General features: G+C 45.4%; 1 protein-coding gene across 1 annotated transcript; it reads left to right on the plus strand.

The window, feature by feature from the left end:
- The first annotated feature begins 33,006 nt into the window (after positions 1-33,006).
- Positions 33,007-55,272, plus strand: LOC122935510 (follicle-stimulating hormone receptor-like). The gene is made up of 3 exons (XM_044291279.1): positions 33,007-33,059; positions 33,366-33,554; positions 52,494-55,272. Exons 1-3 carry the CDS (start codon positions 33,007-33,009, stop codon positions 53,704-53,706), a joined length of 1,455 nt encoding a protein of 484 aa, XP_044147214.1. The 3' UTR covers positions 53,707-55,272.
- Positions 55,273-72,089: the final 16,817 nt, after the last annotated feature.

Here is a 72,089-nt window from a genome sequence, read left to right on the forward strand (position 1 = left end):
GGTGCTCTGGCCAATCACAGCCATGCCAATAGTAGGCATGGCTGTGACGGCCTCTTGGGGCAAGTAGTATGACGCTTGTTGATTGGCTGCTTTGCAGCCTTTCAAAAAGCGCCAAGAAAGCGTCACAAAAGCGCCAAGAAAGCGACGAACACCGAACCCGAACCCGGACTTTTACGAAAATGTCCGGGTTCGGGTCCGTGTCACGGACACCCCAAAATTCGGTACGAACCCGAACTATACAGTTCGAGTTCGCTCATCCCTACTTGGGAGCCCTACTTCTGGGACTGCCATGACCTCATTTGCATCCTCCTCCTCCGCAGCTGCCTGCCCCTGCAGGACACCCGAGGACAACAGGTTCGAGCATGCTTGCGGGCCACACCCTGGGGCCTCAGCACAGCTGGCGTGAATGACCCCCTCATCACTGAGGGGAGAGGCACACATTACATCCCCCACCCTCACATCACCATCAACAGGCATGTTATGTACATTAACAGTATCAACAGGGGTGGACATGGCAGCACATTCTGGGGGATCGGACCTCGAGGTGTCAGCGGCCACATACTGAGACACAAGCCGTTCCAAGTCTGTCCCTAGAAAAACACTGGCAGGGATATTTAAGGATACACCCACCTCCCTTACTCCTCGACCGGCGCCCTAGTCCAAATAGACCTTGGCAACGGGCAGCGCTGGTTCTACTCCTCCTATCCTGGAGACAGTAAGGGATCTCCTGGACAATAAATCTTGTGGTGCCACCAGTTCAGGCCATACCAGAGTCATCTCAGTGCAGATGTTTCTAAGTTCCATGGCCACGGCCTGGCCTACGGTGACCGGTTGAAAATTGTCAAGGGACCTCCCACCACCCACGCACAACACAGAGGATGGCTTCCGGGTCGATGACTGGGACGGGTCCCTCGGGCACTGCGAACACACAGCCTTAAAGTGTCTTGGCTGCTTACAGAGGTGGCAAAGTCGGTGTTTCCCCACCGACATGGAAAGGGAAGCTGGGGCTGGTGCCCACTTGGGCCTAGGGGCAGGGGCAGAGTGTGTCTTACCCCCTCCCCAGCTGACAGGTTTCCGGGCCTCTGAAGTCCTGTTGCTAGTGTACTCATCGGCCAGGGCTGCTGTTGCAGAGACCCTTTTGGCTTCCGGTCACGGAGGTACTGCTGGAGGTCCTCTGGGCAATTTCACAAGAACTGCTCTGTGCTGATGAGCTCCTTCAGCTGTTGGATGTTGGTGAGCTCCAATGCTGTGGTCCATTGGTTGACAACACTCAGCAGGACCCGCATGTGATCGGCCCAACTCTGGATAGGACCCCGCTGCAAACTCCGTAGCTTTTTCCGGTACATCTCATGGGTCAAGTTGTACTGCCGTACCAGGGCCTGCTTGATGTCTTCAGGCTGGTCTCGTTGGGCAGGTACGCAACGATTTCAAGGGCTTTTTCCCTGAGTCGTGGCATTAGGAATCTGACACACTGGTCCTTCGGCAACTGGTACTGATGGAGGGCCGTCTCAAACGCCAACAAGAAAGTGTCCTAGACCCCATCTTTTTCCAGCAGGGGGAATTCCTCCGCCCGCAGTTTTGGAATCCGGATCTCTAGAGACTCACATCGGGCTAAGGAGGGCTGATGGAGTTGGAGCTGGAGCATTTGTAGCTGGTGCTCGTGCTCAGCCTGCTCACAACATTCTGCAGCCTCTGCTTGCTCGCGACGCTCTGCAGATGCAATGAGGATCTCGTAGCAAGCCTGATCTCCGGCCTGGAGCTGGTCTAAGGCAGCCTGTAGGAGAGCAGCCGAGCCTGCCTGGCTGAGGGGATGGACAGGTGGAGTGCAACCCACCGTGGGCCTCACTGCCGGCAACTGGCTCCTTGGGGAGCTTTGGCTGTGCTCCCCCTCACCTTGAATAAAGTTGCCTTCCATCTCCTCTTGGCCACCTATCTGGACTGCGTCCTCCCCGCCACCGTTTCTAGCATCGGCCATCTCCTTAGCCTTGCTCCTTGTGTTTCTGGCCATCATTGCCATGGATGATCACTGACACAGACTGCAACCTGATACACACACACACACACCTTATTGTATTAGCTCTCAGACTGTCTAGTGTTGAGCTGATCTTAAGACTCCAGCGGCAAAAATCTACTGCTGGTAGTCTTTAGTGTCTGGCAGTATGGGTAAATAAAAAAATGTGTTACACAGGCAGAAAGTGCTCAAACCCATATGCAGTTGTGCATGCATATACAGGTGAGCAAATCCTGTAATTGTGGCCCGTTGCTAATGGCGTTTTCCAGCAAAAATGCATACAGTGGAGGATGCCCGCAGCGGACCACAAGTACCACAATAAACATCCTACACAAGATAGCAATTTTGTGGATGTGATAACAAATATAGCAAAATAATAATATCAACAAAGACAGGTGCACTCTGCGGTCTTCCTAAACCCTCAAACTGATGTTAAAATTTTAAGATTAGCCAACATATCCTACTGTGGAGGATATGTCTGAGCCCAAGCACCGCACGGTGCTCAAGCTCAGACATGTCCTTCACAGTAGGATATGTTGGCTAATCTCTTAATTTTATCATCAGTTTGAGGGTTTAGGAAGACCGCAGAGTGCACCTGTCTTTGTTGATATTATTATTTTGCTATCTGGGAGTATGGGTCCCACACTCACACACACTAGTATCTCGATCCCACTGCTGCCACCAACATGTGACGAATACTGCACACCGACTGACGTCAAATACGTAGGGCCAGCGAGATACGGTATAGTCACTGGTTACCAAGGAGTAGAGTATAACTATGCCGAAACACGGATTTGGGAATTCATGATTAAGATACCAGACAGCACAAGATTAAATTATATACAATCGCCTTAAGGGCTCACTAGATATAACACTATACACACAAAGAATATATACAGTGGTCTTAGGTTGCAAATACAGGTAGTATGGTACAAACAGGATTAAACAGAGCAAAGAAAAAGTCAGTTTACCAGATGGATGAGTCCTTTGGGTTGATGAACAATGGTTACTGTAATCCTTGGCTGTCGTCAGCCGTTTCCAGGTCCCTTCCAAACACGTGATGCAGCGTGACCCCCCTTTAGAAAAAGACACACCCGCTGGCTTGCATGGGCCTTTTGACCTATAGTCGGCCCCCACAAATATATATCTGGTTTATGCCTGTGATGGACGGGCGATACATAATTCCTTATGAATCGCCAGTTCCATGATGTCTGAGAGGTGTTTCTGTAGGATTAACTGGCCTCTGTGCTGGCTGGTTAAGGTGTGAATTTGTACGCATGTGGCCTCCTTGAAGCCAGAACCCCTGTAGAGTTCACTACCTTTGCTATCCATCAGCAGATGGCTGGAATGAGATCATGGCTGTTATCTAGGCTTTCTGGTACTACTTCTGATGTCCTCTCAGGAGTTCTTGTATCAGTTCAGCAATCTGGGCGAAGTGAGGGATGAAACGCTTGTAGTATCCTGCAAAACTAAGAAAACTTCTCACTTTTACTGTGGTAGGAGTAGGCCAATTCTGGACTGCAGCTATTTTCTCTGGATCTGGCTTAACACCTTCAGAACTGACAATATGCCCCAGGTATTTGACTTCTGGTTTAAGCAGGTAGCACTTAGAGGTTTTGATCTTGCGTTCGTCCTTGATGAGGACTTGAAAAACTTCTGCAAGATGTTTTAAGGGGTCTTCATAGGATTTAGAGTATAGCAAAACAGTTTCAAAGTTCTTGTGGCCTAAACAGCATTCCATTAGTCTTTGGAAAGTTCCAGGTGCATTGCAAAGTCCAAACGGCATATAGTTAAATTCAAATAGGCCCATAGGGGTAGTAAATGCTGTTTTTTCACTATCTTCAGGAGCCATGGGTACCTGCCAGTACCCACTGGTTCAATCCAGAGTGGAAAAGTAAGCTGAGGACCCTAATGCTGTCAAGGACTCCTCGATTCTTGGTAAAGGATAGGCATCCTTGTGGGTAATTTGATTAATCTTCCTGTAGTCCACACAGAATCAAATGTTACCATCTTTCTTTCGGACAAGGACTAGAGGTGCAGCCCATGGTCTATGGCTGTCTTTGATAATTTTTTATTTTTCATCTTCTGGGTCATATTTTTCTCAGACTGGGACATAGTTGGTGATATAGGCCAGTGTCTTTCTTTGATTGGAGGGTATGAACCAGTAGGAATGGTGTGCTTGATTACACTGATCTCTCCATAATCTGAAGGATGTTTACTGAAGGCTTGATGATGTTCCTTCACGACATTTAAGATTCCTTTAATTTGTTTCTCAGGTGTAGAATTATCTCCCAAATTGAGTTCTTTCCACCATGATGTATTTGGAGTATAATCTTGAGCATTCAGCTTCCACGTAGACTGTTCAGTCGTAGCTACGGGTACACTGATGACATCTTGAAAAGTAACTTGTAACAAGTTGACCTGAGCAACAGGGTAGTGCTTGGTCAAAGTTATACTGTTACTACTTAAGTTCAGGAGACGAATTGGCACTTTACCTTGAGAAATGGTCACTAGGCTTCTTGCAGCTCAGACTAGAGGATGGTCCTCTAGGTTGATAGGTTCTACTAGGGCTTGGTAGCTTTGACCTTGAATTCCAAGAGCAGCTCAGCACCATAGGAGTGTTTTTTAGTATTGGGTTTCAGTATCACAGTATTACCTTTGATGCAAGCACAACAAATCTCTCCTTTCTTATTAGCAAATTTCTATTGTGCATTCTATGCACAGATGGTCTGTTGTATCACCTTTTTGGGGGTCAGGTTAAGCAGTAGGCATGGACTATTGTAAAGCTTTAAGCATTTCAGTATAACAGTTCCTAAGGACGTTCATTCCTAGGACTACTGGAGGGTTGTTATCTTCCCTGACTGCACAACAATAATACCTTGTTGGGGTAGTGTGGTCCCTCCCACTTGAAGAGTTGGCTCACAGTACTCATGCACCTGCACAGGTTTGCCGTTGCTGGATATAATGCTTAGCCAGGCTTCAGGTGGCTGTGTCAGCTGGTTGTGGTCCCAGTATTTCTCTATTGCAGTCTTGACGGATAGTTGTGACTTGAGACCCGGTGTCCTATAAGGCAACAAATGGAACCCCATTGATTCAGAGAACCATTTCTGGACAGGATCCTACATATCTGGGCATCAAGCTGGGATCTTCTGGACCTACTGCTTTACCTCCCAAGGGGCGTCCTTGGCCTCAGGGTTGACCTTTTAACTGCCAGCACATCATTTCTGTATGGCCTGGCTTGTGACAGTATCTACAAATAGGTTGTTTTAACTTGTTAAAGCGGTCAGTGGGGCGTCTACCAGAGTTCCTGGGATAAGTCTCTTTACATCAGGAGGGAAATGCTTCCTTGGTAATGGTGTCTCATCCTCCAGCAATAAGTGTTTCTCCCACTGTTCTAGTTTTTGTCATACTTTCTCCAGACTTTTGGTTAGGAAGTTGACTTGATCTGTCAAGGCAGCAACTGCATCAGGAACTGGAGCTTGGGCTTCCTGACTGACTATAGGGTGAAATTTTGGAGATATAGCTGTTTTTTTTCACAGACATTTCAGCAGGCCTAGCTAGCTCTTTGAAGTCTAGGAAGGTAGAACTTGGGTGCTATGCCGCTAACATCTTTAACTGGCTCTTTAAGGTTTCTGTCCTAACATCTACATTGAATTGTTCTCTCAGCGTTTTATCTAGATCCTCTGCTTCATGGGGGTCTACCTGTATAACAGTTTGCAGGTCTTTTTATAAGAATAATGCAAAGTCTCTGAGTGACTCACCGGGCTGCTGTCTCTTGCTGAAGAATCTTATCTTGACCTCTGACACAGACCTGGGTTCAAAAGTGGTGTAGGGTCATTGAAATATCTGTTCCACTGTTCTTTTCTCTGAGCTTTGCCAGGATTTCACTTCTCTGACGGTGGCTCCTTCCAATTGTGCAATGAGGATTTCCATTTGCTGTTCTGCTGACACAGGGTACAATCTGAATATAGCCCAAAAAATGTATTTAAATTCCCATAAAGTATGAGCTTTCCCAACATATCGTGGGAACCAGGGTGCTCATAGACAATAAGGCATTGTTAAGAGCATGATGCTTGGTGCTGCAGCGGCTGGTGCTGCGCCGGAACTAGCTGCGGCAGGGAACCTTCTAAGGTCAGGCTGCTCACTATCTCCTTGTTCAATATAACGCAGGTTAAATACAGTTTTACACACTTTTTGCGTTGCATTGCGATGGGCAACCGCTACTTTGTAGGTGTCTGGCCCTTTAAGAGTCGCTGTGCCAGCTTAATATAGAGGAGTATGGTGCTCTGTAAGGCAGCTTATGATCCCAAACAGTCCTTATTAAGGTTAATTTTACCCAATTGCACTCACCCTGACATTCATGGAGGATTTTCAGGCTGCAGGGGAGTTGGAACTCTATTTTTTTTTTCTTTTAAGGTGGAGCTGCTTTCACTTCCTCTATGGGTACAGCAGTTTTTTCTGTCCTCCTAGGAACTTGCACTCAAACACTTTTGTTCCTCTGTGGAGGCGGGCTGTTTGTCTCCCTCAGTATGTGGAGAACAAAAACAAGATTACTGTTTAACCCCTGTTTTACCAGCAGCAAATAAATGCAATACAGTCACTTGTATGTAGTTTTTACAGATGCTGTAAGCTTCAGCAGTGATTTGAGAGCACATGTATATTGTATATACTAAGGCACAAAGGATTTGGATCCTGTTCGCGACCTCCGCCAAAATTATGCAGCGGACCGGACCTCAGGGTCAATATGTGAGTGCACGGTGGGCTGATGGGGGTAGTAGTCGTATTCAAGGTTTTGTAGCTCCCTGGGTCGGCGTGCAATAATGAGGAAGACAGCACTAGGGCACTCTCTATTGCAGGGAACACCAGCCAGATGGAAGTTGAGGTGCAATTAGAAGATGATGTGGAATAAGGAGATCAAGTTTCTTAACAAACTCCCAGTACTTTACTGAAGCTGATCCAAATGTCATCAATGTATGCAAAAGTCATTTACAGCAAGGCAGCTTTTACAGTGATTCAGATTAGTTCCCAGAAGTTGCATAAGGGGCAGTCTGTCCTTGATTATGGTGGGCAGCTTGTAGCTTAGAATCACTCCACCTAATATAAAGGAGATCTGAAAGCTGAATGCTAATCTTTACCTCCAAGAGAATGTCTGTCCTGGGGATATAATGCTTCATAAGGCACAGTTAAAAAAATATATACAGTATATATAAAGTTATGATGCAATAAGACAAAAACTACAGAGGACACTCACCTGTGAAGCCAGAGGTAGCTGTAGCTACTTTAAATGCTCCCCTTTAGATCCTACTTCCCTTGGTCCGGGTCACTTGAAATATAACTGCTGAAAATTAGGGCTTAGTTATTTGACACTACTTCATACACTTGGAGTTGATGATTCGGTAGATGTGTTTTCAGGCAGGGGCGTTGCTAGGTTAAAACTAGAGATGAGCGAATTTCTTGAAAATTTTTATTCGAATTTCACCCAAAAATTAGCTTCGTAACAAATTACTTACATTTTTTTGTAAGTAGCGGGTTCAATGACAGGGAGCCATGATAGCGCCGCCCCTGTCATTGTACCTATCAGATGCCGCGTTCATGATTGCGGCATCTTAGTGTACAGTGTGAAATCAACATAAAAAAAATTACATCAAGCTTACCACGTCCATTTGCGCGTGATGGGCCGGCCACCGCCATCTTGCTGGAAGATCTCAGCCGAAATCATGTGCGGCTCGAGATTACGTCATCACGCCAGCTGGCAATGCAACTGAATCTAATGCACTGGAAAAGCTTAAGGACCTGTGGTGACATCACAGGTCATGTGACCAGCAAAACGGACAGTGGTTGAGAAGGACCTGCGATGATGTCACCATTATGTGACCAGTGCAGGAGAGGATGGCAGTGAAGAGGAGAAAAAGCTGTGGTGATGTCTGCTACATAAGGAGAGGTAAGTGAAGGGAGGGGCAGAGCAATGCTAGGAGTTGTGGTTACTTAACTGGGACTGTATATTAGGGCTGAAGGGAGGGAAGTTTTTTAAATGGAACTATGTGTTGGAGGTGGCTGGGAAGGGGGTCATGTTATTTAAATGGGACTGTATTATTGTGGCTGTAGGATGGAGTGATGTTATTTGGAGGATGCTGGGGGAGGGAGTGATGTTACTTATATGGGACTGAATGTTGGAGCGGGCTGGGGCAGGGTGATGTTATTTACATGGGACTGTATGTTGAAGGCAGCTGTGGGAGGGGATCATGTTATTTAAATGGAACTGTATGTTGGAGGTGGCTGTGGGGGGAAGTGATGTTATTTACATGGCACTGTATGTCGGGGGGCTGGGGGAGGCAGTGATGTTAAAAATATGGGACTGTATGTTGATGGAGGCTGTTGGAGGGAGTGATGTTATTTACATGGACTGAATGTTACAGGGGTCTGAGGGAGGGAGTGATGTTATTTACATGGGACTGAATGTTGAGGGGGCAAAGTTATTTACATAAGACTGTTATTTACATAGGACTGTATGTTAATGGTGGCTGGTGGGGGGAATGATGTTATTTACATGGGACTGAATGTTAAGGGGGTGAACTTTGACCCATGACACATCCATCAGGTGGTACAGGACAGCCAATTGAGACGTTTCAGCACATGGACATACCCCCTACCTTATAAATAAACCCGATCTGGACGCCATTTTATATTCAGTCTATTGCCAGTGTAGGAAGAGGAGGCTGCTGTGTGGAGAAGGGACAAACTCTTAGGGACAACAAATGCTAGCTAATAGGGCCACAAAAGTCCTTTTAAGGACTGGTATAGATGTGCTATCGATAGGTGTGACTTACTGAGGGGTGTGATATACTTATAATATATCTTCTAACATAGAAAGTATATTATAGTGCATTTGTATTGTGCAGCAGTTGCGTTCGTTTCTGCTACAATACTGCAGCTAGATAGAGGGACAAACGCTATTGGAACAAATAATTTAAACTGGTGTGATATACCAGTTGCCCCCCCAAAAAGTGTTTGAGGCAGGGGTGTTATATACCAATAATATAGTTTCTATATGGTGCATTTGGGTAGTGCAGCATTTGTTTGCGGTTCTTCTGCATTACCTCAGCTACACATAGTGAAAAACGCTATTGGAACAAATAATTTCTACTGGTGTGATATACCAGTTGCCCCCAAAAAAAACTGATTGAAGCAGGGGTGTTATATACCAATAATATAGTTTCTATATAATGCATTTGGGTAGTGCAGCATTTGTTTGCGGTTTTGCTGCGTTACCGCTATTGTAACTGGGGATTTGCTCTGGTAGACAGGCTAGCGGACGCAGTACAGAGGCAACCACAAAGTCTAAAACTTAAACAGTTCAATGTTTTATTCACACATAAGGAAAAACAAAAAGTAACGGTTTGCAGTCTTGATGTTTGTTCACACCATAAAAAGTCCACAGAACAAAAGATTTCACCTGGTCAGCAGTTTTTCCACCTGCAGTCCACAGGAGGCTTTAGGGCCTGTTTCCGATCAGGCGTCTCTCAGTGAGATGTGGCTTCTTTTTACTCCCAGGAAAGTTCTCAGTTCCCAAACACACAGAGACTGATAGCGCTCCACTGTCAGAGAGGAGAAAACCACACCTAGCTGAGACTGCAGGCCGGGTTTTATATAGGCCAGTAAAGACTCGGCCTGGAGCGTGGGGAGAAGCCACCCACCCAGCACTTTGGCTACTCCCAGTAAGAGCCGGCCTGAATTGGCTTTACAGCCATACAAACAGCAAACTGTCAGTCAGCACTAGCTTCCGATGACACTTGAAACTAGCGGCTCTTACCTCACCGAGGCCAGGAACCTCAGTGACAGATACCTTCCGTCAATAACGGACCCTTGTGCCTTCCTACAGAACAAATAATTTTTACTGGTGTGATATACCATTTGACCCCCAAAAAAGTGATTGAGGCAGGGGTGTTATATTCCAATAATATACTTTCTATATAGTGCATTTGTGTAGTGCAGCATTTGTTTGCGGTTTTGCTGCATTACAGCAGCTACACAGAATTACAAACGCTATTGGAACACATCATTTCTACTGGTGTGATATACCAGTTGCCCCACAAAAAAAGTGATTGAGGCAGGGGTGTTATATACCAATTATATACTTTCTATATAGTGCATTTGAGTAGTGCAGCATTTGTTTACGGTTTTGCTTCCGTTACAGGAGCTACACAGAGTGACAAACACTATTGGAACAAATAATTTCTTCTGGTGTGATATACCAGTTTCCCCCCCAAAATAGTGATTGAGGCAGGGGTGTTATATACCAATAATATACTTTCTATATAGTGCATTTGGGTAGTGCAGCATTTGTCTAATTCCGTTTTTTACCAAATTCTCCATAAATTCTGGATTGTTTTATAAAAGTAAAACATATCTACCCAAAAAGTATGTACAATGTGTAACAAGAAAACAGTCTCAGAATTGATTTTAAAAGTAAAAGTATTCCAAAGTTGTTCCCGCTTAAAATGACAGGTCAGATTTTCTAAATTATGCACAGTCCATAAATTGAAAATTGCCAATGTCCTAAAGGGGTTAAGGTTTGCATTGCATATTCCCTTTTACATATGCAATCTGCGCCGCCCCCCAGGTTCCTCTTATCACATCCCAGGTGTAGTAAGAAATGCCGAGTGGTGTAATAGCAATGAATAGGGGAAGATAATCCAGACCACGTATGTAGTTAAACAGCAGCTTTAGTGTGGGTTGATTAGGAAACAGGCATTGTTGCCATATAATGTATGAATATAAAGAATATGGCTGCCACTGTTTATTGGGGTTCCTATGACTTTTTTAGAGGACACAGTAGGTTACTGCAGCCCTCCTCCTGTTGAAGTGAATGGGGGCTGCACTCTAATAATCAGCTCCATCCATTTCATAGTGGAGGGATCTATGTACAGGGTGGGCCATTTATATGGATACACCTTAATAAAATGGGAATGGTTGGTGATATTAACTTCCTGTTTGTGGCACATTAGTATATGTGAGGGGGGAAACTTTTCAAGATGGGTGATGACTATGGCCGCCATTTTGAAGTCGGCCATTTTAAATCCAACTTTTGTTTTTTCAATAGGAAGAGGGTCATGTGACACCTCAAACTTATTGGGAATTTCACAAATGTGTCCTGTCCCGGAGATGAGTCCAGCGTGAAGGAGCCCAGCACTGCACCGCATCCTCAGAATCTCCTCCTTGCTCCCCGACGTCAGACAGCCAGAACGCCGTAATCTCGAGATGCGTGAGCTAGCGCATGTGTAGTTCCTTCCCTGAGGCTGATGCCAGCACAGGGAAGGAACACTATGACACTGCGCATGTGATAGCTCGCACATCGCGAGATTACGCCGCTCTGGCTGTCTGACATCGGGGAGCAAGGAGGAGATTCTGAGGATGCGGTGCAGTGCTGGGCTCCTTCACGCTGGACTCATCTCCGGGCCAGGACACATTTCAGGGTAATTTGCATATGGATCAAATCTTTTTTTTTCTACAATAAAAGCACACAGAGCTATGGGGACTGGGCATTGCAGATGTGCTAGCGGCCATCTAGCAATGTCCTCTATACATCAAATCCCGGTGACAGGTTCCCTTTAAGAACAGCTCAGGAGAGATGGCCGACACCATAAGCATGTTCAGGAAATGCAATAAATAAATCTGCAATCAGAACATAAAAACAGATTAGAAAAAAAGTGTTTTGACATTTGATTTTAACTGGGAGGCAATTTTTGGGTGACACGTTTCATGTAAAACCTCTGGGAGGAATAAGGAGGTACAACGAGGTCCACTAGACTTCTGTGGGTGCTGTATTGTGTCTGCATTGCTTTACTGTGGGAAGAATTTTTCCGCTCAGCCATGCAGTAGCTGATCTTCTAATTCATCGCCAACAAATTGTCCCTACAGAATTCTCATCTGGGAAAGCAGAAAGTCACCGACCTTTAATATGCAATTCAACAGAGTGTGGTTTAGAAAGCATATGGTTTGTCTTTGATCTAAAATATTCAACAGCAAAATGGAGAAAAATGAAGCGGAGCCAAGTAAGAAAATAAAATTAGAACAGACCAGTAATTTCCTTGGAACAGAATGAAATGATAAAATTTTAAAACAAGCGATTAGATATTTTTGCTTGTCTACCTTATATTTTGTTTTTTGACTCCACCCTTTAAAAACCTTAAAACTAATGTAAAAACAGATAATAAAAACTAAATATACAAGAAAAAAAATCTAGTTTTCATGACTTTAAAGGGAATCTGTGACCAGTGACCTCCCTATCCAACTGTGTGGTTCACCTGATTAAACTGCTTTATTTTAATAACCCAAGGTTTTCTTCCCGAGTTATGATGTTTTTTCTTAATATGCAAATTAGGCCTTCGGTGCAATGAGGATGTCACCTTTGCTCTCATTACACCCAAGCTCTACTCATTTATGTGGCCAGCCCCTCCCTGGATGTTTTGATTGACAGGACCAGGCAGTGGCAAATCAGTGAGGAAAAGGATGACCACAGAAAGGATCAGAGCTTGTGTGCCACCATGGTGACGCCTTCATTGCATAAAAGGATTAATTTGCTCATTAGGAAAAAGTATCATAACTCGAAAACAGAGCCTCAGATCAACAAAATAAAAGCAGTGTTTAAATCAGGTGAACCACAGCTATGTGCCTATGCGGAGGTGATAGATTCCCTTTAAAGATTGTCACGTACTAGTGCGAGGTACTGTATCATGCTGTAAGATGTGTTCAAGACATGTCATCACATATACTTCATAGGATTTCCTACAATAGATCAAAGAGAAAGCTTTTGATTTTGTGCTTCCTTTATACAAAAAAATCAAATTAAATTACAATGTGCATTTTTAAAATAGAAAAATGCTTACATTGTGCAAGGAAACTTACTGTAACATTTCTTTATATTCTATTATTAAATTGTCACTGCAAGTTTGGGCTCCATGTGGACATCACTAACGTCCAACCACGTAGGGATTCTTTCTACTATTAGATATATATATATATAGATATGTGATCTTCACTCCAATTTGGTAGTTTGGGTGCTCGTGAGAGAACCGTATTTTGAGAGTAGAAATATCCATAGCACTCCAGTTAAGGTATATGCCATTCTTTTTAATAATCAAAGAAGTGTTCACATCACTTATTATTCCATATAGTATTATTCATATCCAGGGGTAAAAAAAAAAAGTGTTAGCCACATTGTATTCCCCGGACGTTTCGGTCTAAATTAGACCTTTCAGCGGGATCTGTAAACAATATATTGTATCTTAGATTTTGATCTGGTATATAATGTACAGAAAAATTAAGTATTGAAGACAAGAAATTAGGTGGGGGTCCAGAAGCAAAGAATTAAAAATGGTGGGTGTAAAATTGAAAAGGTTGTGTTCTCAGGTGCATGTTGTAAGGAACACTTGGATTAAAGCATGAATAGCAAATGAGTAATTAATAGTAGGTGTATGAATAATAAGGAACCGGTAATATAAGGGAAATACCACTATAATTAAATGGTTAAAAGTAGCAAGTAGATTTACCTCATTGGTGGCAGGAGGGAAGGTGCTATCCTGGATGTATGCTTGTTGGTCTAGGGAGCGTTTTAAATGGCCGTGGGTCAGCATCATCAGCAGGTGACATGATGGTTAGTGAGATGTCACCGCGCCGGGGTGGAGAGGGCGTGCGCCTGAGCATTGATTAAGGAGCGATCCTTGTAGTGCTAAAATGGATAGAAGGCACACGCATGACAAGTAGAGAGGTGGTGTGTAGTACTGGCAATGTGGGCAAGACAGGGACGGGATGTGTATGTAAATATGAGAAAGAGAAAACGTATGAAATGCTTATAATTGTACTTCAGTATACCATGGAAACATCCGACAAGAAGATCTTAAAACACAGAAGCAGCAAGCTTTCTTGAAACCCAAATTTATGTCAGTCTCAAAATGTTTGGCCACGACTGTACTGCGATATGATATACACACAGTGCTGGACTGTATAGGAGTAGCCTGCAGGCCTGGAAATCTGCCTGTGCATTCCTCCCACACAGTGCTACAGCATAATCTTTGCCTGGGGGAGTGTTGTAGGTCATCTAATCATCAGGAAGGGATAAGGTGAATATTTTCAGTTTTTTATTTTATTTTATTAACACTGAGGGGGCACAGTGTGAGCATTACTACTGTGAAGGGGCTGCAGAGAGGGCATAACTATTGGGAAAGGGGCATAGAGAGGGCATATCAACTGTAAGGGTGCACAATGAGAGCATAACTACTGTGAAAGGGGCACACAGAGGGCATAACTTCTGTAAGGGGGAACAATGAGGACATAACTATTGTAAAAGGGGCACAGAGAGGGCATAACTACTGTAAGGGGGCACAATGAGGGCATAACTACTGTGAAAAGGGCACAGAGGGCATTATTACTTTGAAGGGGCATAACTACTGTAAGGGGGCACAAGGAGGGCATAAGTACTGTTATTGGGGCACAGAGAGGGCATATTTACTGTGAGGGGGATCAATGAGGGAACAACTACTCTGAAGTGGGCACAGAGAGGGCATAATTACTGTGAATGGCCACAATGAAGGGATAGCTACTGTGAAGGGGGCCCAGAGATGGCATTTCTATTGTGAAGGTGAATCAGGGGCTGATTGGGAATTTAAAGTAGTCCTGGAATAAACTAAAAGTGGACCCATGTTGTAGGCAGGTCCAGATTGACAGAAGGTGGGGCAACAGAAGTAGGCAGGGCCAGCGATACCATCATGCAGGACAAAATACCGCCTGAGCAGAACCAAATACCACAGTGCAGCATATAAAAGCATAAAAAAGCCCCATCAGAATCAGATACCACAGTGAAGAACAATGTACAGAACCAGCAGAACCAGATATCACAGTAAAACACAATACAATGCCTCAGCAGAGCCAAAAACCACAGCACAGTACAAAATACTGCCCCAGCAGAACCAAAAGCCATAGTGCAGCACAATATGTTACCGCCCGCACCACAGTATTCAACTATATTCATCCTGAGGATGGTAATACAGTTGATTTCAGGAGGGGACCTGTGGCCACTGACCAGGAGCATAAGTGCCTGAAAGCTCCTACAATAATTCTAAGAGCATCAGATGTACCTGTCTGGCAGCCAAAAGGAGGGCTGTACATCGGCCCACTGGGAAATTTCCCTATAGGGTCTATGGCCAGTCCACCTATAATAACTACTGTTATGGGGCAGAAAGAAGGCATATCTACTGTGAGGGGACACGAGGGAAAATCTACTCTGAAGGGGGCACAGTTGACGCATTACATGCATAAATACATAGACATAACACATTTCCATAAAGATTACACACATGCATACGCATATATACACTTTACACACATTACTCACATTCCAGTGCCTTGCATAAAGACTGCACCACCTAGAATGTAATTCATTAAAGCATAGCTTCGTAGAGAACATGAAGAAGCAGGGAGTTCTGGGAGCTGTAAGCTCTGATTTCAACACAACTGTAAATGGAGCACTGCTTATTGTGTACTGTAAAATATTTACATTTTACTTCATTGTTAGATTAATACTATATATAAACTGTAAAACATTGGCAAAGGACAACATAATATCAAAGGCTGCAGATCTAAGGCATAATATTTAGGAATGTCATTGAATGTCATAATTCTATTTGATGCATGTTTTTTTTAATATTCAGTTTCCATTGCCACAGTATTCAGCTGTGTCAAAATGGAAGGATGTGTCAAAATGAAAGGATTTTGCAGATAATACAATGCATTTCGGGAAGTTGTCTCCCCTTCATAAGGTACAAACTGCATATGGATATGCAGTTTGTACCTGAGGAAGGGGAGACAACTTCCCGAAACACGTTGTACAGATGTCACATGGTTAGCACTCCTTTTTTCTGAGATTTCTGAGTTGTGTTATCTAATCTAAGCAAACACCTTCAATTGCTTTTCAATGGCTTTTGTCTCAAGATAATGAAATGAGTTAAGAAATTTGAGTTAACAGCGGGAGTGCTAACCATGGTACATCTGGATTATCCGCCAAATAGATTTCCATAATCTACACTCTTTGGGATCATCTGGCTGGTTCCTTGCTCTTAGGGATGTCCTTCCATTTTGACACGCTCAGTAACTTTTTGGGGGATCAGGCACCCCCAAAAAGAAGAATTACATCCATGGCTTCATACCAACCGTATCCTGGGATCCCATTTCATTTTCTGAGGAGCCTTTTCTAGAGTTGTGCCTAAGGTTAGCACAACCATCTAAGGTGAGCCTCCCTTTTTGGAGCCTAATCCTTATCTTTATTTGTATGTTATCACCCTGTGGTGCGCCTTCTTGTTCTGTATACTAGCAGATAACGCATGTGCCATTGACAGTATTCAGCTGATTATTTGTGGATTTGGTGCTGTCTGCAGTTGGATGAGGACTGGACATTGATTAAGCAATACGTTTAGTTAATTTATAGATCTCAGAATTGATTTTCTAGGTTCAAGATTTACAGTTAATTTGATTTGAACCTTGAATAAACTCAGAGAATTTGTAGACAGCATTCACATATATGAGACGGGGGAATCAATTTGTCATCAGTCTGCAAAATCTGTTTTACTTTATTATTTTACATTAAAGGATTACATTTTAGCAATGTTTCTTTTGCAGAATTTCTAAATTATTTCTCTCTAACTATGTAATATGAATTCAAAAGATTCAAAAATGAATATGTTTACGCAGGCTAAGTGAAAAAAATTATTTACTAAGTGTGATTAAATATAAGATAAAACAGACAAATCACATACAGAATTATTAAAAGTAAATAAACATCACAATCCAAATATGCAATATGGGGTAGGGGTCCGGTCGGCCATGTTATAACAAATGGCATCTACCATGTTATAACACATGACCAACACCCCAAGGTGTACAAGAGATAGGGCAAATCAATACTTACATCCTACCTAGGATTAAGCTCCAAGTGGAGTCCCCACTAATGTATATGTGTAACCAGAGGTATACACCTCGGCCCCATTCCTGGTGTGCATCACGCATGTCCGAAGATGTGTTTCTGAGATCATTACACAGAAATGTACCCTTATCAGCACAATGGGTGATGGGTACTACATTACAAGGAATTACAAGGAATATCCTTACACAGAATACTAAAAGTAATTTAAAAGAGACAAAATTAACCAGGACAGAACTAATCAGTACTTATAAATACCCTTACAATACAAACAATAAAATAAACCAATCTATATCTAAATTTCACCAAGCATGCCAGTTCCTTAGCAGGCGCTGTTACCCAGAGGTAAACATACTCACTATATGTTTGGAGGTGCACTGTGCATCTGTGTACCGCTGAGTAACTATTACACATTCCAAAACCTGCTCATAATTCAATTGCTATTACAATTGTTTGCGGCATTTGTGTCTGAGACAGGAATGCTAGATTGCGAAGCAGCTGGAGTAGAGCCTGATGTGAATAATTACAATCTGTATATAGTAATGTGGGATATGCTGTTGCTATATAAATCCTGGGAAATAAATAATTTAAATACAGGATTCCAAATCCCGCCAAACTGACATACTATGAAATTATAAAATTCTAGTTGCCATCATCCACCACTAGGGGGAGCTTGGGAATTTACTGCATACTGTTTTATTATTGAGTTTGTTGTATAAACAATACTTCAGAAACTTCTAAACTCCCCCTATTGGTGGCTGCAGGTATCCTGAGGTTTATAATTAAAAGGGTGGGCCACTTTCCGGCTACTGTAACCAATATATATGCACAATGACAATATGACACTTAGTAATATAGCTTTTGTAGATATTTGATGCCGTTTGCTATATTGCACAAGTCATGCCTCCTTGTTTGGCAAATCTGTACTGTCTGCACAGAGGTCCTGTCCAGACACTTGGTGGCTGATGGAGGGTCATGTGACCAGACATCACTCAGCCTCCTCCATTCACACCCGCTACACCTGCACTCAACTCTCAACAGTGCAAGTGCAGATGGCAGATGCAATGTATTTGAAAGGAGGATATTTGATTTGGTCAATAAGCAGCCATTTTATGCACAGGGCATCTGAGTGGGCAGCAGAAAAGACTTTGCATACCTTATGAAATATAGAAAATGTCTCAGAATTTCAACAAAGGCTATATTAGTGAATGCCATATAGTCATCTTGCAAATACATTCAGCAACAGTAGCCAGAAAGTAACCGCCAACCTCATTAAAGTGTATATATGTGTATGCATTTGTGTATATATAAATGTATGTGTATGTATATATATAAATGCCTCAGAATTTCAACAAAGGTTGTATTAGTGAATGCCATATAGTCATCTTACAAATACATTCAGCAACAGTAGCCAGAAAGTAACCACCAACCTCATTAAGGTGTATATATGTGTATATATAAATGTATATGTGTATGTATATATAAGTATATATGTGTATGCATCTGTGTATATATAAATGTATGTGTATATATAAATGCTTCAGAATTTCAACAAAGGCTATATTAGTGAGTGCCATATAGCCATCTTACAAATACATTTAACAGTAGTCAGAAAGTAACCGCCAACCCCATTAACCCCTTCATATGTACGGCGCTTGGCGGGTGTTTAAAGATGGCACCCACTGCGGGTGCCATAGCCGCAGGTAACCGCCTTCTTCTTCTAGCAGACACCCATAGCTCATGTCCGCAACCAGAAGCAATGCCGATCGCGGACATTTAACCCCTCAGATGCAGTGGTCAATCCTGACCACAGCATCTCAGCGCACTGAAACCGAAAGTGTGCACTTTCGGTTGTGCTCCGGCTCCCCGTGTGGAGATGGGAGTAGCCGGAGCGTGTAAAGCCCTTGCCTATAATAGGGCTCCATAGGAAAATGATCATAGATTCCAATGCAAGTGCATTGGAGTCTATGATAATAGCAATCAGATGATTGCATGTTATAGTTCCCTATGGGAACTATTAAAAAGTTAAAAGATAAATAAATAAAAACATTAACATTTGAATCACCCTCCCTTTCCCAAAATAAAAAAAGAACTAAAAAAATACACATAATTGGTGTTGCGATGTGTGAAAACGCCCATAGTATAAAAATATGTCAATATATTCCCCATACGGCAAACAGCAAAATGGAAAAAAGCGTCCAAATGACCAATTCGCTGTTTATGGTCACTTGATTGTCTACAAATTTTTTTTATAAAATGATCAAAAAGTCATACACATCCCAGAATGGTATCAATAAAAAGTTCAGATCGCCCCCGCAAAAAATGAGCCCCCAAACAGCTCCGTACACATAATTACCCAAAAATTAGAGGGGTCAAAATATAGCAACAAAAAAATAAAACTGATTTTTTTTCCCACTTTTAAACTTTCAAAAATTCTAAACGCAAGAAAAACTATATATAAAAGGTATCACCAGATTTGTACTGAGCTGTAGAATAAAATTAACCAGTCAGTTGTAAATAAAAAAAAACTGTAAAACTGTGGTGAAATTGAATTTTTTTTGCAATTCCACCCCATTTGGATTTTTTTTACTGCTTCTAACTACATCATATACAATAATAAATGGTGACATTGGAAAGTATAACTTGTCCCGCAAAAATCAAGCCCTCATATGGCTATGTGAACAGAAAAATAAAAAAGTTATGGCTCTGGGAAGGCAGGGAGCACAAAATGAAAACTAAAAAAGAACTAAAAAAAACCTCCGGGCCTTAAAGGGTTAATGTGTATATACAGTGAATATACAGAGTCTACACACCCCTTTTAAAATATCAGGTTTCTGTGCTGTAAATAAAATGAGACAAAGATAAATAATTTCAGAACTTTTTCCACCTTTAATGTGACCTATAAACTGTACAAATCAATTAAAAAACTAACTGAAATCTTTTAGGTAAATGGTAGAAAACAAAAAAACTAAAATAATGTGGTTGCATAAGTGTGCACATCCTCTTATCACTGGGGATGTAGCTGTGTTCAGAATTAATCAATCACATTCAAATATGGCACATTACCAAGAACTAGACGTCCCTCCAAAATTGATTAAAAGACAGAAAGAAAACTGGTCTGGGGGGCTACTAAGAGGCCTACAGCAACATTAAAGGAGCTGCAGGAATATCTGGCAAGTACTGTCTGTGTGGTACATGTGACAACGATCTCCCGTATTCTTCATATGTCTGGGCTATGGGGTAGAGCGGCAAGACGAAAGCCTTTTCTTACAAAGAAAAACATCCAAGCCAGGCTACATTTTGCAAAAATCTAAAGTCTCCCAAAAGCAAGTGGGAAAAGGTGCTATGGTCTGATGAAACCAAGGTTGAACTTTTTGGCTATAATTCGAAAAGATAAGTTTGGCGCAAAAACAACACTACACATCACCAAAAGAACACCATGCCCACAGGGACGCATCATGCTTTGGGGCTGTTTTTCTTCAGCTGGAACTGGGCCTTAGTTGAGCTAGAGGGAATTATGAACAGTTCCAAATGGCAGTCAATATTGGCACAAAACTTTCAGGCTTCTGCTAGAAAGCTAAACATGAAGAGGAACTTCATCTTTCAGCATGACAATGACCCAAAGCATACATCTAAGGCTACTTTCACACTTGCGTTCGGGGCTCCGCTTGTGAGTTCCGTTTGAAGGCTCTCACAAGCGGCCCCGAACGGATCCGTCCAGCCCTAATGCATTCTGAGTGGATGCGGATCTGCTCAGAATGCATCAGTCTGGCACCGTTTGTCCTCCGCTCCGCTCAGCAGGCGGACTCCCGAACGCTGCTTGCAGCGTTCGGATGCCCGTCTGGCCGTGCGGAGGCAAACGTATCCGTCCAGACTTACAATATAAGTCAATGGGGACGGATCCATTTGAAGTTGACACAGTATGGCTCAATTTTCAAACGGATCCGTCCCCCATTGACTTTCAATGTAATGTCAAAACGGATCCGTTTGCACAATCATGAACAGTGCATGGTAATGCAAACGGATCCGTTCTGAACCAAGTTTCTGACCACTTATAAATGGGGAACCTCTTCTCCCACTCTTCACACATTGATAGCAACACCTCAGGAGAAATGCTAGCACAGGCTTCCAGTATCCGTAGTTTCAGGTGCTGCACAGCATATGCTGTGAAGATACGAGATGTTCAGCACCTGAAACTATGGATACTGGAAGCCTGTGCTAGCATTTCTCCTGCGGTGTTGCTATCAATGTGTGAAGAGTGGGAGAAGAGGGTTGCATTCACAATCCAACACAATGGGCAGCACATTGAACACATTTTATAAGTGGTCAGAAAATTGTAAATAACTCATGAAAGAATAAAGTTACGTTAAAACCAAGCACACCTATGTTTTTCTTGTGAAATTCCCAATAAGTTTGATGTGTCACATGACCCTCTTCCTATTGAAAAAACAAAAGTTGGATTCAAAATGGCCGACTTCAAAATGGCCGCCATGGTTACCACCCATCTTGAAAAGTTTCCCCCCTCACATATACTAATGTGCCACAAACAGGAAGTTAATATCACCAACCATTCCCATTTTATTAAGGTGCATCCATATAAATGGCCCACCCTGTACTTCATGTTTGGAACATTTTGGGAATGCCATTTTATTTTTGGGGGACGTTAAAATGCTTAGAAGTTTAGAAGCAAATATTGAAATTTTTCGGAAAATGACCCCATTTTGGAAACTACACACCTCAAGGTATTAAAAACTGATTTTACAAACTTTGTTAACCCTTTAGGTGTTCCACAAGAGTTATTGGCAAATGGAGATAACATTTCAGAATTTCAATTTTTTGGGAAATTTTCCTTTTTTTTTTTTTTTCCAGTAACAGCCGGTTAATAGCCAAACAAAACTCAATATTTATTGCCCTGTTTCTGTAGTTTGCAGAAACACTCCATATGTGGTTGTAAACTACTGTACTGTCATGGAACCATGAACCAGACGTACAACAGAGATAGGTGGAATAAGAAGGCTTTATTGAAAATCAAGCCGTAGCTAAAGTCCAAACGGATGGCTAAACCGAAGCAGGGTCTTGCGTAGACGGAGGTCAGGAACCAGGAGGGTAGTCAGACGTAGCCAGGATCAGGAACCAACGGGGTAGTCAGACGAAGCCAGGATCGGGAACCAACGGGGTAGTCAGACGAGGCCAGGATCAGGAACCAGAAGCAGCAGCAGTCTTTGAAGCATGTGCACACAGGAGGACCAAGCAAGGAACTGAAGCCACAGACCTTCTATATATATGAGCTAGGCATCCAGCTCCTCCCAGTGGGAAGGAGGAGCCGCAGGGTGGGAGGCTACAAGAAACCCAGAAACCAAGATGGCCGCCAGCACATGTCAAACGAAGGAGAACAGTGAGAAGGTAAGACCATGACAGTACCTCCCCCTCAAGGGCCCCTCCTCCGCGGAGTAAGGAACGGTTTCAGAGGGAAGCGTGCGTGGAAGGCTCGGAGCAACGCAGGAGCATGGACATCTGTGGAGGGAACCCAGGAACGCTCCTCTGGACCATAACCACGCCAATGGACCAAAAACTGCAACCGACCGCGGACCAGGCGTGAGTCCAGGATATTGCTCACCTCATATTCCTCACGATTGCCCACTTGGACCGGACGGGGCCGAGGAACCGAGGAAGTGAAACGATTACACACCAATGGCTTCAACAGGGAGACATGAAACACGTTGGAGATCCGCATGCCAGGAGGAAGCGCAAGGGCATAGGCTACCGGGTTTACCCTGTGAAGCACTCGGAAGGGACCAACAAAGCGAGGCGCCAGCTTGGGAGTGGGCACTCGAAGGTTGAGGTTGCGGGTGGACAACCATACACGGTCTCCGACCTGGTAGGAAGGAGCGGGCGCTCGTCTGCGATTAGCCTGGAGTCTCTGGCGTTGCGCAGAGACCTCAAGGGACCTCTGGATCTGTACCCAAGAAGTACGTAGGACGGAAAGGTGATCCTCCACAGCCGGAGTATCCTGGGGAGAGAATACCTCCGGTAACACGGCAGGTTGGAACCCATAATTGGCCATGAAGGGAGACGTCCCAGAGGAAGAGTTCACCGCCGTGTTCCTGGCAAACTCAGCCCAAGGCAGGAGGTCAACCCAATTGTCTTGGTGATCGGAGACATAGCAACGAAGGAATTGCTCCAAGGCCTGATTGGATCGTTCTGCGGCCCCATTGGACTGAGGGTGGTAGGCCGAGGAGAAAGAGAGATGAATCCCCAACTGGGAGCAAAAGGCGCGCCAGAACCTGGACACAAACTGACTCCCCCGATCCGACACAATCTCCTTGGGCAAACCGTGCAACCGGAAGACCTCCCTGGCAAAAATCGAGGCCAACTCTTGTGCAGAGGGTAACTTCTTGAGAGGAACACAGTGGCACATTTTGGAAAACCGATCCACAATCATGAGAATGACCGTATGGCCTCGGGATGCAGGAAGGTCCACAATGAAATCCATCCCCAGGTGTGACCATGGACGCTCCCCGGTGGCTATGGGTTGCAAAAGGCCCAACGGAAGGTGCCGAGGGGACTTACTCTGGGCACAAACGGAGCATGCCGCTACATATGCAGCGATGTCGGAACGTAGAGAAGGCCACCAGAACAGACGTGAAACCGCCCAGGACAGCTGATTCTTTCCAGGGTGCCCCGCGGCCTTGGAGTTATGGTAGGTTCGCAACAACCGAGTGCGCAACTCCTCAGGCACAAAACATCTGCCGTTGGGTCTCCCAGAGGGAGCACCAGATTGAGCCGCCAAAATCTGCTCACCCAGAGGAGAGGTCAGGCTGGTGCGAATAGCAGCCAGGATCTGATTCGGGGGTATGACCGTAGTCGGAATCGACTCCTCCCCGGACAGCTCGGAGTACTGCCGTGATAAGGCATCCGCTCTGATGTTCTTGGAGCCGGGTAGGTAGGAGACCACGTAATTAAAACGTGACAAGAACAGAGCCCATCTGGCCTGACGTGGTGTCAATCTCTTGGCCTCAGAGAGGTAGGTCAGATTCTTGTGGTCCGTCAGGATGAGAACCGGAACCACCGAGCCCTCGAGCAAGTGCCTCCATTCTTTAAGGGCCTGCACGATGGCCAATAACTCCCTGTCACCAATCTGATAGTTGCACTCCGCGGAAGACAGTTTCCGGGAGTAAAACCCACAAGGAAGCAGAGGACCCTCTGGTGTTCTACGCTGAGACAGGAGGGCGCCTACTCCCGTCTCAGACGCGTCCACCTCGAGGACAAAAGGCAACCCAGGGTTGGGATGCGACAGAATCGGAGCCGACACAAAGGCGGACTTTAGAGCCTTTAAAAGCTCGGATGGCCTCGAGCGACCAGACCTGAGGATTACTGCCCTTCCTGGTCAGATCCGTGAGAGGCTTGGCTAGCATGGAAAAGTCCCTGATGAACTTCCGATAATAATTGGCGAAGCCCAAAAAGCGCTGCAGGGCACGAAGCCCACTGGGCTGGGGCCACTGTAAGACAGCCGAAACCTTCTCAGGATCCATGGAGAACCCCTCAGCGGAAATGATGTAACCTAAGAAGGTTACCTGGGATCGGTGAAATTCGCATTTCTCAAGCTTACCGAACAGCTTGTTCTCTCGTAAGCGTTGCAACACTCGTCTGACATCCAGAATGTGGGCCTCCATGGATGCAGAATATACCAAGATGTCATCCAAATAGACCACCACACACTGCTGCAACAGGTCACGGAAAACATCGTTGATGAATTCCTGGAAGACTGCGGGCGCATTGCACAACCCAAAGGGCATAACCAAGGATTCATAATGACCGGTCCTGGTGTTAAACGCGGTCTTCCACTCATCGCCCGCCTTGATCCTTACCAGGTTATATGCCGCCCTCAGGTCGAGTTTGGTAAAGACCGTGGCCCCTTTGAGGCGATCGAACAGCTCGGAAATCAAGGGTATCGGGTAAGCGTTCTTGATCGTGATGCGATTGAGACCCCTGTAGTCGATGCAAGGCCTCAACTCACCGCCCTTCTTTTTCACAAAGAAAAATCCAGCCCCTGCCGGGGACGAGGATTTGCGAATGTGTCCGCGTGAAAGCGCCTCCCTCACGTACTCCTCCATGGCCTCATTCTCCGCTACCGACAGTGGATAGACTTTGCCACGAGGAGGAACGGCACCAGATTGTAACTCTATGGCACAATCGTATGGGCGGTGCGGAGGTAGGGCAACCGCGCGCACCTTATCGAATACATCCCGGTACTCCTCGTATTCAGGAGGCAACAGAGAGTCCGAGGAAGTACACAGCAACTTGACAGGCCCATGGATGCAACTAGCCCCACACTGCGGTGACCACGAGAGGATCTCGGCCGATCTCCAATCGAAAGTCGGATTATGCTTCTGGAGCCAGGGGTACCCCAAGACCACCGAGTAGTGTGGAGACGAAATAACCTGGAGACAGACCGACTCTCTGTGAACGGCACCAATGGCCATCCCCACTGGAAGGGTCTCCTGAGTCACGTGTGGCGGCAGAAGGGGTCTGCCGTCTATCGCCTCAAGAGCCAGTGGGGAACCTCGAGGCTGCAGAGGAATGGAATTGGCGGCGGCGAACACACTATCAATGAACAAGCCACCAGCACCAGAGTCCACCAACGCCTGGGTCGTCACCGAGCCCCCGACCCAGGAGAGGACAACAGTAATCAGTGGTTTGTCAACACGGGAAACCGGGGACGAGGAGACTCCACCCAAGATCTGCCCCCGACAGGATCTCAGGTGCGAGCGTTTCCCGGACGGTTCGGGCATGCCAACCGAAAATGCCCACCGAGACCACAGTACATGCATCGGCCCTCGCGTCTCCGGAGTACCCTCTCCCCCTCGGACAGGCGAGCAACCCCCAGCTGCATGGGTTGACCCCCAGACCAGTCATCCCCAGGAGGCGTGGGAGGAGAGGGAGGCACGGGTGGGACGGCAAACGTAGGCGCCAATCTGTTAGAAGGCCTCCGCAGGCTCTCCTTAAAGGAAGGTCTCTCCCTGAGTCTGGTGTCAATCAAAATCAGGAAAGAAATAAGTGACTCGAGCTCCACTGGTAGGTCCTTGGCTGCAATCTCATCCTTCAAGGCATCCGAGAGACCATGAGAGAAAGCAGCGACCAGAGCCTCATTATTCCAGCCCACCTCTGCTGCCAGGGTACGAAACTCAATGGCGTATTCAGCTACGGATCGTGAACCCTGTCTGATGGACATAAGGAGCTTCGCAGCAGAGGCAGCACGAGCCGGCACATCGAATACCTTCCGAAGAGAAGCAACAAAACCGGAAAACTCGGCAACCACCGGATTGTTGTTCTCCCATAAAGGGCTGGCCCAGGCCAAGGCCTTGTCCGAGAGCAGCGAGATCAAGAAGCCCACCTTTGATCTCTCAGTAGGAAAGGCATGTGGCAGCAACTCGAAATAAATGGCCACCTGGTTAAGGAAACCTCGGCACTGAGTTGGCTCTCCCCCAAAGCGCTGTGGAAGGGGGGCAGAACCGGTCATACCCCGAAACACCGCAGGTGCAGCAACAGGTGTCGGGGTAGACTCTGGCGCAACAACCGGAGCGGCAGTAGGAGCGGGACCAGGAGCGACAACCGACCCATCGGCAACGGAAGCTAAATGAGCCGTGCGTTCAAGCAGGGTTTGTAACGCCACAGCGAACCGACCCAACAGGTGATCCTGCTGATCAAGTCTGGCAACCAGCGTAGGTAGCGAGGATGGCCCTGTACCGTCAGAATTCAGGGCTTGGTCCTAATGTCATGGAACCATGAACCAGACGTACAACAGAGATAGGTGGAATAAGAAGGCTTTATTGAAAATCAAGCCGTAGCTAAAGTCCAAACGGATGGCTAAACCGAAGCAGGGTCTTGCGTAGACGGAGGTCAGGAACCAGGAGGGTAGTCAGACGTAGCCAGGATCAGGAACCAACGGGGTAGTCAGACGAAGCCAGGATCGGGAACCAACGGGGTAGTCAGACGAGGCCAGGATCAGGAACCAGAAGCAGCAGCAGTCTTTGAAGCATGTGCACACAGGAGGACCAAGCAAGGAACTGAAGCCACAGACCTTCTATATATATGAGCTAGGCATCCAGCTCCTCCCAGTGGGAAGGAGGAGCCGCAGGGTGGGAGGCTACAAGAAACCCAGAAACCAAGATGGCCGCCAGCACATGTCAAACGAAGGAGAACAGTGAGAAGGTAAGACCATGACATGTACGGGCACATGGCAGGGTGTAGAGGGAGTGCTGTGTGGTTTTTGGAAGGCAGATTTTGCTGGACTATTTTATTTACACCATGTCCCATTTGAAGCCCCTCTGATGCACCCCTAAAGTAGAAACTCCATAAAAGTGACCCCATTTTGGAAACAACGGGATAATGTTGCAGTTTTGTTGGGGCTATTTTTAGGTTGCATATGATTTTTGGTTGCTCTATATTACATTTTTGTGAGGCAAGGTGCCAAAAATAAAATAAATTTAAATTTAATCTCCATTTGCCATAAACTGTTGAGGAACAACTAAAGGTTCAATATACAGGTCCTTCTAAAAAAATTAGCATATTGTGATAAAGTTCATTATTTTCTGTAATGTACTGATAAACATTAGACTTTCATATATTTTAGATTCATTACACACCAACTGAAGTAGTTCAAGCCTTTTATTGTTTTAATATTGATGATTTTGGCTTACAGCTCATGAAAACCCAAAATTCCTATCTCAAAAATATGGCATATCATGAAAAGGTTGTCTGAACGAGCTATTAACCTAATCATCTAAATCAACTAATTAACTCTAAACACCTGCAAAAGATTCCTGAGGCTTTTAAAAACTCCTAGCCTGGTTCATTACTCAAAACCGCAATCATGGGTAAGACTGCCAACCTGACTGCTGTCCAGAAGGCCATCATTGACACCCTCAAGCAAGAGGGTAAGACACAGAAAGAAATTTCTGAACGAATAGGCTGTTCTCAGAGTGCTGTATCAAGGCACTTCAGTGGGAAGTCTGTGGGAAGGAAAAAGTGTGGCAGAAAACGCTGCACAACGATAAGAGGTGACCGGACCCTGAGGAAGATTGTGGAGAAGGACCGATTCCAGACCTTGGGGGACCTGCGGAAGCAGTGGACTGAGTCTGGAGTAGAAACATCCAGAGCCACCGTGTACAGGCGTGTACAGGAAATGGGCTACAGGTGCCGCATTGCCCAGGTCAAGCCACTTTTGAACCAGAAACAGCGGCAGAAGCGCCTGACCTGGGGCTACAGAGAAGCAGCACTGGACTGTTGCTCAGTGGTCCAAAATACTTTTTTCGGATGAAAGCAAATTTTGCATGTCATTCGGAAATCAAGGTGCCAGAGTCTGGAGGAAGACTGGGGAGAGGGAAATGCCAAAATGCCTGAAGTCCAGTGTCAAGTACCCACAGTCAGTGATGGTCTGGGGTGCCATGTCAGCTGCTGGTGTTGGTCCACTGTGTTTTATCAAGGGCAGGGTCAATGCAGCTAGCTATCAGGAGATTTTGGAGCACTTCATGCTTCCATCTGCTGAAAAGCTTTATGGAGATGAAGATTTCATTTTTCAGCACGACCTGGCACCTGCTCACAGTGCCAAAACCACTGGTAAATGGTTTACTGACCATGGTATTACTGTGCTCAATTGGCCTGCCAACTCTCCTGACCTGAACCCCATAGAGAATCTGTGGGATATTGGGAAGAGAAAGTTGAGATACACAAGACCCAACACTCTGGATGAGCTAAAGGCCGCTATCGAAGCATCCTGGGCCTCCATAACACCTCAGCAGTGCCACAGGCTGATTGCCTCCATGCCACGCCGCTTTGAAGCAGTCATTTCTGCAAAAGGATTCCCGACCAAGTGTTGAGTGCATAACTGAACATAATTATTTGAAGGTTGACTTTTTTTGTATTAAAAACACTTTTCTTTTATTGGTCGGATGAAATATGCTAATTTCTTTAGATAGGAAATTTGGGTTTTCATGAGCTGTATGCCAAAATCATCAATATTAAAACAATAAAAGGCTTGAACTACTTCAGTTGGTGTGTAATGAATCTAAAATATATGAAAGTCTAATGTTTATCAGTACATTACAGAAAATAATGAACTTTATCACAATATGCAATTTTTTTTAGAAGGACCTGTAGTTAGTAAAATCAGTTTTGAATACCTTGAGGGGTGTATTTTCTTAGATGGGGTTGCTTTTATGGAGTTTCTACTCTAGGGGTGCATCAGGGGTGCTTCAAATGGGACATGGTGCTAAAAAAAAAAGGCCAACAAAATCTGCCTTTCAGAAACCATACAGCGTTCCTTTCCTTCTGCGCCCTGCCGTTTGGTCATACAGCAATTTACGACCACATATGGGGTGTTTCTGTAAACTACAGAATCAGGGTAATAAATATGGAGTTTTGTTTGGCTGTTAACCATTGCTTTGTTACTGGATAAAATGGATTAAAATGGAAAATGTGCCAAAAAATAGCTGTTTTGGCACCGTTTTTATTTTAATTTTTGACTGTATTCATCTAAAGGGTTAGGTCATGAAGTATTTTTATAGAGCATAGTCTTACGGACACGGTGATACCTAATATGTCTACTTTTTTAAAAAGTTATTTAGGTTTTATACTATATTATCCTTTTTTAAACAAACAACAAAAAATAAACATTTTAGTATCTCCATAGTCTAAGAGTCCGTTTTTTTTTTAGTTTTTAGCCAATTGTTTTAGGTAGGGGCTCATTTTTGGGCTGGATGAGAGGACAGTTTTATTGGCATAATTTTAGGGGGCATATGACTTTTTGATTGCTTGCTATTACACTTTTTTTGTGATGTAAGGTGACATAAAAAATACCTTTTTTGCACCATTTTTATTTTATTTTTTTGACCGTGTTCATCTGAGGTGTTAAGTCCTGGGGTATTTTTATAGAGCAGATTCGTATTTTTTTTAGTTTTACAAAATATCATCTTTGAAAAATATATATATTTTGGTGTCTCAAGTCTGAGAACCATAGTTTTTTTTTCAATTGTCAGTGGCTAAATGGAATTAAAATTGGGGAAGTGGATTATAAATTTAGTACTACATGGAAGTGTGGTACTCACTGAAGCAACCAATAATGCAGAGGCCCGGATGATCGGGGCACGTGTCACACTGAGTGGTGGTGTCCTTCCATATCCCCCTCCTGTGACACACTCTTGCACCTTTTTGGGGTTCTTTCCAGTATGGGGGACCACACCTGGAAAGTGTTGGCCAGGGATGACCTGGGCGCCTCCAGTTACTGAGGTACTCTGGCCTGTTCTTTCCCGGTCAGAAAAGATCAGGGCCTTGAGGACTGCCTCATAGAACTGGAAGAATTTACCTGTGTTGCCAGCGCTCCGGGACAGCACAAAAGAGTTGTACAAGGCAACCTGAACCAAGTAGACCACAACTTTTTTGTATCATGCCTGGGTTTTGCGCATGGCGTTATATGGCTTGAGGACTTGATCAGATAGATTAACTCCTCCCATATACCGATTGTAGTCGACGATACAATCGGGCTTAAGGACTGTTGCCATGGTACCCCGCACAGGGACAGGGGTGATGCCGTTACCATGAATTGTGGACAGTACAAGGACATCCCTCTTGTCCTTATATCTGACCAGCAACAGGTTTTCACTGGCCACACGGTTCCACAAGCGGACGTGAATCTGGCGGCGAGGGACTAGAACAAGGGGATACTAGTATAAAAGTTATCCACGTACAGGTGGTAACCCTTATCTAGTAGTGGGTGGATAAGGTCCCACACAAGTTTCCCTCTAACACCCAGAGTGGGGGGACATTCTGGGGTTTGAATATGGGAATCTTGCCCCTCATACACACGAAATTTGTAAGTGTACCCTGAGGTACTCTCACAAAGTTTGTATAGCTTGTGCATAATGCAGGCATTTCCAAATGGCCTCAAAATAGGAGCGTGTCATGGCTGTACTGTAAAGTGGGGTCTGGTACAGGACGTCCCCACTCCAGTACGGCCTGACACTGGGTTTTTTGACTAGGCCCATGTGCAGCACGAGGCCCCAAAACGTCCTCATCTCGGCTGCACTGACCGGAGTCCAGCCATCGGCCATAGCCAAAAAGAGTAACCTGCAGCACCCCTGGGGGTCTAGGGTTACACAGCTGTACTGCGGACCCCAGACACCCGATCAGGGTGATGCAACAGTTAAACTTTTTTTTTTTTTTTTAAACTTTCCCTGAATATCCCTGCCTAACCTAACCTTTCCCTAACCTGTCCCTAACCTGTCCCTATGTACCTTTTAGTGCCAGTTGGCACTGTGGACTGTCAGAAGAGGGTTGCTGGGCAGAGATGGGGGTTGCTGGGCACAGATCAGACGCAGGCTCCTCTCTCCTCGCTCACGGACACAGAAAGGAGGAGGAGAGAGGAGCTGCAGTAACTTAAGCCTCAGAAGTGATCCTGAGAGGTGATGTCACAATCACCTCTCAGGATCGCATGATGGTGATTGGTGGTGTATTATCACACCACCGATCACCATCCTATTCCGGGTTATCGGGTCACAGGACCCCACTCGGCATTGACGTACCGGTACGTCATGTGTCCTTAAGTACCAGGGCATCATGACGTACCGGTACGTCATGTGTCCCCAACAGGTTAAGGCCTCATGCACACGGCCGTGTACCGCGGCCGAGAGCGGTCCGAGGTAACACGGCCTGGATTCCTGTTGAGTGCAGGAGCGCACAGCGTCATTGGTTGCTATGACGCCATGCGCTTCATGCCGCCGCTGCACTACAGTAATACACTATACGAGTGTATTACTGTAGTGCAGCAGCGGCATGAAGAGCACAGGGTCATAGCAACCAATGACGCCATGCGCTCCTGCTCTCAACAGGAACCAGGCCGCGTTACCACAGACCGCTCTCGGCCACGGAACACGGCCGTGTGCATGAGGCCTAAAGGTGGAAAAATTTCTGAAATGATTTATCTTTGTCTCATTTTTATACATCACAGAAACCTGACATTTTAACAGGGGTGTAGACTTTTTATATCCACTGTATGTGTATGCATCTGTGTATATATAAGTGTATGTGTATATATAAATGCATATGTGTATGCATCTGTGTATATTGTAAGGGATCGCTCTCTCTCTCAGGGTCGGCAATGACAGACTTCTCATCAAACAGGGGGTTTTCAAGTTCAAACAGGGCTTTATTTGTCACACAGCACATCACACTTCCAAGTTTGGCATCACTTGGCACCATAAAGTGGCAGCTTCACCTCACGTGTTACATCAACACAAAACAACAAAAGCTTGCCCGGCTAGGCACTCACTATACAGAGGTCTCCCTAACTCACCTCTAGGTCAGTGTTCACACTTCGGTATTCGGCTTCGGACCGAAAGCCTCCTAGCTGTGACCAGTGCAACCCACCAGTCCTCCTGGTGGAAGCAGTGAGATACCTTGGGGGATATGGTCCAGCAGTCTTCAGGCGTCGCTGGGTCCCCCCAAACTCAGGCATCCTCAGCCTTGTGGCCGCCCAGCCCCCCTGGCTAGGACCACGCAGGCCCTCTGCAAGTCTGTTCCCTGGGGCCTAACTCCTCCTCTCACACACTGAGAATTGCTTTATCCCCAAGTGGTTATCGCACCTGGCCTCACCTCTGTATGTATCTGTGTATATATGAATGTATATGTGTATATATAAATGCATATGTGTATACATCTGGGTACATATAAGTGTATATGTGTATGTATCTGTGTATATATAATGTATGTGTGTATGCATCTGTGTATACTGTATATTGGCATGGCAGGCAATAAAGAATGAATGGGTCCCAAGCCTAGCCAAACAGCCTGGGGCTCTTTGACCACTTAAAGGGGTTATCTTATCTCAGACATTGGGGGCATATCACTCTAAGGTGGGACCTGCACCTATCAGACATTGGAGGCATATCTTAGCTATACGCCCCCAATGTGTGAGGTGAGACAACCCTTTTAATCTGCTCCTGGTTAAGACCCAGCAGGAGAAAATGTCATGGCTTTCATGGCTGCCTCGTTATCTGTAGACACAAATATGGCAAAGTCTGGGTCAGTTATATATATGTGGAACCCAGCATTTTACTGTCAACAGGCTGCCATCTCCTGCACAGATAAATGCAGCCCGTCCAGACGTTTATAGCCTATGGCTGGTCCAAAACTGCTTAATTAGTACAGATATAGCAATGGCTAACAGGATAGTCACCGCACCTTGACATACAATTTACAAAGTGTGTCATTCTGATACACTTGGCTACAAATTGCAACATCCCTAGCCTTCAATAAACTGAATTCTGACTAGATGATACATTGCTGCAAATAGGAGCTTCTATTTATAAATTGTCTTTCTTGTTGAAGGGACATCTCAAAAACCCAGGTCAGCTCATTACCTCAGCATGGTTTGGACGCAGTTAAGAAACTGATAGCAAATCACGCCTATAACCTGAAGAAGCTCCCGCCTTTGGAAATGTTTTCTGATCTGATTGAAGCGAATCTGACCTACCCAAGCCACTGCTGTGCTTTCGAAAACTGGAAAAAACAAAAAAGGTAAGGCTTCTTTGAAAGTGACCATAGAACGGGATATTTTGTAACACTGGCTGAGAACACAGTGAGACTGTTGATTTTACACTGTGTTCCTTAAAACCCTAAGTGCCAAGGCAGTGGAAGCACTAACCTATGGTACAGAAATGGAACTGCTTGTACCCAGGCATTTAAATGATAACGTACGTCTCCCATGTTATTAACCTCATAATGTGACATACAAGATTCAGGAAAGGTATTGATTGTGAATGTATGGGCCTAGGAAAAGGCAATTAAAATAAATTGTGTGTGAAATAGAAACCGCGTTCACCTGAGGACTCGTGAGTTATGTCGTTGGAGCTTTCACGTCATTTTTCAGTGTCTTGGCTCAATATGCTAAAGATATAACCCGAAGAATCTGCCATTCACTACATTACAAAGACAAACTGCTGTATGTGCTGCAGGAGGCTGTAGATTTTGCCAGCTGTCGGTCATTGAAAAATGTTGGCATAATATTATAGAATCTGTGATATTTTATCTTTTCCTACATATTATTTTCATGGCTAAATAGGTGATAATATTTTTAAATTTTAAAGAGGTTTTCCGAGATTTAAAAATTAATGATCTATCCACCGGATAGGTCATCATTATCAGATTGGTGGGTGACTGATACCCAACACCCCCACAACCAGCTGCTTCAGTGCACAGAAGACTTCATCCACTGTGCAATATATGGAGCTGGAGTACTGCAGCTCAGCTCCCATTTACTTGAATGGAAGGTGAGCAGCGGTACCTAGACATGGCCACTGCACAGTGTGGACGGAGTCTTCTACTTCCAGCTCTGTGTGCTAGCTGCCCAAAATAATTGATCGGTGGGGTGCCGGGTGTTGGACTCCCACAAACTGATATTGATTAACTATCCAGAGGCTACATCGTCATAATTTTAGTCCCAGAAAATCTCTTTAAGGGTAGTTTCACACTAGTGCTTACAGATCCGGCAGGCTGTTCACCAGAATCGGCTGGACAAATACCCATACACCATGCGTTCTTTGTCTGGCCAATTCCCGTCATCCTATACGGGAACAGCCTGCCGGAAGGCTGTAACGGCAGTGTAAAACTAGCCCAGTATAAAAGGAAAATTACTTTCTTAAGAGATTGAGAAATGACTAATCATGTACTGAAAGCCATTATATTTGTTGTTTAGCTTTATGAACTCCCCACAACTCTCCATTCCCTCACTCACTATCGCCTTGTAAGCCCGATCCAATCCCCTCCAAGTTCACCAACCATCTCTTCCAAGTTTCAGTAAACGGCTTGTTTTTTTTCTCGGTGACTACAGTTAATTTCTCACAAAACAGATCCGACTTCACAGAATTCTCCCAAAACTTTAAGGAGGGGGGACTTTTTTGCCTCCAAAATTTAACAATGCATCTTACCGCTAGGAACAGGAGTTTAGAGGCTATTACCCGGTGTGAGACAGACCTGAAATCAGACATGTCCCCAAGAACACATATTTCAAACACTTCCGGTATGGTTAACTTGTGTAACTCCAAAATCTTGCTTATCACTTCTCTCCAAAATCTCGAAATGTAACTATAGGTCCTGAGGAGATGCACATCATCAGATCCCTCCTCCCCACACTTCAGGCAACTAAAGGATTTATTTTTGTAGAACTTCTCTAGTTTTGCTGGAGTGTAATATAATCTATGTACTACAAAAAATTGTATTAATTGGTGTGCTGGATTTTTCGATACTTGAAGCGGACTAGCTATAATTTCCGACCAGTTATATTGTCTACCAGGAGAAATGATACCCTCCCACTTTTTAATATCCTCACGCACATTTAACTTTGCATACGTACAATTTGATAGCAGTTTATAGAAAATTACCAACAATCAAAAGTGCCCTATTACTTAGACTCATCGCGAGTTCGTGAGAAAAAGGAGGAGGGATATATACCACCGCCAGAAGCCACAGTTTATTGTTCCAGAGAAAATCTAAAACAACAAAACGTCCTTCAGAATCAATTATTGCCTCGTTTATCTGTATATTTATAGCTCTGTGAATCAGAACACTGACACCTCTGGAATATGAGGAGAAAGTCGAGTGAAACGCATATTGGACCCATGGTTTTTCAATGGTAGTGCAATTTTCCTTTAATAAATGTCTCTCTTGGAGACAAATGATAGCAGGGAGTGATCTATTTAATAAGTTAAAAACCTCTAGCCTCTTAGTTCCCGTTCCTAGACCTCTAATGATCCATGAGTGTATACGCATTCCAATTCAGCACTTATTACTGTATGTAACAAACCCCATTCCTGTCTCCCCGACCAGGGGCGTAGCTATAGGGGGTGCAGAGGTAGCAGTCGCTACCGGGCCCAGGAGCCTGAGGGGCACAAAGACCCTTGTGTCACATAAGACACTGGCATTATAGAAAGTGCATGCTGGTCAATTTACACCTCTGGCTGGAGGGAAGGGGTTAGGTCAAGAATTTGGCAGGAGGGGGGGGTGCCCTTTAAATGTTTGCCTCAGGCAGCGGGAAGGCTATGTGCTCCCCTGCCCCTTGCCAACAAGCACTGAGGGTAGGGGGGCCCAAGCTAAACTCTTGCACCAGGGCCCGTGAGCCTTTAGCTACGCCTCAGTCCCCGACCCATATGAGAGGGGGAGAAAGGGAAAAGGGAAAGGCAAGGCCAGAGAGGAGGCGGAGAGATGGACAGAAAGGAACAAAAAAAAAAAAAAAAAATAACAACTTGCACCAGAAGAAATACACACTTCTAGTACTCTGACCATTCATTGTACTCCCTCCCCCCATTTCAAAATGTAAGTAAAACTGAAGTATTCTTGGCTACCCAATCCCAAGCTTCTTCCGGGGAATCACAGAACCAGATCCTGTCTTTCCATACAATACGTAATTTAGCAGGAAACATTATAGAGTATTTTATTTCCTACTGACGGAGGATATTTTTAATCTCCATGAAACAGCTACGTTCCTTCATCGTCTCTCTAGCGTAATCCAGAAAGATCATAACCACTATTAAAGTCCAGATTTCCCTTTTTCCTGATTCTGCGCATAATTTTATCTTTATCTTTGGACATCAACACATTTATCAACAGAACTCTAGGTCTCTCCCCAGGGATAGGTGGTCTAGAGGGTACTCTGTGGGCCCGCTGAACAAAGTCGTTACAACCAGAAATATCTTGACCTAGTTTATCTCTCAGCCAATTTTGAACAAAACTAATTGAATCTTGGCCCTCCGCACCCTCAGGCAGACCTACACATCGTAAATTAAGCCTCCTTGATCTATTCTCTATATCAACGAGTTTCTTCCTTATTTCCTTGTTTTCCATTATTAACTCCTTATTCTGCTTAACTACATTCTGCAAAGTATCCTCAACTTGTGTAACCCTTTTCTAAACTTCCTCCATCTTCTCCTTATACTTCTGGACAAATATTGAGGTTCAGTTTGAAAAATAAAAGAGATTTTGCCACTATAATATACATTTATAAAAAAAAACTGGTAGTTTATGTCTTCTCAGTAGGGATGAGCGAACTCGAACTGTATAGTTCGGGTTCGTACCGAATTTTGGGGTGTCCGTGACACGGACCCGAACCCGGACATTTTCGTAAAAGTCCGGGTTCGGGTTCGGTGTTCGTCGCTTTCTTCGCGCTTTTGTGACGCTTTCTTGGCGCTTTTTGAAAGGCTGCAAAGCAGCCAATCAACAAGCGTCATACTACTTGCCCCAAGAGGCCATCACAGCCATGCCTACTATTGGCATGGCTGTGATTGGCCAGAGCACCATGTGACCCAGCCTCTATTTAAGCTGGAGTCACATAGCGCCGCCCGTCACTCTGCTCTGATTAGCGTAGGGAGAGGTTGCGGCTGCGACAGTAGGGCGAGATTAGGCAGATTAACTCCTCCAAAGGACTTGATTAACTGATCGATCTGCAGCTGTGGATCATTGAGCTGCTGATCCTCAATTGCTCACTGTTTTTAGGCTGCCCAGACCGTTTGTCAGTCACATTTTTCTGGGGTGATCGGCGGCCATTTTGTGTCTTGTGGTGCGCCAGCACAAGCTGCGACCAAGTGCATTTAACCCTCAATGGTGTGGTTGTTTTTTGGCTAAAGCCTACATCAGGGTGAAGCTGTCACACCAAGTGCATTTAACCAGCAATAGTCTGTTTATTTTTTGGCCATATACTACATCAGGGGCAAGCTGCGCCTGTCACCAAGTGCATTTAACCCTCAATGGTGCGTTTGTTTTTTGGCTAAAGCCTACATCAGGGTGAAGCTGTCACACCAAGTGCATTTAACCAGCAATAGTCTGTTTATTTTTTGGCCATATACTACATCAGGGGCAAGCTGCGCCCGTCACCAAGTGCATTTAACCCTCAGTAGTGTGGTTGGTCAAGCTATCACACCAAGTGCATTTAACCAGCAATAGTCTGTTCATTTTTTGGCCATATACTAAATCAGGGGCAAGCTGCGCCCGTCACCAAGTGCATTTAACCAGCAATAGTCTGTTCATTTTTTGGCCATATACTACATCAGGGGCAAGCTGCGCCCGTCACCAAGTGCATTTAACCCTCAGTAGTGTGGTTGGTCAAGCTGTGACACCAAGTGCATTTAACCAGCAATAGTCTGTTCATTTTTTGGCCATATACTACATCAGGGGCAAGCTGCGCCCATCACCAAGTGCATTTAACCAGCAATAGTGTGGTTATTTTTTGGCCATATCCCAGTCTAATTCTGTCACTAAATCCATACCGGTCACCCAGCGCCTAAATACTAGGCCTCAAATTTATATCCCGCTAAATCTCTCGTTACCGCTGTCCTGTTGTGGCTGGGAAAGTTATTTAGTGTCCGTCAAAGCACATTTTTTGTTCTGGGTTGAAATACAATTCCCAATTTAGCAATTTAAAAATTTAGTGGTTTCTGCTGTATCAGAGCTATTTGAAATCTATCCCTAAAAGGGTATATAATATTCAAGGTGCACATAGGGTCATTCAGAATAACTTCACACACCCGCTACTGTGCATTTCCAAGTCTAATTCTGTCACTAAACCCATACCTGTCACCCAGCGCCTAAATACTAGGCCTCAAATTCATATCCAGCTAAATCTGTCGTTAGTGCTGTAGCTGGGCGAGTTATTTAGTGTCCGTTCAAGCACATTTCTTGTTCTGGGTTGAAATACAATTCCCAATTTAGCAATTTCATAATTTAGTGGTTTCTGCTATATCAGAGCTATTTGAAATCTATCCCTAAAAGGGTAGATCATATTGAAGGTGCACATAGGGACATTCAGAATAACTTCACACACCCGCTACTGTGCATTTCCAAGTCTAATTCTGTCACTAAACCCATACCTGTCACCCAGCGCCTAAATACTAGGCCTCAAATTTATATCCAGCTAAATCTGTCCTTAGTGCTGTAGCTGGGCGAGTTATTTAGTGTCCGTTCAAGCACATTTCTTGTTCTGGGTTGAAATACAATTCCCAATTTAGCAATTTCATAATTTAGTGGTTTCTGCTATATCAGAGCTATTTGAAATCTATCCCTAAAAGGGTATATAATATTCAAGGTGCACATTGGGTCATTCAGAATAACTTCACACACACCCGCTACTGTGTATTTCTAAGTCTAATTCTGTCACTAAACCCATACCTGTCACCCAGCGCCTAAATACTAGGCCTCAAATTTATATCCTGCTAAATCTCTCGTTAACGCTGTCCTGTTGTGGCTGGGAAAGTTATTTAGTGTCCGTCAAAGCACATTTTTTGTTCTGGGTTGAAATACAATTCCCAATTTAGCAATTTCATAATTTAGTGGTTTCTGCTATATCAGAGCTATTTGAAATCTATCCCTAAAAGGGTATATAATATTCAAGGTGCACATTGGGTCATTCAGAATAACTTCACACACACCCGCTACTGTGTATTTCTAAGTCTAATTCTGTCACTAAACCCATACCTGTCACCCAGCGCCTAAATACTAGGCCTCAAATTTATATCCTGCTAAATCTCTCGTTAACGCTGTCCTGTTGTGGCTGGGAAAGTTATTTAGTGTCCGTCAAAGCACATTTTTTGTTCTGGGTTGAAATACAATTCCCAATTTAGCAATTTCATAATTTAGTGGTTTCTGCTATATCAGAGCTATTTGAAATCTATCCCTAAAAGGGTATATAATATTCAAGGTGCACATTGGGTCATTCAGAATAACTTCACACACACCCGCTACTGTGTATTTCTAAGTCTAATTCTGTCACTAAACCCATACCTGTCACCCAGCGCCTAAATACTAGGCCTCAAATTTATATCCTGCTAAATCTCTCGTTAACGCTGTCCTGTTGTGGCTGGGAAAGTTATTTAGTGTCCGTCAAAGCACATTTTTTGTTCTGGGTTGAAATACAATTCCCAATTTAGCAATTTCATAATTTAGTGGTTTCTGCTATATCAGAGCTATTTGAAATCTATCCCTAAAAGGGTATATAATATTCAAGGTGCACATTGGGTCATTCAGAATAACTTCACACACACCCGCTACTGTGTATTTCTAAGTCTAATTCTGTCACTAAACCCATACCTGTCACCCAGCGCCTAAATACTAGGCCTCAAATTTATATCCTGCTAAATCTCTCGTTAACGCTGTCCTGTTGTGGCTGGGAAAGTTATTTAGTGTCCGTCAAAGCACATTTTTTGTTCTGGGTTGAAATACAATTCCCAATTTAGCAATTTCATAATTTAGTGGTTTCTGCTATATCAGAGCTATTTGAAATCTATCCCTAAAAGGGTATATAATATTCAAGGTGCACATTGGGTCATTCAGAATAACTTCACACACACCCGCTACTGTGTATTTCTAAGTCTAATTCTGTCACTAAACCCATACCTGTCACCCAGCGCCTAAATACTAGGCCTCAAATTTATATCCTGCTAAATCTCTCGTTAACGCTGTCCTGTTGTGGCTGGGAAAGTTATTTAGTGTCCGTCAAAGCACATTTTTTGTTCTGGGTTGAAATACAATTCCCAATTTAGCAATTTCATAATTTAGTGGTTTCTGCTATATCAGAGCTATTTGAAATCTATCCCTAAAAGGGTATATAATATTCAAGGTGCACATTGGGTCATTCAGAATAACTTCACACACACACGCTTCTGTGCATTTCCAAGTCTAATTCTGTCACTAAATCCATACCGGTCACCCAGCGCCTAAATACTAGGCCTCAAATTTATATCCCGCTGAATTTGAATACAATACATTGGGCCAAATAATATATTTGTTGTTGTGGTGAACCATAACAATGAGAAAAACATCTAGTAAGGGACGCGGACGTGGACATGGTCGTGGTGGTGTTAGTGGACCCTCTGGTGCTGGGAGAGGACGTGGCCGTTCTGCCACATCCACACGTCCTAGTGTACCAACTACCTCAGGTCCCAGTAGCCGCCAGAATTTACAGCGATATATGGTGGGGCCCAATGCCGTTCTAAGGATGGTAATGCCTGAGCAGGTACAGGCATTAGTCAATTGGGTGGCCGACAGTGGATCCAGCACGTTCACATTATCTCCCACCCAGTCTTCTGCAGAAAGCGCACAGATGGCGCCTGAAAACCAACCCCATCAGTCTGTCACATCACCCCCATGCATACCAGGGAAACTGTCTCAGCCTCAAGTTATGCAGCAGTCTCTTATGCTGTTTGAAGACTCCGCTGGCAGGGTTTCCCAAGGGCATCCACCTAGCCCTTCCCCAGCGGTGAAAGACATAGAATGCACTGACGCACAACCACTTATGTTTCCTGATGATGAGGACATGGGAATACCACCTCAGCATGTCTCTGATGATGACGAAACACAGGTGCCAACTGCTGCGTCTTTCTGCAGTGTGCAGACTGAACAGGAGGTCAGGGATCAAGACTGGGTGGAAGACGATGCAGGGGACGATGAGGTCCTAGACCCCACATGGAATGAAGGTCGTGCCACTGACTTTCACAGTTCGGAGGAAGAGGCAGTGGTGAGACCGAGCCAACAGCGTAGCAAAAGAGGGAGCAGTGGGCAAAAGCAGAACACCCGCCGCCAAGAGACTCCGCCTGCTACTGACCGCCGCCATCTGGGACCGAGCACCCCAAAGGCAGCTTCAAGGAGTTCCCTGGCATGGCACTTCTTCAAACAATGTGCTGACGACAAGACCCGAGTGGTTTGCACGCTGTGCCATCAGAGCCTGAAGCGAGGCATTAACGTTCTGAACCTGAGCACAACCTGCATGACCAGGCACCTGCATGCAAAGCATGAACTGCAGTGGAGTAAACACCTTAAAACCAAGGAAGTCACTCAGGCTCCCCCTGCTACCTCTTCTGCTGCTGCCGCCTCGGCCTATTCTGCTGCTGCCGCCTCGGCCTCTTCCTCCGCCTCTGGAGGAACGTTGGCACCTGCCGCCCAGCAAACAGGGGATGTACCACCAACACCACCACCACCACCTCCGTCACCAAGCGTCTCAACCATGTCACACGCCAGCGTTCAGCTCTCCATCTCACAAACATTTGATAGAAAGCGTAAATTCCCACCTAGCCACCCTCGATCCCTGGCCCTGAATGCCAGCATTTCTAAACTACTGGCCTATGAAATGCTGTCATTTAGGCTGGTGGACACAGACAGCTTCAAACAGCTCATGTCGCTTGCTGTCCCACAGTATGTTGTTCCCAGCCGGCACTACTTCTCCAAGAGAGCCGTGCCTTCCCTGCACAACCAAGTATCCGATAAAATCAAGTGTGCACTGCGCAACGCCATCTGTAGCAAGGTCCACCTAACCACAGATACGTGGACCAGTAAGCACGGCCAGGGACGCTATATCTCCCTAACTGCACACTGGGTAAATGTAGTGGCAGCTGGGCCCCAGGCGGAGAGCTGTTTGGCGCACGTCCTTCCGCCGCCAAGGATCGCAGGGCAACATTCTTTGCCTCCTGTTGCCACCTCCTCCTTCTCGGCTTCCTCCTCCTCTTCTTCCACCTGCTCATCCAGTCAGCCACACACCTTCACCACCAACTTCAGCACAGCCCGGGGTAAACGTCAGCAGGCCATTCTGAAACTCATATGTTTGGGGGACAGGCCCCACACCGCACAGGAGTTGTGGCGGGGTATTGAACAACAGACCGACGAGTGGTTGCTGCCGGTGAGCCTCAAGCCCGGCCTGGTGGTGTGTGATAATGGGCGAAATCTCGTTGCAGCTCTGGGACTAGCCAATTTGACGCACATCCCTTGCTTGGCGCATGTGCTAATTTGGCGGTGCAGAAGTTCATTCACAACTACCCCGACATGTCAGAGCTGCTGCATAAAGTGCGGGCCGTCTGTTCGCGCTTCCGGCGTTCACATCCTGCTGCTGCTCGCCTGTCTGCGCTACAGCGTAACTTCGGCCTTCCCGCTCACCGCCTCATATGCGACGTGCCCACCAGGTGGAACTCCACCTTGCACATGCTGGACAGACTGTGCGAGCAGCAGCAGGCCATAGTGGAGTTTCAGCTGCAGCACGCACGGGTCAGTCGCACTACAGAACAGCACCACTTCACCACCAATGACTGGGCCTCCATGCGAGACCTGTGTGCCCTGTTGCGCTGTTTCGAGTACTCCACCAACATGGCCAGTGGCGATGACACCGTTATCAGCGTTACAATACCACTTCTATGTCTCCTTGAGAAAACACTTAGGGCGATGATGGAAGAGGAGGTGGCCCAGGAGGAGGAGGAGGAGGAGGAAGAGGGGTCATTTTTAGCACTTTCAGGCCAGTCTCTTCGAAGTGACTCAGAGGGAGGTTTTTGGCAACAGCAGAGGCCAGGTACAAATGTGGCCAGCCAGGGCCCACTACTGGAGGACGAGGAGGACGAGGATGAGGAGGAGGTGGAGGAGGATGAGGATGAAGCATGGTCACAGCGGGGTGGCACCCAACGCAGCTCGGGTCCATCACTGGTGCGTGGCTGGGGGGAAAGGCAGGACGATGACGATACGCCTCCCACAGAGGACAGCTTGTCCTTACCCCTGGGCAGCCTGGCACACATGAGCGACTACATGCTGCAGTGCCTGCGCAACGACAGCAGAGTTGCCCACATTTTAACCTGTGCGGACTACTGGGTTGCCACCCTGCTGGATCCACGCTACAAAGACAATGTGCCCACCTTACTTCCTGCACTGGAGCGTGATAGGAAGATGCGCGAGTACAAGCGCACGTTGGTAGACGCGCTACTGAGAGCATTCCCAAATGTCACAGGGGAACAAGTGGAAGCCCAAGGCCAAGGCAGAGGAGGAGCAAGAGGTCGCCAAGGCAGCTGTGTCACGGCCAGCTCCTCTGAGGGCAGGGTTAGCATGGCAGAGATGTGGAAAACTTTTGTCAACACGCCACAGCTAACTGCACCACCACCTGATACGCAACGTGTTAGCAGGAGGCAACATTTCACTAACATGGTGGAACAGTACGTGTGCACACCCCTCCACGTACTGACTGATGGTTCGGCCCCATTCAACTTCTGGGTCTCTAAATTGTCCACGTGGCCAGAGCTAGCCTTTTATGCCTTGGAGGTGCTGGCCTGCCCGGCAGCCAGCGTTTTGTCTGAACGTGTATTCAGCACGGCAGGGGGCGTCATTACAGACAAACGCAGCCGCCTGTCTACAGCCAATGTGGACAAGCTGACGTTCATAAAAATGAACCAGGCATGGATCCCACAGGACCTGTCCGTCCCTTGTCCAGATTAGACATTAACTACCTCCCCATAACCATATATTATTGGACTCCAGGGCACTTCCTCATTCAATCCTATTTTTATTTTCATTTTACCATTATATTGCGAGGCTACCCAAAGTTGAATGAACCTCTCCTCTGCCTGTGTGCTAGGCCTAAATATATGCCAATGGACTGTTGCAGTGGTGGCTGACATGAAGCCTGATTCTCTGCTATGACATGCAGACTAATTCTCTGCTGACATGAAGCCAGATTGTCTGTTACGGGACCTCTCTCCTCTGCCTGGGTGCTGGGCCTAAATTTATGACAATGGACTGTTGCAGTGGTGGCTGACGTGAAGCCTGATTCTCTGCTATGACATGCAGACTGATTCTCTGCTGACATGAAGCCAGATTGTCTGTTACGGGACCTCTCTGCTCTGCCTGTGTGCTAGGCCTAAATATATGCCAATGGACTGTTGCAGTGGTGGGTGACGTGAAGCCTCATTCTCTGCTATGACATGCAGACTGATTCTCTGCTGACATGAAGCCAGATCGTCTGTTACGGGACCTCTCTGCTCTGCCTGTGTGCTAGGCCTAAATATATGCCAATGGACTGTTGCAGTGGTGGGTGACGTGAAGCCTCATTCTCTGCTATGACATGCAGACTGATTCTCTGCTGTCATGAAGCCAGATTGTCTGTTACGGGACCTCTCTGCTCTGCCTGTGTGCTAGGCCTAAATATATGCCAATGGACTGTTGCAGTGGTGGGTGACGTGAAGCCTCATTCTCTGCTATGACATGCAGACTGATTCTCTGCTGACATGAAGCCAGATTGTCTGTTACGGGACCTCTCTCCTCTGCCTGTGTGCTAGGCCTAAATATATGCCAATGGACTGTTGCAGTGGTGGCTGACGTGAAGCCTCATTCTCTGCTATGACATGCAGACTAATTCTCTGCTGACATGAAGCCAGATTGTCTGTTACGGGACCTCTCTCCTCTGCCTGGGTGCTGGGCCTAAATTTATGACAATGGACTGTTGCAGTGGTGGCTGACGTGAAGCCTGATTCTCTGCTATGACATGCAGACTGATTCTCTGCTGACATGAAGCCAGATCCTCTGTTACGGGACCTCTCTCCTCTGCCTGTGTGTGTGCTGGGCCTAAATATATGCCAATGGACTGTTGCAGTGGTGGCTGACGTGAAGCCTCATTCTCTGCTATGACATGCAGACTGATTCTCTGCTGACATGAAGCCAGATTCTCTGTTACGGGACCTCTCTCCTCTGCCTGTGTGTGTGCTGGGCCTAAATATATGCCAATGGACTGTTGCAGTGGTGGCTGACGTGAAGCCTCATTCTCTGCTATGACATGCAGACTGATTCTCTGCTGACATGAAGCCAGATTCTCTGTTACGGGACCTCTCTCCTCTGCCTGTGTGTGTGCTGGGCCTAAATATATGCCAATGGACTGTTGCAGTGGTGGCTGACGTGAAGCCTCATTCTCTGCTATGACATGCAGACTAATTCTCTGCTGACATGAAGACAGATTCTCTGTTACGGGACCTCCCTCCTCTGCCTGGGTGCTGGGCCTAAATATATGCCAATGGACTGTTGCAGTGGTGGCTGACGTGAAGCCTCATTCTCTGCTATGACATGCAGACTGATTCTCTGCTGACATGAAGACAGATTCTCTGTTACAGGACCTCTCTCCTCTGCCTGTGTGTGTGCTGGGCCTAAATATATGCCAATGGACTGTTGCAGTGGTGGCTGACGTGAAGCCTCATTCTCTGCTATGACATGCAGACTGATTCTCTGCTGACATGAAGCCAGATTCTCTGTTACGGGACCTCTCTCCTCTGCCTGTGTGTGTGCTGGGCCTAAATATATGCCAATGGACTGTTGCAGTGGTGGCTGACGTGAAGCCTCATTCTCTGCTATGACATGCAGACTGATTCTCTGCTGACATGAAGCCAGATTCTCTGTTACGGGACCTCTCTCCTCTGCCTGTGTGTGTGCTGGGCCTAAATATATGCCAATGGACTGTTGCAGTGGTGGCTGACGTGAAGCCTCATTCTCTGCTATGACATGCAGACTAATTCTCTGCTGACATGAAGACAGATTCTCTGTTACGGGACCTCCCTCCTCTGCCTGGGTGCTGGGCCTAAATATATGCCAATGGACTGTTGCAGTGGTGGCTGACGTGAAGCCTCATTCTCTGCTATGACATGCAGACTAATTCTCTGCTGACATGAAGACAGATTCTCTGTTACGGGACCTCTCTCCTCTGCCTGGGTGCCGGGGCCTAAATATCTGAGAATGGACTGTTCCAGTGGTGGGTGACGGGAAGCCAGATTCTCTGCTATGGAACCTCTCTCCAATTGATTGTGGTTAATTTTTATTTATTTAATTTTTATTTTAATTCATTTCCCTATCCACATTTGTTTGCAGGGGATTTACCTACATGTTGCTGCCTTTTGCAGCCCTCTAGCTCTTTCCTGGGCTGTTTTACAGCCTTTTTAGTGCCGAAAAGTTCGGGTCCCCATTGACTTCAATGGGGTTCGGGTTCGGGACGAAGTTCGGATCGGGTTCGGATCCCGAACCCGAACATTTCCGGGATGTTCGGCCGAACTTCTCGAACCCGAACATCCAGGTGTTCGCTCAACTCTACTTCTCAGGTATAAATCATATTCACAGAAGAATAAAACAATTTTTGCTGCTGTTGAGTATCTTTAGATTTCAGTTTTAGTTACAAGGGAATTTGGGGTTTTTGAATTAGTTCCCTGCTATAGGTACTTTCACACAAGTGTTATTCTTTTCCGGCATTGACTTCCGTCCTAGGGGCTCAATACCGGAAAATAAGTGATCAGTTTTATCCTAATGCATTCTGAATGTAGAGCAATCCGTTCAGTATGCATCAGGATTCAGTTCAGATGCGCAGACTGAAAAAGATGCAAAAATCATTTATAGCGGATCAGTTCTTCCAGATGACACTGGAGAGACGGATCCGGCATTTCAATGCATTTGTCATTTCAATGGATCTGCATTCGGATCCGTCTGACAAATGCCATCAATTTGTATACGTTTTGCTGGATCCGGCAGTCAGTTCCGGCCAGGCCCGGTGCTATAAATAGGCAGACCAAGCGGCTGCCTTCGGGCGCAAAGACGGGGAACGGAAAAATGAACCTTTTTTTTTTTAATACCCTGTATTTTTTGCCCCTGGGTCTTATGGGGTGAATACTAATGAAGCGCCTCCATTTTGGAGGCGCTTCATTAGTACCAGAGGATCGGGAAGCGGTGAAGGATCTGTACTCACCACTTCCTGGTCCTCCGCTTGGCTGTCTGCTGTGAAGGGCTACACACCATGTGACCTCACTGTGCGCAGCCTTCACAGCTGACAGCCGAGAACCAGGAAGAAGAGAGAGCGCTTGTGGTGAGGAGTGGCGGCGTCCAGGAGCAGGAGAAGTAAGTTATTTTATTTTATATGCGCTGATGGCTGACATGGGGGGGGCATGATGGCTGTCATGGGGGGGGCATGATGGCTGACATGGGGGGATGATGATGGCTGACATGGGGGGCATGATGGCTGACATGGGGGGCATGATGAATAACATGGGGGGCATGATGACTGACATGGGGGGGCATGATGGCTGACATGGAGGGGCATGATGGCTGACATGGGGGGCATGATGGCTGACATGGGAGGCATGATGGCTGACATGGGGGGCTGATCTGAGGTCTGATTAACATTGAGGGTCTGATTGCTGGTCTGACCTGAGGTGTAATGGAAAATATTTTTTTCTTATTATCCTCCTCTAAAACCTAGGTGTGTCTTATGGGCTGCAACGACGTTTGAGGACCGAAAAATACGGTCCTCAAACCAGCGATTATCTGGAGCAGAAAGAAGATACCAGGACCACACAGAGGAGAAGCCAGCTGTGCGAGTTGCGAGGGGGGGGACTCAAATATAGCTTCGCTTGTGTTGGCAAACATTTTTGCACCGGCCCTGGTTATGGTGATGGAACTGCCTGCCGGAATCCTCTGCCGCAAGTGTGAAAGTACCCTAATGCAATGGTTTTAAATGGATTGCTATTGCTGGACAACCCATCTCAGAATGAGGAATCAGAGGATCACTGCTCATTCAGCTTCTCTAGCTCCCAGAAATCAGCTTTGGGTCACCAGGAGAAGATACTTTGGCTTCAGTCTTGTAGTATTACATGGCATCCATGGACGTCAATGCTTGATCATGTAGCTAATAGTCATGAGCAATGAAGTCGACTTCACAAAGAAATCGACTTCACGACGGACTACATTGTCACAAGGCGCATTTCTTTGTAAGTAGCGGGCGCAATGAGGAGGACTCGCCATATAATACTCACCTTATCCATTTAAGCGCAAAGAGGCCGCTGCAGCCATCCTGATTAAAGATCCCACGCAAAATTGTGTACAGTGCATGATGATGTCATCACACTGGCCAGGGTGGTGACATCATACACGAGATTTTGTGTGCAAATGGATAAGGTTATTTTATTTATTTTCAACGGATTAACCCCTGAAAGCCCTCACTATTATTCTCAGATGTTGCGATCAACAGGGACGGTGCAATCACCATTCCCCATCATTGCACCTGCTACTTACAAAGACATGCACTTCGTGACAATGTAATTCATCATGAAGCAAATTTCTTTGTGAAATTCGACAAAGCAGCCGAATCCCACATTTTTTTTATTATGATTTTTTTTTTACCGCTATTTCAGGGAAAATTGATTCATTACCATGAAGCACGAGGAAACTCGGCTTTGCAGCTAATCAAATTTTACCTGAAATTCAGATCCAAGTCCACTTCGGATACTTCAATTTGCTCAGCCCTAGTCATGGCTACCACAGTGGGAGCTGTTTTTTGCTCCGGATCGTAAAGGCAGTGGCTCACAGCATTTTTGCAGGTCACAAGACACTTTCAAATAGCGAAGTGATATGGCTGTCACTCTAGTGTCAACTTATCTAGTGTTCATCTGGGTGTCCTTAGGTCAAGGTCTTACCTTGTCCTCATGGTGGCTGCCATTTTAAACATGCACAGACTGCAGTCTCTTATAACCTCTGAGTGCATCATCACTTGCCTGCTGCCTGGGCGTCGCACAGTGATGATGTGGCAACACTTGACGATATCAGTCTGCTCAGGTTTCAGGTTCATTGCCCTTGCGTTTGTGCCCTAAGGTGCATCTCTGACTATCTGAGCACCTTGTGTGTTCCTGTGTATGATCCGGCCTGGCTGACGTTTCCTCTGGTTCTTTACCCTGCATCGCATGTACCTGTTTTGGACCTGACCCTGGCCTGGACGACTACCCGTTTTGGACCTGACCCCGGCTTGGACGACTACCCGCTTTGGACCTGACCCTGGCTTGGACGACTACCCGCTTCGGACCTGATTCCGGCTTGGACGACTACCCGCTTTGGACCTGATTCTGGCTTGGACGACTACCTACATTGGACTTGACCGGCTTCTTCCTAACCTCGCTGTCCCTGATGAATGTTTATTTATGTTCCTTTAAATAAACAACTTATTTTACCTGCGTTTGCATGTGGTCTGTTTTCCTGGCTCCTGGGACACCTTATAGCTCATAAAAAATGAATTTTCCAATGCTGTTATCTGTCATTGAACTGTACATTGTGCAATCCTTGTGTCATCCCTCTTGGAAATATATGAATAAATTATCCAATGAGTGATATCAATATGCCCCTACACACTCTGACATTGTCTTTATTGATCGGAGAGTATTCGTCTATGGACAGGCCCATTATCAACAGCAATGGGAACCCTGTGGTGTCAATTTATCCTTCATTTCGAGGAGGAATAATAGTAGAAAATGAGAAAATGTTTTGATTTCAGAGCCATATTTTCTGCATTTAAGACAATGAAAAATGAAATGCTCCATTATAGGAAATGTGCTCAACAATGCCAACGGGGTGCATTTTTTGTAGTTGACACCTCTAGTCTTTTAGTAGAGTACATGGCAGGAGAACCTATATAACCCTTCTATTAAATGTAACGTGTGGTCTCTTAAACTGAAAGATAAATGGAAATGACCACAGTGATGTTTTGTGTCCATACTGCTTGCTAGAAGAACTTCCCAGATCTTGCTGTTCCAGGTCACAGAGGGTCTAGTAGAATCTCTTTAGATGTAAGGCCAGCAGTTTAATAATAGTCAGAGATGGCACGCTTCCCGTCGTCTCATGCAACCAAGTAAACCTGCTGGAAACACAGAACATTAAACATAGTCCTACATGTCAATTATAATCACAATTTTGCGGGATAATGAGGGTTTTTCATTTGCAGGACTAAAATATGCAACAATAATGGATAATTATGTAGATTTCACAGCATGTATTGGCACTAATACATCCAGGAGAGTAAAATGGATCAAATATAGTGTACTGCAAGGTACAGGAATGCTAGAAATCACCCAGAACTGCAGTCAGTAAGGGAAATCAGTGTTATTTTATAATATCCAAGCAATGCATCTTACATTAGAATGCTGATATTTTACATTTATTACTAAGATTTAATGGACTATTTTATTTATTTTTATTTCATTTGCAGGTAAGTTTGATATTGTAATCTAGCGGTGGTCAACCTGGCACATACTTAGGTCCTTAAATGCACCTTGACTCTACCTGAGGATTACACATTTAGTGATCTTCTCCCCCAGTTTTCAGCGGGGAGGTGGTAGAGTTATATATTATACTGTATATCTATTTGTGCTTTTCACAAATTATAGAACATGCTCGGTTCTTGTATGCAATGTGGAGGAGAATAGGCGTTTCTTGGGAATGAGAAAAAGGCATGCACATGCAGTGTACAAAATATAGAGATGGCTGTGTGCAGGAGGCCTATGTGAGATATGCAACAGCCAAGTATGGGTACAGTAAGCAAGTGTCTCCATATCTCACGCCTAATTATTTGTGTCTACTTATGTGGCCTAGGGCCCTTTGGGCTCCACTGGCAACAGGGTCTGAGTGTACCAATAACACCTAAATAACCATATATCGAAAAAGTGGTCTAGCCTAACTAGACTGACAACTTATGAAGAAATGCCAATAACCCCATAGAATTAAAAATACTCATACTCCATATATATTTTTTATTATATGGAATATTTTTCATTCTATAGGTTATTGGCATTTCTTCATAAGTTGTCAACAGGAACTGAGTATGCCTGCATTCCTAATAACTATTCCCTTCCACCTTTAGGGTATTTTCACACTAGCGTTATTCTATTCCGGCACTAAGCTCCAACCTAGGGGCTCAATACCGGAAAAGAACTGATCAGTTTTATCCCCATGCATTCTGAATGGAGACAAATCAGTTCAGGATGCATCAGGATGTCTTCAGTTCAGTCATTTTGACTTTTCAGGACGGAGATAATACAGCAGCATGCTGCGGTTTTATCTCTGTCCAAAATTCCGGAACACTTGCCGGCATTAATTTACATTAAAATGTATTAGTGGCGCATCCGTCCTTCTGGTCTGCGCATGTGCAGACCTTTAAAAATGGGTAAAAAAAATAGAAACAAACGGGCAGACAGATCCGTTCTTGCAATGCATTTGTGAGACGGATCCTCATCCGGATCCGTCTACAAATGCTGTCCATTTGCATGCAGATTGCTGGATTCCAGCGACAGAACTGCTTGCCGGATCACCCTGCCTCAAGTGTGAAAGTACCCTTACTTTACCAAATATTTTAACATATAGCACCACATATAGACAGTGTCTGTGCCAGTCCATTTGAAGTTAAAGGGGTTATGCATCTGAGACTAGGATATGCCCACCTTTGGGATCCACATCTATATCCAGAACGGGTCTCCTGAAGTGAAGGAGAGCGTGCCCTGAGAGCACTGCCACCTTCTATTTACCGCTATGGGATTTCCAAAAATATCCAAGCGCAGGGGGAAATGGAGAGGTGGCCATGCATGCAGGGTGTGCTCTTCATTTACCACATTGGGAAAATAGCCAAGAATGCCCGCATAGCAGGGAATGGAGAGCACGCTTCACTTTTGGAGGCTTGTTCTGGGAATAGGTGCAGGTTTCAGAGGTGGGACTCGGATGGATATGACATTGATGGCCTATCCCAACAATATGCCATCAAAGTCAGAGATGAGACAACCCCTTGGATGAAGCTAATAGTTTATGCTTTAAAGTTTTAACCTGTTTGTTAGTGAAATATGCAATGGCATTCTACTATATCGATTTAACTTCACTTCTATCATTTTCCAGCTTCAGTTTGCATCCATTCTGCAATAAAAGTAATCATTTATTTTATGGAGAACTTAAGACTACGGAAAAGACATCTGAACACCCGGACTACCATATGAGTGATGGACTAGGCTTCGACCCCAGTGACAACGCTTTCGACTACTATTTTTGTGTTGACATGCAGAATGTTGTGTGTTATCCTAAGCCGGATGAATTCAACCCATGTGAAGACATAATGGGCTACAACTTTCTCCGGATCCTCATATGGTGTATTAGCATTTTGGCCATCACTGGAAATGTGATAGTGCTGATCATTTTGCTAACCAGTCAGTCAAAATTTACAGTTCCTAAATTTTTGATGTGCAATCTGTCGTTTGCAGACTTCTGCATGGGAATTTACCTGTTGCTCATCGCATCTGTGGATATAAAAACCAAAAGTCAATATTATAATTATGCTATAGACTGGCAGACCGGAGCAGGATGTCATGCAGCAGGATTTTTTACAGTGTTTGCCAGTGAGCTTTCAGTTTACACACTCACAGCTATAACCTTGGAAAGATGGCACACCATCACCTATGCCATGCAGTTGGACCGCAAAGTTCGCTTTCGGCACGCCTTCATCATCATGATTTCTGGCTGGATATTTGCATTCGTTGTGGCTTTGCTCCCTATTATTGGAGTTAGTAGTTACATGAAGGTTAGTATTTGCTTACCCATGGACATTGAAACTCTACCGTCACAAGCATACATTATCTTCTTACTAGTGCTTAATGTATTGGCGTTTGTGGCTATTTGTATCTGCTACTCCCATATATACATCACTGTACGGAATCCCGATATCATCTCTTCGCACTCTGATACGAAGACTGCAGTACGTATGGCCATACTAATATTTACAAATTTTCTGTGCACGGCTCCCATTTCCTTTTTCGCCATTTCCGCGTCACTCAAGGTCCCTCTAATAACTGTCTCCAACTCCAAGATACTGTTAGTTCTTTTTTACCCTATCAATTCATGCGCTAATCCATTTTTGTATGCCTTCTTCACAAAAGCTTTTCGGAAAGACTTCTATACTTTAATGAGTAAACTTGGCTGCTGTAAATCACAGGCTTATATTTTTAGAACAGAAACATCATCTTCCAACCTTAACTCAAGAAATGGACATTATATTGCTGGGCAGAAAAACAGCACTGGATCCGTGTACACATTAGTCACACTCAATAACCAAAGCTGAAATGGTGTCCTTTATAACCTGAAGTTTTTACAGACAGATTTGTGAAACAAGGGACTAGAACATCTGGATCTGGAGGCTGCTGGAGGCTTTTATTCTGGTTCTTAAAGTTTTCACGTCAGCTAGTGTACTCATACAGTATATAAGGATTTCTGGTATAGAAAAGAGTGTATTTATGTGTAATTGAACCTCAATATGGCCAAATTACTATTGTTTAGTGCCTATAATCATATGGCTTTGTATAGACTGTGGGAGCTTTATGGAGTTGTCTGTGCTATAATATACAACCATTGAAATATGAGAGCCTTTCTGTACTTGCCGTGTTCCTTTGAATTTTAAAGGACGGACCGTGAGGTCTTTTCTCCTAACTAATTGTGCTGCGTCCCAACAGAAACCATATAACGGAGATGTCCTCCTGGAACATTCCTTCCAAAGTAGAACACCTCCTTATGACGCTTCCTGATGGAAGCACCATATGGCACCAAATATTTAAAGAGGTTGCTTGGTATTGATTTTGATATTGATGGTCATTAATATCTAATTGGTGGAGCACCCGTGCTAATCAGCTGTTTGAAAATACCATGGCACTCCTGTGAGCAATGTGGCCTCCTCACAGCTTACCAAGCACAGCATCATACATTGTATAGCAGCTGTGCTTCGTATTGCAGCACAGGCCAATTTATTAGAATAGGACTGAGCGGTGCCTAGGCCATGTGACTGATGAACTAGCCTAGGAAGAAGCTGCGGAGCTCACTAAAGCTTTATGGTCTCTCTTCAACCAGCTGATCATCAGCAGTGCTGGGAGTCTGACCCCCACCAATCAGATGTTGATGACCCATCCAGAAGAGAGGCCATCAGAATCAAAATCCCAGACAAGCCCTTTAAAGGAAATCTCTCAGCTGCTTCTACTTTTTGAAAGTAATGCTAATGCAATGCAGATTTATATATAATTTCAACTATACCTTTGTTATCTTTAACTGTAATTTAACTTGCGTTTACAGCTATTCAGATCTTGCTATGGAGGGTTAACAAGTTAAGACACCCAACACGCTTGGACATGATTTTGCCAATCATAGTCAGTTGGACCTGCATGCTGCAGTGCAAACTGCAGGTATAATTCCAATAGTACAGTCATAACAGGAATAACAGAGGAATGTCAGACCCCTAAACTAATGTGTTCCCTTAAAGTGATGTTACATTTCAAATCCTCAGTTAACAACTAGAGCTCTAAAATAAAATGGCTTCCTTGACTGTTCTTATAGAAAAGAAGCGCTCCTGGATCTACTTTTATTATTTTCCATGGATATACTGTCTTTTATGTTACATGCAAAAGGAAATTGAAATCGACTCTGTCACACTGTATATATTAGTTGATTTTGAATAGACAAACAAGTTATACAAAAAGCAATATTCCCTAAACTGTGTTGTGATTACAGTGTGCACTCCCCCAGTATCTGTATGCAAAGTGCTAATTAACCTTTAATAATGGATCGGTCAGATTGCTCCCTAGTCATTGAAATGTCATTGCCACTGTCTGTAAATGATTATTAGCTAATAAATGTCATTTTATTTTAAGATGCATTGAACTGACTGGACTCTTCGGATGCATCAGAGGGACTTTTCGGAAAGTTATATTTAGGTTTATGTGTATGTACAGCTATCCCCTGGGGAGGTCGAAGCAGAGGATAGGAGTGGTAGGGGCCTTGATGATAAGGTGTCACAGTCTATTCCTTCAGGCCATCGCTTCCTGGGGTCAATGCAGTGAGAGAGGGGCAGCGGGGAACCCTATATTTCCTCGAGGACTCACTGTAGCTAGGGATCCTGTCTAATGGTAGTTTAGGCATGACCATAATGTTAAATGTCCATGTGGGTGCAGGACAAGGCATGAAAATGATGCAAAGGCCAGTGTGTGGTGTAAGGAGAGTCAATAACCAGGCTAGATGGAACGAATGAATGTCCGGATGGGTATTTTCAGTTGCGGCTGTATCCCTGCACTGACAGTGGAAGGCCTGATTGGATGGTGTCAGACTGTGCAGGGAAACACCCTCAACTGGTAATACCCATCTGGACCTTCAGTGGAAACAGCTAGTAATTCATTCATCACTTCTAGCAGGAATAATAAAGGAATGGCACATCAAAGAGTCATAAGAATAGATGCTCCAGAATTTTTATTACAGAAGGAATCATACAGTCACTGAAAAAGACATGTCAGGAGAGGTTACATGTCCTCTTTAAAATAATTTTACCAAATATTCAAATAATCTGAGCTCTCCTTGTCTCCTCAAGGTCTACTGTGTTGGCTTCTGCACACACCAATGCTTTGTGCGTATTTATAGTGCCTTTGTATGGTAACATTCACCACTAGTAGCAATGCTCCTAGCAATCTATGGGCAGTATAATCCAGATCTATACAAAGTGGATCCCTTATGTGCACCAGGCACGTTCTCTTTTGGAATATACTTCCACTCTGTTGGATTGAGTTCCATATTTGCTATTGTACCGACGTAATATGTCATTAATTTCACATATTCCTCTTATCTGTCTACAAAGATATATGATATGTCCTTTTCGACATAATACTTCATGTTACAATGTTACAATGAGAGTCTCACAGCTTGATAACTACCGAGATAAGTCATTTTCTCATTTCCTGATATTTTTTTCACAAATTACCTAGAAGCACTTTTTAATTATTCTGGGTTTATCACAACTTGGCAGGATTATGTCTGGTATCAATGCTTATTCGTTTATTTTAAGCAAAACCACACAAGATTACACTAAACAGTCATGCTTGGGAAATACAGCATTATCTAATGGCCATTTAATGGCCATTTATAGAAATATAGAAGAATGACAAGCAGAAGCAAATAATCAGGTCCATCCTTGTACACTATGGTGCTCATTTATGAACTCATATACAGGGTGTTGAATATCAGTCGCCGTTTTTGTTGCACGCCATTTTGCAACAAAATCTGCAACTTTTCTCCGCTCACAGCAGTTTTCTGACAGGTTGAGAGGGAAGAGGGCAAGCCCGTCTGATTCATACGTTTTTGATGTAGAAAATGGCTTAAAATTATGCCTGCAAGGAAACTGGTGTAGATTTAAGTCTGTCGCATGGCCTGCTGGGAGAAGGGACAACGTTTTGTAGATGCCTGCGCCCCCACATAACTTTGGCATTTCTTCCAGCAGTATAGAAACAATTAAGGCTGGTATACAAATCTCCCGTCTTGATAGATGAACCCCAATGTGCACAATCATTAGGCAAGTTGTATTTTTGAGGGTTGATTTAATTATTACACAACTACAGTGCTGTCGGCCAATCCAAAACATTAATAAACCTCAAACCTGAATATTTAAGAAAGTAAAAGTTAGGTTTTGGATATTTTAGTGACATGTGTGCATAATCATTGCCCAACTATTCGTGTGCAGAATTATTATGTTTATTTTTAGCAAAGTGAGAATAATAAACAAAACAACTCAAAATTTACTAATACACAGTCTTGACATTTAAAAAACAATAAAAATCAGTGACCAGTATAACCACCAGTCACAAGCCTTCCATCTATGGAGTCTGTCAGTTTCTTAATCTGTTGACAATCAACTTTTTGTGCTGCAGCAGCCACAGCCTATGAGACACTGTTCACAGAGGTGGACTATTTTCCTTCACTGTAAATCTCCTGTTTAAGAAGGTTTAGGTCAAGCGAGGAAGGGGCCAAGTCATTATTCTTTCATCTTTAAAGGGGTTGTCTGATATATATATATATATATATATATATATATATATATATATTTCAATCAGCTTTATAACCTATATAATAATAATTTTGTGAAGTGCTCTATTTTTCTATAACACCTTGTTTCTACGGTGCTGATGCGGGTCACATGACCCGTGACGTCATCCAGCAAGCTCCCTGTGCTGACGTTTCGTGTACAGGTTTATCCCTACCTTACGGAGTGGCCCGGCTGTGTACATGAAACATCAGAGCCTTGTGTGTCCACCCCCCTTCCTCTGAATCTGGCTGCCGGACGGCCCCTGTGAGGGATCGCACATGTGCGATCCTTACCAGTGTCGGGAACCTTGTCAAAATATATATATAAAAATAAGTACTGGTATATATAGATATACTGATCTATTTCTTTATATACATATAAAGATGACATATCTAGATATATATGTATATAGAGATATCGATCAGTAAATATTTATACAGTCGTGGCCAAAAGTTTTGAGAATGACACAAATATTAGTTTTCACAAAGTTTGCAGCTAAACTGCTTTTAGATCTTTGTTTCAGTTGTTTCTGTGATGTAGTGAAATATAATTACACGCACTTCATACGTTTCAAAGGCTTTTATCGACAATTACATGACATTTATGCAAAGAGTCAGTATTTGCAGTGTTGGCTCTTCTTTTTCAGGACCTCTGCAATTCGACTGGGCATGTTCTCAATCAAATTCTGGGCCAATTCCTGACTGATAGCAACCCATTCTTTCATAATCACTTCTTGGAGTTTGTCAGAATTAGTGGGTTTTTGTTTGTCCACCCGCCTCTTGAGGATTGACCACAAGTTCTCAATGGGATTAAGATCTGGTGAGTTTCCAGGCAATGGACCCAAAATGTCAACGTCTTGGTCCCCGAGCCACTTAGTTATCACTTTTGCCTTATGGCACAGTGCTCCATCGTGCTGGAAAATGCATTGTTCTTCACCAAACTGTTGTTGGATTGTTGGAAGAAGTTGATGTTGGAGGGTGTTTTGGTACCATTCTTTATTCATGGCTGTGTTTTTGGGCAAAATTGTGAGTGAGCCCACTCCCTTGGATGAGAAGCAACCCCACACATGAATAGTCTCAGGATGCTTTACTGTTGGCATGACACAGGACTGATGGTAGCGCTCACCTTTTCTTCTCCAGACAAGCCTTTTTCCTGATTCCCGAAACAATCGGAAAGAGGCTTCATCGGAGAATATGACTTTGCCCCAGTCCTCAGCAAGCCATTCACCATATTTTCTGCAGAAGATCAATCTGTCCCTGATGTTTTTTTTGGAGAGAAGTGGCTTCTTTGCTGCCCTTCTTGACACCAGGCCATCTTCCAAAAGTCTTCGCCTCACTGTGAGTGCAGATGCGCTCACACCTGCCTGCTGCCATTCCTGAGCAAGCTCTGCACTGGTGGCACTCTGATCCCGCAGCTGAATCCTCTTTAGGAGACAATCCTGGCGCTTGCTGGACTTTCTTGGACGCCCTGAAGCCTTCTTAACAAGAATTGAACCTCTTTCCTTGAAGTTCTTGATGATCCTATAAATTGTTGATTGAGGTGCAATCTTAGTAGCCACAATATCCTTGCCTGTGAAGCCATTTTTATGCAACGCAATGATGGCTGCACGCGTTTCTTTGCAGGTCACCATGGTTAACAATGGAAAAACAATGATTTCAAGCATTTTAACAGGTCAAGTCTCCATTTTAACCCAATCAGCCTGACATAATGATCTCCAGCCTTGTGCTCGTCAACATTCTCACCTGAGTTAACAAGACAATGTCACCACCAGATCTTTGAGAAGTTCTGTGAGACATTCTTTAGTACCTTCTGCATGATCTTCTTTTGTTTTGCTTTCGTTTTGACATCTCTGCTCCCTCTCCCAGCTGTCATCTATTAGCAGTGATTGCCTCCCTATATATCTCCTCCCCATACTGCCTTACCTTGCGGTTTCTACAACTTCCTGGAGTGTGCTGATGCTAGAAGCTGTTACTGCTGCATCCACAAGATAAGTCTGTTTCTTTATTTCTGTTTTCCTGTGGGCTTGATCCTAGGTGACCCTGACTCCTTCCGTATTGGGTGTAGGGAGCCAGTGGTCGTGTCCCCTCACTATTATAGGGTGTTTAGGTGTCATACAGTCGAGGAACGAGGGTATGCAATTTTCTACCATTTATATTTTTGCATAGGCTGAGCAGTAAGGGAGAGAGCTAGGGCTGTTACAGGGCTTACCCTTTTGTTCCTTAGTTTTGGATCAAGTCAGTCGGATCTTCATTTGTGTCTTCTAGTTTTCTGTAACACCATCCATGACAGATGATTACTGAAATGATCTCAGCAGGTCCTTTATTGACAGCAATGAAATGCAGTGGAAAGGTTTTTTGTGATTAAGTTAATTTGCATGGCAAAGAAGGACTATGCAATTCATATGATCACTCTTCATAACATTCTGGAGTATATGCAAATTGCTATTATATAAACTTAAGCAGCAACTTTTCCAATTTCCAATATTTATGTAATTCTCAAAACTTTTGGCCATGACTGTGTATATATATATTTAAATATATATAGTGAGGTTTCGCTCTGGTAGATAGGGTAAGCAGATGCAATACAGAGGCAAAATACAAGTTCTTAACTCAAACTTCAGTGTTTATTCACACTTGCGGCAGTTGCACAAAACAACATGTCACTTTGCAGTGTTTGGTGTTAATTCACACACAAATGGAAAGTTTACATTGCTCAAGTCACCTTGTTGGCAGTTCTGCCACCAGTAGTCCATAGCAGGCTTTAGGGGGCCTGTTCCCCCTGCACATGGGTCTCAGCCCTCCAGTCTGGCACAGAACCTCAGATCCCAACACAAAGACTCAGCTGCTGAGCCTAGCTGCCTATTTAAGGACAGCCAGGTGCTGCGAAAACCCGGACCGGCATCTAAACTCCGGTCCGGTATTTGACCTCACCTGGCTGGCAAACTAGCCCAGCCGCACATGTTGGGAGGAAAATACCTGCCTTCCCAGACAAAACCCCTCACTGTGTCACTATATATATATATATATATATATATATATATATATATAGTGGTAAAGTCCTGGAAGGAGTGTATATCCCACCCAAGTTCCTCAACTGGATGATGTAAGTAAAATACAGAAATATGGAGCTGGCTTCAGCAAACGTAGTTGCTGGAGCTATTTTTTGTTAAAGTTCAAGGGCTGGATTTTGTTTGGACTGGGAAGGTAGGTTTGGTAGTGGGACCTCCCCAGTCCACCCCATGACAGGGCATTTTTTCCCTTAGCCTGAGGGATCCCCAGGTGTAGTCCAGCTGGGATTGTTAGGGGGGAAATAAAAGCACATCCCAGTCTGTCAGTCTGAGTTATGCCTGGAAAAAGCCTAGGAAGCTGGCTGCCTTGCTGGCTAGTAAAGCCTGATTCTCCGTGTGTGACCTGCTCCCAATAGTTGGGAGCAGGTCACACACCTGTAGTTGGTTTATGTTTTGGTGATGCTGGAACCTCACCTTACCTAGTGAGTTCTGGGTTCACCTGTAATTGCCAAAGTGCCATAAAATAAAGCATTGTTTGGACTTTAATCCTGTTGTCTGCGAAGGAATCTGTCATTGCTGCCCTGCTTGAGAGAGCAATCCATTACAATATATGTATATATAGAGAGATATATATATTTACTGAACTAACGCGGTGGTTGGAACCAAAGATCTCAAATTTGGACTCATCAAACCAAAGCACAGATTTCCACTGGTCTAATGTCCATTTCTTGTGTTCTTTAGCCCAAACAAGTCTTTTCTGCTTGTTGCCGCCTGTCCTTAGCAGTGGTTTCCTAGCAGATATTCTACCATGAAGGCCTGATTCACAGTCTCCTCTTAACAGTTGTTCTAGAGATGTGTCTGCTGCTAGAACTCTGTGTGGCATTGACCTGGTCTCTAATCTGAGCTGCTGTTAACCTGCGATTTCTGAGGCTGGTGACTCGGATGAACTTATCCTCCGCAGCAGAGGTGACTCTCAGCCTGCCAGCCAATGATCATCGCTGGCAGGCTGATGATTTAAAAAAAATAAAAAATCACAGGCCATTTAACACCTTATATTTATAAATATAAGGTGTTAAATGGCTTCTCTGCTCCTCTGCTGATTCTTTTGGTCGGTTGGTCTCAGCAGAGGAGCAGACATCACAGTGAGTACACCAAACACCACACTTAGCCCTTAGATCACCCCCATCACCCCAATTAACCCCTTGATCGCCTCTGTCAATCACCTAATGAAAGGGAAAAAAGTGATCAGTGTAAACTGTCACTTTTTTTTTCACTGGTATTGACTGATAGGTTTTAGGATAGTTTAGGCCCCTTGGTTAGGAAGTTTAGCGATCGTTTAGCGCCCAGCCCACCGCACCGCAGTCACTGATTCGCAGATTAGCGTATCGCTAATCAGCATTTGTACTTTTATAGTATCTCTAAGTGATCAAAACTGATCACAGTCAGATCTATAATAGTATTAGTGTCACCTTAGTTCGCCCTCCACCCAAAACGCAGTGTTTGCCCGATCAGGCCTGATCGGTCGCCCACACGTTTGTTCACCCACGCCCGCCCCGCCGCAGTGACAAAAAAATATATTTTTTTGATCACTGCACAATCACTTTACATGCGCTGCGGCGATAAAAAAAATCAGTTTTGAATTTTTTATCAATCGCAGCGGCCTCCGGTACTTCGCTAGCCTCCCATTTGTAAGACAGGCTTGCTTTTTTTCTTTTTCTTTTTTCTTTTCTTTCCTGTAGAAAGCAGTGGCAGTCTGACCCAAAGTTCGGACGAGGAGGTTGAGGTCCCTGATACCAACAGGCGTACCCGGCCCCGTGTTGCTACACCACAGGTTGCACAAGATTCGCTTCAAGGGCAGCAGAGTGGGGCTGGCGCTGTCTGATTATGTGGTGAGGCATACACCAGCAGCGCAGCCCACCCTGGACCTAGTACCAGCACTGCCATACAACATGGTGAAGCGGCGAGCACCAGAAGGGCAGTTGAAGCTGGTACGGTGGCACGTGCAATAGTTACCCCGTCGCAGCCACTGCACAGACAGGCCCGTAGACCCCCTAGAGTCCCTGAGGTGCTGGCAACCCCCAAGTCCCCAACTTCAGCCGCACCATTAGTTCCCCCTTTCACCGCCCAGTCTGGAGTTCGGGTTGAGACAGCTCAGATCGGTTCGGCACTGGGATTTTTTGAGCTGTTCTTGACTGCGGAGCTCTTGGACATAGTCGTGGCAGAAACAAATCGGTATGCCACTCAATTTATAGCCGCCAACCCGGGAAGCTATTATGACCAGCTTTTCCGGTGGAAACCCGTCCAAGTTTCCGAATTAAAAAAAATTCTGGGCCTTCTCCTCAACATGGGTCTAACCAAAAAGCATGAATTGCGGTCATATTGGTCCACGAACCCAATTCATCACATGCCCATGTTCTCTGCTGCCATGTCCAGGGCATGATTTGAGGCCATCCTGCGTTTCCTGCACTTTAGCGACAACACCACCTCCCGTCCCAGAGGCCACCCAGCTTTTGACCGGCTCCACAAAATTCGGCCCCTCATAGACCACTTCAACAACAAATGTACAGATTTGTATACCACTGAGCAAAACATCTGCGTAGACGAGTCCTTTATACATTTTACCGGGCGCCTTGGCTTCAAACAATACATCCCAAGCAAGCGGGCCCGGTATGGGGTCAAATTGTATAAGCTCTGTGAAAGGGCCACAGGCTATACCCACACATTTCGGATCTATGAGGGCAAAGATCAGACCCTGGAGCTGGTCGGTTGCCCTGACTACCTGGGGAGCAGTGGGAAGACAGTCTGGGACTTGGTGTCACCCTTATTTGGCAAGGGGTACCATCTTTATGTGGACAATTTCTACACAAGTGTGCCCCTCTTCAGGCATTTGTTCCTAGAACAGATTGGCTGCTGTGGCACCGCACGACCTAGTCGCCGGGGCTTCCCCCAATGTCTCGTTACCACCCTTCTTGCAAGGGGGGAGAGGGCTGCCTTGTGTAATGAAGAACTTCTTGTGGTGAAATGGAGAGACAAGCGGGACGTTTACATGCTCTCCTCCATTCACGCAGACACGACAATACAAATTGAACGAGCAACCAGTGTCATTGAAAAGCCCCTCTGTGTCAACGACTATAATTCGCTCATAGAAGGGGTGGACTTCAATGACCAGATGTTGGCTCCGTATTTAGTTTCCCGACACACCAGACTCTGGTATAAGAAGTTGTCTGTATATTTAATTCAATTGTCTGTATATAATAGTTTTGTTCTCTACAGTAAGACTGGGAGAACAGGATCCTTCCTCAAATTTCAGGAAGAGAACATCGAGAACCTCCTGTATCCAGGAGGTTCCGTGGCCCCATCCACCAGTGTAGTGAGCCGTCTACACGAGCGACATTTCCCCAATGTCGTTGCTGGTACCTCAACCCAACCGTCACCCCGAAAAAAATGTTGTGTCTGTAGCAGGAGTGGAATAAGGCATGATACCCGGTATTTCTGTCCTGACTGCCCTGACCACCCTGCCCTATGCTTAGGGGAGTGTTTCCGGAAGTACCACACACAGGTACACTTAGCATAGGGATTGCATCTCACAGGACAGGCACACAGGGCAATTAGGGCCCATTCACACAGAGCTGCTGCAAACCTCTCCTTTCACCTGGGACAAAGTGCATAATGTACTTTGCCACATCTTTGTGCGATTTGCGCTTTGCACATTGTCCCATGGGGAAGGAGAGGTTAGGTAAAAAAGGTTAGGTTATAAAGGTAAAAAAATAAAAATAAATCACCAGTAAGCAAAAAAGTTAACGTTCTCTTCATAAAGTTAAATAAACTTTATATGTTCCGTTCAAATGTAATTATAAAGTTAATAAATTTATTGCGTTGCGGCCTGGTTTTTTCTTTTTTGTTTTTTTTTACCTTCCAGGTGGACCAACCGATCGACTAGCTGCAGCACTGATTACACAAAAGTCGGTGTATGCGGCGCTGCAAGACGATATTTCTCCTCTGCAGTAAAATATACGTTTGCCGAGGCATATGAGCTGAGGGGGCGGCAGTGTTCATATGCTTGGCAAACACTTTGTATATAAAAAAATAAAATAAAAATCCCGGCAATTATTTATTCATCCACATCGATTGATGTGAATGGAGAAATCGGGTTTGCCAGGGCATACGAGCTAAGTGGGTATGGATGTTGGGCGGAGCTCCTATGTCCTGGCAGAGGCCTTTTCCCTCCATTTTTTTGGGGGCACACATTTTTTTATCCACATTGATCGATGCGAATGAAGAAATCTGTGCCGTTCATTTTTTCTTTAAGCCCAGAGGCTGAACGGAAAAAAAAAATCTCATTACCTGTATGCTCAATATAAGGAGAATAGCAGAAACTCCTAATGCTGGCCATACATGTAATGATTGCAAAGACCCTCAAATGCCAGGGACCCACAAATGACCCCATTTTGGAAAGAAGACACCCCAAGGTATTTGCTGAGGGGCATATTGAGTCCATGAAAGATTGAAATTTTTGTCCCAAGTTAGCGGAAAGGGAGATTTTGTGAGAAAAAAACAAAAATAAAATCTATTTCCGCTAACTTGTGCCAAAAATAAATAAATTCTGCGAACTCGCCAGCTAATTGAATGCCTTGGGGTGTCTTCTTTCCAAAATGGGGTCACATGTGGGGTATTTATACTGCCCTGGCATTTTAGGGACCTTAAGCGTGAGAAGAAGTCTGGGATCCAAATGTCTAAAAATGCCCTCCTAAAAGGAATGTGGGCCCCTTTTCGCATCTAGGCTGCAAAAAAGTGTCACACATGTGGTATCGCCGTACTCAGGAGAAGTTGGGCAATGTGTTTTGGGGTGTCATTTTACATATACCCATGCTGGGTGAGATAAATATCAAATATTAAGTACGGCGATACCACATGTATGACACTTTTTTGCAGCCTAGGTGGGCAAAGGGGCCCACATTCCAAAGAGCACCTTTAGGGTTTCACAGGGGATTTTTTACACATTTTGATTTCAAACTACTTCTCATGCATTAGGGCCCCTAAAATGCCAGGGCAGTATAGCTACTCTACAAGTGACCCCATTTTGGAAAGAAGACACCCCAAGGTATTCTGTGAGGGGCATTGCGAGTTCCTAGAATTTCTTTTTTTGTCACAAGTTAGCGGAAAATGATGATTTTTTTATTTTAATTTTTTTCTTACAAAGTCTCATATTCCACTAACTTGTGAAAAAAAATAAAAACTTCCATGAACTCACTATGCCCATCACGAAATACCATTTTTTACACATTGTGATTTCAAACTACTTTGCATACATTAAGGCTCCTAAAATGATGTATTTCGTGATGGGCATAGTGAGTTCATGGAAGTTTTAATTTTTTGTCACAAGTTAGAGGAATATTGTCATGGTCTTACCTTCTTGCTGTTCTCCTTCGTTTGACATGTGCTGGCGGCCATCTTGGTTTCTGGGTTTCTTGTAGCCTCCCACCCTGCGGCTTCTCCTTCCCACTGGGAGGAGCTGGATGCCTAGCTCATATATATAGGAGGTCTGTGGCTTCAGTTCCTTGCTTCAGTTCCTCCTGTGTTCACATGCTTCTAAGACTGCTGCTGCTTCTGGTTCCTGATCCTGGCCTCGTCTGACTACCCCGCTGGCTCCTGATCCTGGCTTCGTCAGACTACCCTTCTGGTTCCTGACCTCTGGCTACGCAAGACCCTGCTTCGGTTTAGCCATCCGTTTGGACTTTTGCTTACAGCTTGATTTTCAATAAAGCCTTCTTATTTCCACTTATCTCTTGTTGTACGTCTGGTTCATGGTTCCATGACATTAGGACCAAGCCATGAATTCTGACGGTACAGGGTCATCCTCGCTACCTACGCTGATTGCCAGACTTGATCAGCAGGATCACCTGTTGGGTCGGTTCGCTGTGGCGTTGCAAACCCTGCTTGAACGCACGGCTCATTTCGCTTCCGTTGCCGATGGGTCGGTTGTCGCTCCTGGGCCCACTCCTACTGCCGCTCCAGTTGTTGCGCCAGAGTCTACCCCGACACCTGTTGCTGCGCCTGCGGTGTCTCGGGGTATGACCGGTTCTGCCCCCCTTCCACAGCGCTTTGGGGGAGAGCCAACTCAGTGCCGAGGTTTCCTTAACCAGGTGGGCATTTATTTCGAGTTGCTGCCACATGCCTTTCCTACTGAGAGATCAAAGGTGGGCTTCTTGATCTCGCTGCTCTCGGACAAGGCCTTGGCCTGGGCCAGCCCTTTATGGGAGAACAACAATCCGGTGGTTGCCGAGTTTTCCGGTTTTGTTGCTTCTCTTCGGAAGGTATTCGATGTGCCGGCTCGTGCTGCCTCTGCTGCGAAGCTCCTTATGTCCATCAGACAGGGTTCACGATCCGTAGCTGAATACGCCATTGAGTTTCGTACCCTGGCAGCAGAGGTGGGCTGGAATAATGAGGCTCTGGTCGCTGCTTTCTCTCATGGTCTCTCGGATGCCTTGAAGGATGAGGTTGCAGCTAAGGACCTACCAGTGGAGCTCGAGTCTCTTATTTCTTTCCTGATTTTGAATTGACACCAGACTCAGGGAGAGACCTTCCTTTAAGGAGAGCCTGCGGAGGCCTTCTAACAGATTGGCGCCTACGTTTGCTGTCCCACCCGTGCCTCCCTCTCCTCCCACGCCTCCTGGGGATGACTTGTCTGGGGGTGAACCCATGCAGCTGGGGTTTGCTCGCCTGTCCGAGGGGGAGAGGGTACTCCGGAGACGCGAGGGCCGATGCATGTACTGTGGTCTCGGTGGGCATTTTCGGGTTGGCATGTCCGAACCGTCCGGGAAACGCTCGCACCTGAGATCCTGTCGGGGGCAGATCTTGGGTGGAGTCTCCTCGTCCCCGGTTTCCCGTGTTGACAAACCACTGATCACTGTTGTCCTCTCCTGGGTCGGGGGCTCGGTGACGACCCAGGCGTTGGTGGACTCTGGTGCTGGTGGTTTGTTCATTGATAGTGTGTTCGCTGCCGCCAATTCCATTCCTCTGCAGCCTCGAGGTTCCCCACTGGCTCTTGAGGCGATAGACGGCAGACCCCTTCTGCCGCCACACGTGACTCATGAGACCCTTCCAGTGGGGATAGCCATTGGTGCCGTTCACAGAGAGTCGGTCTGTCTCCAGGTGATTTCGTCTCCACACTACTCGGTGGTCTTGGGGTACCCCTGGCTCCAGAAGCATAATCCGACTTTCGATTGGAGATCGGCCGAGATCCTCTCGTGGTCACCGCAGTGTGGGGCTAGTTGCATCCATGGGCCTGTCAAGTTGCTGTGTACTTCCTCGGACTCTATGTTGCCTCCTGAATACGAAGAGTACCGGGATGTATTCGATAAGGTGCGCGCGGTTGCCCTACCTCCGCACCGCCCATACGATTGTGCCATAGAGTTACAATCTGGTGCCGTTCCTCCTCGTGGCAAAGTCTATCCACTGTCGGTAGCGGAGAATGAGGCCATGGAGGAGTACGTGAGGGAGGCGCTTTCACGCGGACATATTCGCAAATCCTCGTCCCCGGCAGGGGCTAGATTTTTCTTTGTGAAAAAGAAGGGCGGTGAGTTGAGGCCTTGCATCGATTACAGGGGTCTCAATCGCATCACAATCAAGAACGCTTACCCGATACCCTTGATTTCCGAGCTGTTCGATCGCCTCAAAGGGGCCACGGTCTTTACCAAACTCGACCTGAGTGCGGCATATAACCTGGTAAGGATCAAGGCGGGCGATGAGTGGAAGACCGCGTTTAACACCAGGACCGGTCATTATGAATCCTTGGTTATGCCCTTTGGGTTGTGCAATGCGCCCGCAGTCTTCCAGGAATTCATCAACGATGTTTTCCGTGACCTGTTGCAGCAGTGTGTGGTGGTCTATTTGGATGACATCTTGGTATATTCTGAATCCATGGAGGCCCACATTATGGATGTCAGACGAGTGTTGCAACGGTTACGAGAGAACAGGCTGTTCGGTAAGCTTGAGAAATGCGAATTTCACCGATCCCAGGTAACCTTCTTAGGTTACATCATTTCCGCTGAGGGGTTCTCCATGGATCCTGAGAAGGTTTCGGCTGTCTTACAGTGGCCCCAGCCCAGTGGTCTCCGTGCCCTGCAGCGCTTTTTGGGCTTCGCCAATTATTATCGGAAGTTCATCAGGGACTTTTCTATGCTAGCCAAGCCTCTCACGGATCTGACCAGGAAGGGCAGTAATTTCCAGGTCTGGCCGCTCGAGGCCATCCGAGCTTTTGAGGTTCTAAAGTCCGCCTTTGTGTCGGCTCCGATTCTGTCGCATCCCAACCCTGGGTTGCCCTTTGTCCTCGAGGTGGACGCGTCTGAGACGGGAGTAGGCGCCCTTCTGTCTCAGCGTAGAACACCAGAGGGTCCTCTGCTTCCTTGTGGGTTTTACTCCCGGAAACTGTCTTCCGCGGAGTGCAACTATCAGATTGGTGACAGGGAGTTATTGGCCATCGTGCAGGCCCTTAAAGAATGGAGGCACTTGCTCGAGGGTTCGGTGGTTCCGGTTCTCATCCTGACGGACCACAAGAATCTGACCTACCTTTCTGAGGCCAAGAGATTGACACCACGTCAGGCCAGATGGGCTCTGTTCTTGTCACGTTTTAATTACGTGGTCTCCTACCTACCCGGTTCCAAGAACATCAGAGCGGATGCCTTATCACGGCAGTACTCCGAGCTGTCCGGGGAGGAGTCGATTCCGACTTCGGTCATACCTCCGAATCAGATCCTGGCCGCCATTCGCACCAGCCTGACCTCTCCCCTGGGTGAGCAGATTTTGGCGGCTCAATCTGGTGCTCCCTCTGGGAGACCCAACGGCAGATGTTTTGTGCCTGAGGAGTTGCGCACTCGGTTGTTGCGAACCTACCATAACTCCAAGGCCGCGGGGCATCCTGGAAAGAATCAGCTGTCCTGGGCTGTTTCACGTCTGTTCTGGTGGCCTTCTCTACGTTCCGACATCGCCACATATGTAGCGGCATGCTCCGTTTGTGCCCAGAGTAAGTCCCCTCGGCACCTTCCGTTGGGCCTTTTGCAACCCATAGCCACCGGGGAGCGCCCATGGTCACACCTGGGGATGGATTTCATTGTGGACCTCCCTGCATCCCGAGGCCATACGGTCATTCTCATGATTGTGGATCGGTTTTCCAAAATGTGCCACTGTGTTCCTCTCAAGAAGTTACCCTCTGCACAAGAGTTGGCCACGATTTTCGCCAGGGAGGTCTTCCGGTTGCACGGTTTGCCCAAGGAGATTGTGTCGGATCGGGGGAGTCAGTTTGTGTCCAGGTTCTGGCGCGCCTTTTGCTCCCAGTTGGGGACTCATCTCTCTTTCTCCTCGGCCTACCACCCTCAGTCCAATGGGGCCGCAGAACGATCCAATCAGGCCTTGGAGCAATTCCTTCGTTGCTATGTCTCCGATCACCAAGACAATTGGGTTGACCTCCTGCCTTGGGCTGAGTTTGCCAGGAACACGGCGGTGAACTCTTCCTCTGGGACGTCTCCCTTCATGGCCAATTATGGGTTCCAACCTGCCGTGTTACCGGAGGTATTCTCTCCCCAGGATATTCCGGCTGTGGAGGATCACCTTTCCGTCCTACGTGCTTCTTGGGTACAGATCCAGAGGTCCCTTGAGGTCTCTGCGCAGCGCCAGAGACTCCAGGCTGATCGCAGACGAGCGCCCGCTCCTTCCTACCAGGTCGGAGACCGTGTATGGTTGTCCACCCGCAACCTCAACCTTCGAGTGCCCACTCCCAAGCTGGCGCCTCGCTTTGTTGGTCCCTTCCGAGTGCTTCGCAGGGTAAACCCGGTAGCCTATGCCCTTGCGCTTCCTCCTGGCATGCGGATCTCCAACGTGTTTCATGTCTCCCTGTTGAAGCCATTGGTGTGTAATCGTTTCACTTCCTCGGTTCCTCGGCCCCGTCCGGTCCAAGTGGGCAATCGTGAGGAATATGAGGTGAGCAATATCCTGGACTCACGCCTGGTCCGCGGTCGGTTGCAGTTTTTGGTCCATTGGCGTGGTTATGGTCCAGAGGAGCGTTCCTGGGTTCCCTCCGCAGATGTCCATGCTCCTGCTTTGCTCCGAGCCTTCCACGCACGCTTCCCTCAGAAACCGTTCCTTACTCCGCGGAGGAGGGGCCCTTGAGGGGGAGGTACTGTCATGGTCTTACCTTCTTGCTGTTCTCCTTCGTTTGACATGTGCTGGCGGCCATCTTGGTTTCTGGGTTTCTTGTAGCCTCCCACCCTGCGGCTTCTCCTTCCCACTGGGAGGAGCTGGATGCCTAGCTCATATATATAGGAGGTCTGTGGCTTCAGTTCCTTGCTTGGTCCTCCTGTGTTCACATGCTTCTAAGACTGCTGCTGCTTCTGGTTCCTGATCCTGGCCTCGTCTGACTACCCCGTTGGCTCCTGATCCTGGCTTCGTCTGACTACCCTTCTGGTTCCTGACCTCTGCCTACGCAAGACCCTGCTTCGGTTTAGCCATCCGTTTGGACTTTTGCTTACAGCTTGATTTTCAATAAAGCCTTCTTATTTCCACTTATCTCTTGTTGTACGTCTGGTTCATGGTTCCATGACAAATATGAGACTTTGTAAGGAAAAAAAATATAAAATCATCATTTTCCGCTAACTTGTGACAAAAATTAAAAAGTTCTATGAAAACACTATGCCCATCAGCGAATACCTTAGGGTGTCTACTTTCCGAAATGGGGTTATTTGTGTTTTTTTTTTTACTGTCTGGGCATTGCAGAACCTCAGGAAACATGACAGGTGCTCAGAAAGTCAGAGCTGCTTCAAAAAGCAGAAATTCACATTTTTGTACCATAGTTTGTAAACGCTATAACTTTTACCCAAACCATTTTTTTTTACCCAAACATTTTTTTTAATCAAAGACATGTAGAACAATAAATTTAGCAATTTTTTTTATATAGATGTCGTTTTAAAAAAAAAAAATTACAACTGAAAGTGAAAAATGTTATTTTTTTGCAAAAATTTCGTTAAATTTCGATTAATAACAAAAAAAGTTAAAATGTCAGCAGCAATGAAATACCACCAAATGAAAGCTCTTTTAGTGAGAATAAAAGGAGGTAAAATTCATTTGGGTGGTAAGTTGCATGACTGAGCAATAAACGGTGAAAGTAGTGTAGTGCAGAAGTGTAAAAAGTGGCCTGGTCATTAAGGGTGTTTAAGCTAGGGGGGCTGTGGTGGTTAAAGTAATGATGTCCACTCATTTTTCTTTACTTAGCTGCTTTTTTCCTACCATAATACAAATTCTAACAGTCTATTCAGTAGGACTATCAGCTGTGTATCCACCTGACTTCTCCACAACGCAACTGATGGTCCCAACCCCATTTATAAGGCAAGAAATCCCACTTTTTAAACCTGACAGGGCACACCTGTGAAGTGAAAACCACGCAAGCCTGAAAAACGAGACAGGCGAGGTATGAATTTAAATAACGTAAGCCTGAAAGAACGTGTCAGGCAATAAAATTAAAGCAAAGTAAGCCTGAAGAACGTAACAGGCAATATAGACTATTTAAAACAACGTAAGCCTATAAAACGTATCCTGAAAGACGTAGCCAGCAAAGTTT

The sequence above is a fragment of the Bufo gargarizans genome, chromosome 4, assembly GCF_014858855.1.
Source record: "Bufo gargarizans isolate SCDJY-AF-19 chromosome 4, ASM1485885v1, whole genome shotgun sequence".
Taxonomy (NCBI): Eukaryota; Metazoa; Chordata; class Amphibia; order Anura; family Bufonidae; genus Bufo; species Bufo gargarizans.

Bases quoted from the DNA above. Each gene is read 5' to 3' on its own strand.
- LOC122935510 (XM_044291279.1), top strand. From the start codon at position 33,007: ATGGCTTTCATGGCTGCCTCGTTATCTGTAGACACAAATATGGCAAAG. The intron at 33,060-33,365 runs GTCAGTTATATA...TTCTTGTTGAAG, and splicing joins ACAAATATGGCAAAGTCTGG to GGACATCTCAAAAACCCAGG. The intron at 33,555-52,493 runs GTAAGGCTTCTT...ATCATTTTCCAG, and splicing joins AACTGGAAAAAACAAAAAAG to CTTCAGTTTGCATCCATTCT.